This window comes from Hibiscus syriacus, unplaced genomic scaffold (genome assembly GCF_006381635.1).
Source record: "Hibiscus syriacus cultivar Baekdansim isolate YM2019G1 unplaced genomic scaffold, ASM638163v2 tig00000405_pilon, whole genome shotgun sequence".
NCBI classification, from domain to species: Eukaryota; Viridiplantae; Streptophyta; class Magnoliopsida; order Malvales; family Malvaceae; genus Hibiscus; species Hibiscus syriacus.
The window spans coordinates 351931-424019 of record NW_024061786.1 but is presented as its reverse complement, the minus strand read 5'-3'; the positions used below and the strand labels follow the sequence as shown (position 1 = coordinate 424019).

General features: G+C 35.4%; 2 protein-coding genes and 1 long non-coding RNA gene across 4 annotated transcripts in view; 1 reads left to right on the top strand and 2 right to left on the bottom strand.

Annotated features, from left to right (window-relative positions):
* The first annotated feature begins 28316 nt into the window (after positions 1–28316).
* On the top strand, positions 28317–28858 carry LOC120205183. Its single transcript, XR_005524011.1, has 3 exons — positions 28317–28352; positions 28437–28614; positions 28696–28858. It is a non-coding gene; the product is annotated as an uncharacterized LOC120205183 (long non-coding RNA).
* An 8988-nt stretch (positions 28859–37846) lies between these two features.
* LOC120205350 (ubiquitin carboxyl-terminal hydrolase 12-like) lies at positions 37847–59252 on the bottom strand. 2 transcript variants are annotated; one of them, XM_039205252.1, is made up of 32 exons: positions 59079–59252; positions 58736–58799; positions 58406–58553; positions 58142–58299; positions 57724–57989; positions 57415–57633; positions 57221–57329; positions 57011–57126; positions 56614–56712; positions 55983–56092; positions 55762–55836; positions 55221–55299; positions 54979–55125; positions 54791–54871; positions 54582–54701; positions 49216–49338; positions 48553–48630; positions 48368–48456; positions 48180–48288; positions 48027–48095; positions 47847–47957; positions 40486–40541; positions 40217–40394; positions 40024–40125; positions 39879–39950; positions 39459–39524; positions 39232–39297; positions 38709–38795; positions 38484–38600; positions 38280–38354; positions 38083–38166; positions 37847–37964 (listed from the first exon to the last, which is right to left on the bottom strand). In XM_039205252.1, the coding sequence occupies exons 1-32, from the start codon at positions 59106–59108 to the stop codon at positions 37923–37925; spliced, it is 3345 nt and encodes a 1114-aa protein (XP_039061183.1). In that variant the 5' UTR covers positions 59109–59252; the 3' UTR covers positions 37847–37922. The 2 variants fall into 2 exon arrangements, with proteins under 2 accessions (XP_039061183.1, XP_039061176.1); XM_039205245.1 differs by having other exon boundaries at positions 58736–58881; positions 59079–59095.
* Positions 59253–61511: 2259 nt separating this feature from the next.
* LOC120205152 (40S ribosomal protein S5-like) overlaps positions 61512–72089 on the bottom strand; it is a 20738-nt gene continuing 10160 nt past the window's right edge. The window contains exon 3 of the mRNA XM_039205071.1: positions 61512–61653. Coding sequence (XP_039061002.1) covers positions 61599–61653 — 55 coding nt within the window. The 3' untranslated portion in view covers positions 61512–61598. The remainder of the gene's footprint in view (positions 61654–72089) is intronic.

The window sequence follows — 72089 nt, the reverse complement described above, 5'->3', positions numbered from 1 at the left end:
TCTCACTTTCGATACCTTTGTTTTGGCTCACTTTTTCCTTTATTCCATTATTGTATTGACTCTAGCCTCCCCATGATTTGGAAAAGGATTATGGGATACATTCGATGTGTCGTTGAAATGGATTCAGTTCTCTCACTTAACCTTTGGATGACTCTCTTAAAGGTAATGCAATTATCGATGGAGTGCCATAGGACACCACCAGGGTATTCACAATGTGCGTTCTCTTCATATCACTTAGGGTATGGTGGCTGTAGAGGTTTCACGGGGTATGGAGCCACTACATGTGTCTTATAAAGTTGTTGGAATAACTTTTCGAATGTCATAGGGATATGGTTGTATTACTCCATTTTTCTTTCTTTCCTTAACTCTTTTGAATCCTACCACAGAGGATTTGGTGATGAGACAACAACTTTAGATATGGTGATACATTTTTTTCGAGTTGTAAGTGTTCACGTTGTTAACCTCACCCTCTTTCTTTTTCACATCTGGCCTTTTATAGGACTCGACCCCTTCAATTTTCTTATGCTTACTGGTTATTTCCACCATCTCACCGGACATTACAACATCAGTGAAACTCCCAGAGGTAATTGTAAGCAAGTACCAAAAAATAAATAGCCTTGAGAGTATACACAAGAAGTTTCTTTGTCTCTTTTTCCTCTAGTGGAGGATGAACTTGCATGGCTATATCTTTCCACCACTATGCATAATGTCGAAAAATCTCATTAGCCTTTTTATTCATCCCTAGTTGCATCACCCAATCCGGTCTCATCTCCTTCACATGTTTGTACTGTTCTAGGAACAATTTGGTAAGATCTTTCCAGGTTCTAATGTGAGACCTGTTCAGTTGGTTGTACCATCAGATGGATGAACCTAACAGGCTTGCCTGAAAGTAATGTATCACAAGCGAGTAATTTCCTACATGTATCGTTATCTTTCGATAGAACATGGTTTTGTATGCTGAAGGATAGCTATTTCCGTCGAATTTCACGAAGTTTGGAACTTTAAAATTTGGTGGAAACACAAGATCTGGGACCAAGCTTAATTCTAAGGTATCGACCCCGTAGACGCCTTCATCTCATCTGATAGTTTTCATTTGGTCTTCTAATTGTATTATTTTTTGCTCCATCTTCCTAGACTTATCTTCATCATCAAATTGTGAGATGTAGTACTCTTTCAGATTGTTTAAAGGATTTGTCATAGATGTTTATGGCTTTATAGTAGAAGAGTCTCTCGGATACCCTTGGAAACCCCTTGCATGATTATCTACTTCGGTGGTGGTGGCAGTGCCACAGCTTCTTCAGATCCCCCCGCCCCAGGGGTGTTTACGAAATTCAGTCCCGCTAACATGGCTATGATCTGATCGACTAAGCCACTCTGATTTCTTACAATGGTGTCTAGATTGCTCTTGTAGTTTTCTTCCATCTTCTTATGCAATTTTGTAAAGTTGTCTTCAATCTCCTTGAGCCTGACTTCCATTTGTCTTAATTTTAGTCGGGTACTATAAGGATGTTGTGGGTCTACTGCTTTTCCCTTCGGTGAATAAAATAATTTTTATTAGTCATTTGAATTTTAATAATGAATGCACGGTAAAAAGTTAGTTAAATTAAAATACAAAAATGCATGATGACTTCGAGGCGTTGATCCAAAAAGGTATCTCATAATAAAATAACCTTTATTGAGACAAAAGTGTTATTACAATGAAACAAAAACATTTAAAGATAAACTTGAGCTAAATCCTCTAAACTTTGGATAGCCTCTAGCAAGTTGACAAGTCTTCGGGCTTCGTTATTCACTGGTTCAATCCCTTGTCTTACTATCCTGGCTTCTCTTGCTAAACCACAAAGGTTTCGAGTATTTTTTGAACTTGCTTCAAGAAGCCTCGGATGACTGCATCCCTTTCCTTCACCTTTCGCTAAGCCTACTCATATCAAAATCGCCACTGAAGTCCTCTGTCAAAGGGAACTATTTGGAGCTCGCTTGCCTGCTTCTTGTAACTGTCCACGATGCCTTCTAACTCAGTGATGTGTTTTTTCATGGCTTTATTTTATCTTGATATCGCTTCTTTTGAAGGGATTTCTCCAAGTCATTCATCTTGGTTTTCAAATTTTTGTTCTTGTACTAACACTATAAAAATTATCGTTGGGAAGCCTTCAACTGATCTTTCAGCATTTACCTGTCACCTTGTTCCTCATCTTTCCTCTTCAGGTTGTATGCTTCTTTTTCCATAACTCTGACGACTTTTCCAGATTAACAATCATCTAAGCCTGATCTTTGAACCCTTTTCTTAGATCATCAATCTCCTCACAAACTTTCTTCTACTCTCTTTTCGCTCTGCCTCAATTTCACTCATTCCTATCTCTAGCTCAGATGGAATAACTTTGAGACATTCCTCTATGGGTCAAGTATCATCAATATGAACTATTGAGATGTTATCATTTTTCCTTAGTCTTCACCACTCAACAAAATTTGGCGTAAGCATCTCTCAAGCTCCCACAACATTGGTTCAGACTAAGTAAAATCTTTGACCACCTTTCTCTTGGGACACCTTTATGCCATTGTTGTTTGAGGAAATCTTTCAAGGGTGAATACATTTCAATAAATCACTGAAAAGAGATCCTATCAGTTTTCTAGAAATAGTTGTGGATCTAGACTTGTAGTAATTGTATGCAACCTATGAGGTGATCTTCTCCCACTCTTCGATAATGGTTTAATGATCGGGATATCTTGACTAATATTTCTAGAGATGGGTTCACTGTAACACCCCCAACCCCTATCCGACCCGGATACGAGGCCGAAGTGTCACATTGACTTTTCAAACATTTATTCGTATAAAATAGTGAGTAATTTAAAAACTTTTATAACATTTAACTTATTCAAAACGTTTACAAAATATATCAGAGTTCATACAATTTATATCTTTAGACTACATGCCAACTACACTCTATATACAGTACATATATTTTCTGATCTGACATTTGGTAAGGAGAACTGACCTATCTTGCTCCGCATTACTCTTTACTCTTCTCAAAACCTACGTGTGAAACAATCACACAATAAGTCGTTGACTTAGTGAGGCAATAAATAAACATATAACAATAAATTCATGAATGTGCATTCATACTATTGAATCATGACATTTCAATATGCATTTATCTATTGCATGATAACAATATATAATCATGTCATACACACATACAACATACCTTCTTCTATTACTTTCACTTTCATTTGTCTTTCAATTGCATTGCCCATGTATATTATTATCTTTATCAACATCATTATAATTCAGGCAACACATGTCATATCACCAAAAGTATATACATCACATATATTGTATTTGTTATTGTCTCTTTATTCGCCCATGATACCTACGTGTAAATCACTTACACGCTAGGTCATATACTTAGTGAGACATATAACACATATAATAAAACCATAAACCATTTCATATAACATAATGCATACATAAACATATACCATCATTATCATTAAGAAACACACATAACATCATATGGTTCATATAGCACATTTCAAACCATTTACCTTTGATAACCATTTATAAACCCATTGTATACATATCACATTCAATATGTTTGTTTGATCTCTTTATTAGCCCATGTACACTATTGAGAACTTAAGGTATGTGAGTACATTGAGGTTGTGCACTAATGCTGTCACCACAGCTCGTATCAATTCCCTCATGGGGCACCGAACCTTAGTTCAGTATTCGTCCCGAAGGACCAGTCCATAGATTCCGAAGAACCTAGGTAAACAATCCATATGTCCCGAAGAACATAGGTAAACAGTCCATATGTCTCGAAGAACATAGGTAAACAGTCCATATATCCCGAAGAACATAGGTAAACAGTCCATATGTCCCGAAGAACATAGGTAAACAGTCCATATGTCCCGAAGAACATAGGTAAACCCTCGACCCTTGGCATGCCAACTATACCACTAGCTCTCTTATCACATAACATGGGCATTAACATTCATAACAGTTCAATTTACTTATTCATATCATTTCTCTTATGAACATATATCTTTTCTTTTCAGTCACGTACCAAATGTACGTGTAATCATTGATCTTATAATCACATGTTCATTCTCTTCGGTCACATACCATATGTATGTGTAAACATATATCTAATATCATATAACACGCATCACAAATGCATGTATTCACATAAATCATTTCTTATAGCTTTATTCATATCACATATTCATATAAGCTCATAATCACACAAATCATAACATTGATCACTAATCAAATAACATTTTAGGAGTTACTTCTTACCATAGTAACTCCATCACTGGCTCATCGCAAGCCAAATGTTTATTCAATAATATAAGTACAAATTAAATTGCACTCACCTTAGCTTTGCTTTGATTCGATTCTAATCCTTTAGTTGATTCAGAACGGGATCACGTTCTATATCTACATAATCATACATAGATCTATATCAGTATCATAACTAATATACTCTAATGGTTCACTCTTTAGACCAAGAGAAAAGTCAATTTCATCTTTTAATGAAGGTATGCATCGATGCACTACTGATGCATCGGTGCATAAAAGGTATTCGATGTAATATTATTGCTGGGATGCATCGATGCACTCCTTATGCATCGATGCACCAATTGCATTCGATGTTTCATTATTAATGGGATGCATCGATGCACTACTTATGCATCGATGCATGAATTACATTCGATGTCTTTATTTTAAAAGAGTGCATCGATGCATTATCAATGCATCAGTGCACATTCAAACAAATTTCTGGGTTTTAACCTTGATGCATCGATGCACTATGAATGTGCATCGATGCACTCTGCCCAGAACCTCTTTCTGAACCCGAAAATCCATTGATTTTGGATTAAATCCTTCATGTTTAATCCCCTCTTTCACTCTTAACTCTAGTACACATCCTTAAACCAATTTATACTCATTTATTTCATCTTTAACCTTCAAATCCTATCCTTCATATGAAATTCAAGAATTACATCAATAATCCAACATGTTTGAATTCCACTTTTAACACTTCATATATCTTAACTAGATTGATGACAAGTCAAATTTAACTTTCAATTCTAGTTATGAACTCTATTCCAAGATTTCATTTAAGAACTTCAAATCTTAAATCTCTCCTAACTCCATCATCCTTTGATGTTAAGATAACTTAAGCTTTCCTTAAGCTTAGTTATCATCTAATAATCAAAACCCAATATTAAACTTAACAAATAATTAACTAAGTAGAATACTCACCTTTGAGCTTGGAGATACGGGAGGAGAGGAAGAAGAAGAAGAAAAGAGAGTTTCTAGCCTATCTCTAGCTCAGATGGAATAACTTTGAGACATTCCTCTATGGGTCAAGTATCATCAATATCAACTATTGAGATGTTATCATTTTTCCTTAGTCTTCACCACTCAACAAAATTTGGCGTAAGCATCTCTTAAGCTCCCACAACATTGGTTCAGACTAAGTAAAATCTTTGACCACCTTTCTCTTGGGACACCTTTATGCCATTGTTGTTTGAGGAAATCTTTCAAGGGTGAATACATTTCAATAAATCGCTGAAAAGAGATCCTATCAGTTTTCTAGAAATAGTTGTGGATCTAGACTTGTAGTAATTGTATGCAACCTATGAGGTGATCTTCTCCCACTCTTCGATAATGGTTTAATGATCGGGATATCTTGACTAATATTTCTAGAGATGGGTTCACTGTAACACCCCCAACCCGTATCCGACCCGGATACGAGTCCGAAGTGTCACATTGACTTTTCAAACATTTATTCGTATAAAATAGTGAGTAATTTAAAAACTTTTATAACATTTAACTTATTCAAAACGTTTACAAAATATATCAGAGTTCATACAATTTATATCTTTAGACTACATGCTAACTACACTCTATATACAGTACATATATTTTCTGATCTGACATTTGGTAAGGAGAACTGACTTGTCTTGCTCCACATTACTCTTTACTCTTCTCGAAACCTACGTGTGAAACAATCACACGCTAAGTCGTTGACTTAGTGAGGCAATAAATAAACATATAACAATAAATTCATGAATGTGCATTCATACCATTGAATCATGACATTTCAATATGCATGTATCTATTGCATGATAACAATATATAATCATGTCATACACACATACAACATACCTTCTTGTATTACTTTCACTTTCATATGTCTTTCAATTGCATTGTCCATGTATATTATTATCTTTATCAACATCATTATAATTCAGGCAACACATGTCATATCACCAAAAGTATATACATCACATATATTGTATTTGTTATTGTCTCTTTATTCGCCCATGATACCTACGTGTAAATCACTTACACCCTAAGTCATAGACTTAGTGAGACATATAACACATATAATAAAACCATAAACCATTTCATATAACATAATGCATACATAAACATAAACCATCATTATCATTAAGAAACACACATAACATCATATGGTTCGTGTAACACATTTCAAATCACTTACCTTTGATAATCATTTATAAACCCATCGTATACATATCACATTCAATATGTTTGTTTGATTTCTTTATTAGCCCATGTACACTATTGAGAACTTAAGGTATGTGAGTACATTGAGGTTGTGCACTAATGCTGTCACCACAGCTCGTATCAATTCCCTCATGGGGCACCGAACCTTAGTTCAGTATTCGTCCCGAAGGACCAGTCCATAGATTCTGAAGAACCTATGTAAACAGTATGTCCTGAAGAACATAGGTAAACAGTCCATATGTCCCGAAGAACATAGGTAAACCCTCAACCCTTGGCATACCAACTATACCACTAGCTCTCTTATCACATAACATGGGCATTAACATTCATAACAATTCAATTTACTTATTCATATCCTTTCTCTTATGAACATATATCTTTTCTTTTCAGTTACGTACCAAATGTACGTGTAATCATTGATCTTATAATCACATGTTCATTCTCTTCGGTCACATACCATATGTATGTGTAAACATATATCTAATATCATATAACACGCATCACAAATGCATGTATTCACATAAATCATTTCTTATAGCTTTATTCATATCACATATTCATATAAGCTCATAATCACACAAATCATAACATTGATCACCAATCAAATAACATTTTAGGAGTTACTTCTTACCATAGTAACTCCATCACTGGCTCATCGCAAGCCAAATGTTTATTCAATAATATAAGTACAAATTAAATTGCACTCACCTTAGCTTTGCTTTGATTCGATTCTAATCCTTTAGTTGATTCAGAATGGGATCACGTTCTATATCTACATAATCATACATAGATCTATATCAGTATCATAACTAATATACTCTAATGGTTCACTCTTTAGACCAAGAGAAAAGTCAATTTCATCTTTTAATGAAGGTATGCATCGATGCACTACTGATGCATCGGTGCATAAAAGGTATTCGATGTAATATTATTGCTGGGATGCATCGATGCACTCCTTATGCATCGATGCACCAATTGCATTCGATGTTTCATTATTAATGGGATGCATCGATGCACTACTTATGCATCGATGCATGAATTACATTCGATGTCTTTATTTTAAAAGAGTGCATCGATGCATTATCAATGCATCGGTGCACATTCAAACAAATTTTTGGGTTTTAACCTTGATGCATCGATGCACTATGAATGTGCATCGATGCACTCTGCCCAGAACCTCTTTCTGAACCCGAAAATCCATTCATTTTGGATTAAATCCTTCATGTTTAATCCCCTCTTTCACTCTTAACTCTAGTACACATCCTTAAACCAATTTATACTCATTTATTTCATCTTTAATCTTCAAATCTTATCCTTCATATGGAATTCAAGAATTACATCAATAATCCAACATGTTTGAATTCCACTTTTAACACTTCACATATCTTAACTAGATTGATGACAAGTCAAATTTAACTTTCAATTCTAGTTATGAACTCTATTCCAAGATTTCATTTAAGAACTTCAAATCTTAAATCTCTCCTAACTCCATCATCCTTTAATGTTAAGATAACTTAAGCTTTCCTTAAGCTTAGTTATCATCTAATAATCAAAACCCAATATTAAACTTAACAAATAATTAACTAAGTAGAATACTCACCTTTGAGCTTGGAGATACGTGAGGAGAGGAGAAGAAGAAGAAGAAAAGAGAGTTTCTGGAGAAATCTCTCAATCTTATCCCATATATATCATTATCGTATCCTTTCCAAGTCAAATGACCACTTTGCCCTTAAAATCCTTTAATAATTACTAAAAACTTTTAGGATTTATTTTCAGATAAATCATTGAACTAATCCATTCTTCTACTTTAATCACCAAATTTCTGAAACTTTACCATTTAGTCACTAACTCATAGTTTGGGATGTTACATTCACCTTCCTTGGTAATTGTTCGAATAGTTCCACCACAGCTGCTTCAATGTACCCCCAAAGTCTTTGTGAAGATGACAAGGCCGTAGATCCTTAGTGCAAGAAGATCTATCACCTTTCATTCATCAAGATGAGTCTTTATCAATTTCATTATAAGGATCTAGGATTTTCCTTCTCCTATGCCTTTGTGCTTCATCCGGTCGACCACCCACGTTTCATCTACCCCTCAATTTTTGCAGTATGTTTTTTAAAGGTCGATTGTTAATGTTCTTGATGAAGAACTGATCCAAACGGATTCCCTCATAATGCAATAGAGTTTAGTATTCCTCTATTGTGGGCACCATATCTTCCTTATTGAAAGTGAAGCAATTATACCCATATTCTAGAACTGAACTAAGGCTTGGATCAAAGGCTCATCCACCCTAACGTACAGTAGATATGCAATGTCAACATAGTATTGGTAGAACTTCTAGTTTCTCTCATTCTTCCAACTTTCCCATATTCTCCATAGTTTCTAAACGTCGTTGTGTTTGAGATTAATTGAAGCTTAATCGGTTAACCCAGACACAACTGCTTGACAGATTGTCTCCTTTTTTGTTCTGAGTTTTTTCAGACCATAGTCGTACTTCTGCGTTTTTAACCTCTTGCATCATAACCCCTTTGTCCATTAATGAAGACTATCTAGAGTTTGATGAACACTTTACAGATCAATGTCTCTATGAATTATGCAAATGATAAAAATTGAAAATGAAAAGGAAAATTAAACAAATTAGTATGGTGATTTAATAGTTAAAGTAAATATTCTTTCAGTTCTTACCCCCACGATATCTACCCTAAATATTTAATTCCTACTCACAATTTATAATCTCGCATATTTTTATCACATAAATCCTAACGAATTATGTTTCTGGTTTGCATGCTTTGAATAATAAAATAAAAGCAAGAAATAAAGCAACCATATCCTAGGGTTTGCATGTGGTTTTGGGTAAGCTCTTATCTCGCATCGTCACTGGGTTTGGTTATATCAAAGGGACCTGAGTTATCCTTGCTGGTGCACCCTTATGCATCCCTCGACCCCAAACCCATCACATACTTATACGGATCTAGTTAAACACGAGGAGATATATTCTCTTATGTCTGACATAAGGAATAAATTCATACGAAGATATAAGGTATATGATTCTCGAGGGCTAATTTCTAGGCCTAACACAGAGAATAAATTCTCACGAAGGCATTGCTTTCATCCTCACTTAAACTGGTTCGGAGCTTGGCTTTAGAGCTTGAAATGATTTTTTTTAAAAAATCTAAAAACACTAAGAGAAAACATCAATACAATTATTTATTTGAAAAGCAAAATAATCAAAGGTAAATAAAAAGGATTGAAAATAAATTAAAAGCTAAATTTACAATTTTTTCTAAAGAAGACAACCAAGTAATCAATTTTGGCATGATTCTCTTGTGTCCTCAACGGAGTTTTCAAGATGTCGTAACGGTCCTTCTGGTGGTCACAGGTTCGTGTTTTGACTTTGGATTTAATGAAGTCACCACCAATTGCTTTTAAAATATATGGATCGAGTACGTCAAATTTACCGTTTACCGGATCTACGTCTTACCAGAATTCATCGAATTCGGGAGTCGTTTACGATCAAGAAATGATTAGCACCCCCGAATCGCTCTCTTAGTACCATTCGATTACTCTATTGTCTTAATCGCAAAAATTTAAAAATTAAAGAAAAATTAAACTTTAAGTTCGATCCGAATTTATTTACCTTTGGTAATTATTTGGAAATTAAATTGGTCCCTTTAAAAAAAGTTATGTTAGGAAATGTATATGAAATAAATAAGAAAAATAATAATTATAACACTGCAAAACAAAAAAAAACGTTAGGGTATCAATTTAAATTAAAATAAAAAATTGAAAAGGATTAAATCGAAAACAACTAAAATTCAAGGGCCGAATTACAAGTGGTAACCAAATTACACAACGGAATTCGAATGACAATGGACGGGATTTAAGAAAATATTATTTGTACATATGTCCCTTATATTTAGGTAAACCAAAACCCCTTTTCAACCTCTTTTGTAACCTCTCCCTCAAAAACACTCACACTCATTCTTTGAAACTCTCCCATTTTCCCCAAATGTGTTCCAGAAACCAGCCACTAGATAACCGTAAACTACGTCGCTTTGGCCACCGCCCACGGTGATTGGAAACCTCAACCCTTAACCTAAAAGAACCCTTTCGACCCCAAAAATCTAATCTACCTACCAAACAACAAAACAAAACCCCCGTCGTCATGGATCTACACATGTATGACTCAGTTTTTACCTTCTCCGACGGCAATGACTCAACTTTCAGGTGACCTCTCTATGATCTCCTTTCTTCACGAAGATAAACACTTCTCCCTTTTTCTCTTTTTTGTATTTTTTCTAGTTCAAAAGCTTTGAAAAATCACTGATTTGTTTATGCCTTTCTCGGTTCTTTATAGGGTTCTCATAAGATCTTTTGAATGACAAATCCCCTTTACTCCGGTGATATTATTATCTTGAATCCACGTGATTGAATTTTGATCACTCCATACCTGGTTTTGATATCCTTTGAGAATGGGATATGATTTGTTATTTCAATCCTTGTTACCATTTTATGTTTTGGTTGATATTGGTTGACTTGGTGGTTGTTCGAATGACAAAGGATTATTTTGTTTGTTTATTGTTCCATCCATTTTCTAGGAATGTTTCCCCAGAAACCACGGTAAACAATTTAAGTGTTCGTTCTCTGGTCGGCGCGTGGCAATCACGTGCCACTTGTTACCTCATTCATGACTTCTGTTCTTAGGTTGATTTTGGTTGTTGGATGGATGACTCTGATCCAATGGTTTTTTCTTGGCTGTGTATAATTGCCTTAGGGTTTTGTCTTAACTCTAAGTGTTAGGGATGGTAGATTGGTATAATTTCATGGATTTCACACCGTATTCACACCAATTGGGGTGGGAACAGATATAAGTTTAGTGGGTAATAGACGGGTGTGGATGTAAAAAGTCATACCTATCGTGGGTAGTGGGTAGGTGATGTGTTTTACACCTTACTCGTCCCGCATCTGCCCGCTCTACATCAGTCCGTCTGCTAACTATCTATTATATAAAATTGTGACCATTATGAATTTAGATATACTTTTAAAGATTATTTTGTAAAATCTAGTCATTTGTTTCTCTTATCTCAAATCGTTGGGTATGGATGGGTACAGATGTGTACGGGTAGGTGGTGGGTATTTAGTTAATTAATGGGTGTGGGGATAGATTTAAGAATGTACACGCGTGGGCGGGTGCGAATTTAAAAATTTTACCCTTCGTGGGTGGTGAGTAGGTGGTTGATACGAAAATATTAATTGGGTATGGGGATGGAAGAAGAGGTATTTGAACCCACCCCGACTCTTTGCCATCCCTACTAAGTGTGGTGCTTTATGATGGCTTTGAAGTGTGCGCTTTATGATGGCTTTGAAGTGTGCGCAGCCAATGATAATGTTGGAAACCCTAGGGTGATGGGTCAGACACCTTGGGCTTTCACATTGGGCTTCAGCTATAGCAGTCTGTTGGGTCGGGCAAGCTTGCTTCATTGGGCCTTGCTCTTCTTTAGCCGCTAGGCTTTCGTGTTTTTCTTTATATGTTTTTGAATCTTAAACTCTTTGATCCTTTGCAACCTGGGCCAATTCGAACTGGACCTTCAGACTTAGACTGAAACCCATAATTGGATTTGGACCTTGCACCTCGGATCCAAATATGGATTTATACATTTTAGACATTTAATTGGATAAAAAATAAAAAAAAATTAATATTGATAATAATAATATACTTAATATAAATAATATATATTAAAAACTATATATATATATATTCTAAAATATATAATATATATTTCAATCTATATAAACTATACACGTGTATACTAAAAGAACTATATAATGGGTGTCTACAATAATATTGTTTTATGTTATGACTTTGAAAGTTTATTGCACCTTAAACACTTTGAGAGTACTGAATGAATCTATGGAAGGGTGTTAAGTCTTTTTGCATTTGAAATTAATGGATTAATGGGATATTATGATTTTATCATAAATTTATTCTATTCATGCTCTTCTGCTTGATTGTTATTTTGGTTTCGAATATTTGATGTGTAATTGACTTTATTGGTATTTTGGGATGTAAAGCAAGAAGATGAAAGGTAAACAGAGAACTTAGTATGTTGAATTGAAGTGTGCTCGAGGACAAACATTGAATAAGTGAGGAGAAATTTGATGAGTTTTTAATATTGTATATATTTGTTGTTATTTACTTCTCATTTGTCGTTTGGATATTACTGATTTATTTTCTTTTGGGTTTATTTTGGACAGAAGCTTCATTGGATTAATCAGCCCAAAAATCAATAGATTTTGACGATCCAGTCAGTTTCTTCTAGAAGACGAACAAAATTATCTTGAATATTTAATTTAGAATTTACCTAAGACAATGTTATCCAGAAGATAAAGTAGAATTTAACCAGGACTACAAGACTTAAATACCTATTTTTATCTTTTGTGATAAACCTTTTAAATTTAGATTTTTTAGTTTGATTATTATTATTAGTATTATTATTATTATTATTATTATTATTATTTATTTAGGAATTAGTTATTTACTTAGAACTCTCGAATTATAAATACATTATATGTTCAACAGTTAAAAGACATACCGAAATTTATTTTTTATTAGTTTATTATGAAATTCTACTTTTCTTTCATCTCCATTTTTCTTTCAGTATTTTCTTTATTGTTTTCTTTCCACAATGCTAAACATGATTCAATCCATGCTTAGCTAAACTTCCACTTAGGTGAAGGTTTTTGCGAAGCTGAATTCTAATTGCGAAAATTGAGTCTTGATCTTCATACCTTCATATTGTATTCTTCAATTCTTTGGAAACTGGGAGTGGTAATCGGCCATTCCCTTAAAAGTTATTACATCTTTAACTCAAAAGGTGCATGTTGATTTGAAGATTGTTTTGTTTGATGTTTGAAAGTCGGATCGATTGGTCGTAATTCGACTTCCTATGAACCAACTTAACGGCGGTCCGTTAAGGGTAATCAAGATCGAATTCGATTCTCGATGAGATGCTATAACTCGACTCAGGCTTTTCCAAAACTTAAAATTATTTTGGATCTAACGGTGGCTAGATTAACAAGGACCGGATTTTAGAGATAGACTTGAAAATTTCGGTTAACCGGAGAGGAGTTAGCAGCAGGGCTTGGGCCCTGTTGACTTTAACCGCATACATCACGAAGGGAAAATTTTATTTCAATGATCGATCAAAATTGAGGCTAAGTAAAACCTAAGACTATATCATCTCGATTGAATTCCTTTACTTTATTTATTTTATTTATTTTCTCATTATTCTCCATTATATTTATTTTTATTATCTTATTACTTTCATTATTTTTAACTCTCATCTTATTTTTACAGTTAAAACAAAATGATGAAAACAAACAAATTATTCAAACTTCTTTAGTCCCCGTGGATTGATCTCTACTTCTCTATACTATTTTATTTATTTATGAGATTATAATATTTATTTGACAAATTTGATGTTCGTGAGACTTCTTCAACACTAGTTTCAATAAATTGACATTGAGTGCAACATAAATGAGCTATACATAACCAAAGTAATCAAAATCAAAATGAAAATAAACAAAAAAAATCTAAGATATTTGTAGAAAGCATTACTTATAAAAAGAAACAAAAATCAAAACCTAACACAAGAGAAGACCTAGTTAATTGCCATCACTTTTCGCTCAGAAACAGGTTACTTAAATGCATGAACATTATAAGAAAAACTAAGTCCAGACAAGCCATTGAATCTTATCTGATGCACTGCCGGAAACCAGTTGCCTGGACATCAAATTCTTTTGCTGATAAGAGCAACTCTAAGTTAAATTAGATGCATTTATAAGATGGCTATTGTGCACATATAGTAACGCCAATGGCTTTCACTCTCATTTATTATACAATCCGGACTATTTGTAACCCTTCCTGCATTTAACAGTGACAGTAGCTGCTTGATTCAATGCACAAAGTCAACTGGCAGCATATATATTGATTTCGCTTTCATTTTTTTTAAGTATTCGCGTTAAGTATTCATATCTAATCATTCATATCCGGATCACCTTTTATAGTGGTTCCTACAGTGAAAAAAAGCAATTTAAGTCTACAAACTCCTCTAGATGTTTAAGGGCTTTTACATGTAGACCAATAGAGATTTGAACATGAGAACAGTAATGGTATCATATGTATATTTTATTAGCACAAAATTTCAGGAAAAAAAATCGACTATGAAACGATGAAAGTTTTAAGTATGATAAGGAAATTCTAGTGGTACACAACCAGCGAAAACTGAACCCTGCATTGCATTTTCATCTCTCCACTATGAAATTTCGCACCATCATGGCAACAGAAGTAATTTTTTCATCAGTGAAAAGTCTAATCAAAAGTGAATTTGGCAATATATACTAGAGATTGTGACTTAAATTCAGTTTGATTCGATCTTAAAATTTTATGATGTTATCTGTTTAATGTTTCTTTTATTTTGTTATACGATCTGTCGTCGGTATCTATAGTAATTGTATAACAATGATGATGTGAAATTCTATTGTGTTGTTATTCAACCATATATCATTTTTATATGAAATTCCAGTTAATCCTGTTTAACTAATAACAAATTTTCTGAGGGTTAAAATATCACGAATAATGCTCAGTTTTGTCTCACTCCAAACGAAACATAGAATATTAGGGGCATATTTAATTCAAAATAAAAATAGACATATTATTTAATAAGACAAACAAAACATGATGTGGTAGTGTGCTAGAACGTCACAAACAATGTTCAAATTTGCCTTACTCGAAACTCATCCATCAAACGAGATGGAATTTGCAGTACTTTCTTGTTATGGGCATCCCTTTTTCATTCTTGTAAATTTCAACTTTTTAAAAGGAAATTAAAAAAATAAACCCACCGAAAAATAATTGAAGTGGAATTTGATGGTTCAATGCTTATGGAGGAATTTTTAATAGAAATTATGGGAGATAAAGATGAAAAACTAAGTTGATGTTAAAAAAAATTATTTTCTCGGCAGACCCTGAAATTTTGGGGTTGGTAAAATTGCATTAAAATTAATTTCTTTAATAAAAATGTTTGACTAAAAGTTGAAAGCGAGTAAAACTCACGTGTTTACTTCAAACTAAATAAGAAATTTTTTAATAGGACAAGAAAAAAAATATAATGTCAGATCTTTAGGTTTCTTTTGATTTTTTTAAAATATTTTATCTCTGTTCTTTTTTCAGAAAATTTTTACTTTTATTTTTTAGACAAAAATAAAAAGACTCTTCGTCTGAGAATATACTTTATATCTATTTTCTTAAAATAAAAATGTATAAATAATTATTAAATGATTAAATTAAATTATAATTTTTAAAAAATTATTATAATAAGAAAAATTTTAAAATCAATAAAATGTAGCAAGAAGTATTTGAATGTTTAATACCAAAATAAGTGCCCAAATTATACTGTTATTCTCAAATATGGGCCTAAATTATTTTTTGACTCATCTAGATGCCTAACGTTACAAACATTACTCATTTAGGTATCTCGACCATAACATCCGTTATAAAATCCCGTTAAGTGACACATATCACAATCTTAAAATTTTTTATATTATTTTTCTTAAAAAACACCTGAACTTCCCATGTGTGCCCCCTTTTCCCTCCCCTGATCCCATCTCCTTCCCCTCCTTCAAAAAATAATTTAAGTACTTATTTGAGAATAACGATATAATTTAGACACTTATTTTGATATTGAGTCTTATCTATAAGTTGAGTAAAAAAACTCAACTCTATTTTTTTCTATTTTCAAAATTTTAAAATGATTTTCATAAAAATATTAAAAACATCTTTTTTTCATATTTCTATTTTTTATTTTTTTAAAAAGTATTTTATGATTTTACAATTAAACATATTTTTCAAAAAAATTAAAAATAAAAAGTATTTATTTTTCAAAACCAAACAAATCCTTATTTTCATCTCGTTTAAATTAAAAATAAAAAGTCCACTCATTTTGGGCCAAGTCATTTATTTTCTTTTCAACTTTGTAGTGTATTAGAACGTAACAAACAATGTTCAGTTTTGTCTCACTGAAAATTCATCAATCAAATTAATTAGATTTTATTTACTATCTTATTATTGTCATTAAGATTTCATTCTTGTAAACTTCAATTTCTTAAAAGAAATTAAAAAACTTACCCATAAAAATAATTGAAGTGACGTTGATGGATCAAAACTAAGGGGGTTTTTTAAAAAGAAATTGGTGAAGATGAAAATATAAATAAATTTGAGGTTTAAAAAATCTTTTTTTGATGAACAATAAAATTTGGGAATGATAAAGTTGCATTAAATAAAAAAATTAATAAAAATGACTAGCAAAATTGAGACAGAGAATATAAGTGGCATATTTGATTCAAAATAATAATAAAAATGTTCAATAATACAAACAAAACATAATATATAAAGTATTGTATAAAATGTAGGAGAGGGGACAAATCATTTATTTTCCTTTCAACTTTGTAGTGTGTTAGAACGTCACAAACAATGTTTAATTTCGTCTTTGTTATGGAATTCGGATTAATTTCCACCAATAATAACAAATTCACCTTGAAAACTATTATCTAGGTGACTAGTGTGAAAACGATTGTACTAAAAATCACACCAAGGTAGATTCCCAGGAAAGAGGAGGGATCACAATGGTCCCTCTTAAAACCCACTTTCCTTAGACAGAACTACCAAGACAAGTAATTTTAATAGGACAATAATTAACAACAACTATACCCGACAATAGCTATTAAATAGACATTAAAAGAGAATACCAAAATTTAACGAGATTAGGCCAAAATTTTACCTACCTCCTCGAACACTACTAAAATAATATTTCACTAATAGAGGAAATATTATAAAGAGAGAAAGAGTACAAATAGCCTTTAATAGTAAAGAAGGCTTATATTTGTGGGATGATAAACTAAGGAGGAGGATGGCTCTATTTATAACAAAAGAATTTCCCCTCTTCCTTATACAAAACCAATGTGGGATATTTGCCAAAAACCAACAAATCTCCACCTTGGCAAATTCCACACACGTCTCTCAAAAAATCCAATCTTCAGTAGTGTCTGCAAATTCATCTTTCAATTTGTAACAATATTGACCAAGTCTAAACAATGTTTAAACTTGACCGCAGTTATCACTTTTGTCAACATATCAACAGGATTCTCAGTGGTTTTAATCTTCTGGATTATGACTCCACATTCTTCTAGAATCTCTCGTACAAAGTGATATCGAACATCGATATGCTTCGTACTTACATGGTAAACTTGGTTCTTTGCTAAATGAATAGCACTCTGACTGTCACAGTGCACTTTGATGTGCTTTTGTTCCATTCCCAATTCACCAAACAACCCTTGAAGCCAAATTCCCTCCTTCACAGCCTCTGTAACTGCCATATACTCTACCTCTGTAGTAGACAAAGCCACTGTTGACTGTAAGGTGGACTTCCAACTGACTGGTGCTTTTGCAAATATAAACACATAACTAGTAGTTGATCGACGCTTGTCCAAATCACCTGCATAGTCTGAATCACAATACCCAACTACATACTGACCATCTTGTTTGTCCTGCTGAAAGACCAAACCAACATCTACGGTGTTCAGAATATACCACAGAATCCATTTCACAGCTTCCCAATACTCCTTTCCAGGATCATGCATATACCTGCTCACAACCCCAACTGTCTGTGAAATATCGGGTCTCGTACACACCATTGTATACATTAAGCTACCAACAACACTTGCATACGGAACCTTTGACATGTATTCACGTTCTGCATCATCCTTAGGTGACATGGATGCACCGAGCTTGAAATGAGGAGTAAGAGGTGTACTAACTGGTTTTGACTTCTCATTCATGCCAAAACATTTTAGTACCTTCCTCAGATATTCTTTCTGAGACAAACAAAGCCTCCCCAATTTTTTATCCCTTGATATCTCCATGCCTAGAATCTTCTTTGCTTCACCAAGATCCTTCATCTCAAACTCCCTGTTCAATTGAGTCTTGTGTACTTCTGCCCTATCATAAACTTGTCATATCATAAACTTGTCATATTCTTTCTGATTTGCTTCTTGTGTACTTCTGGCCTATCATAAACTTGTCAAATCGCTTGTACCACTGCCTTGGAGATTGCTTCAATCCGTATAGCGATTTTTCTAATTTGCACACCATCTCTTCTTTTTCAGCAACTTTGAATCCATCTGGCTGAGTCATGTAGATTTCCTCATCCAAGTCTTCATGTAAAAATGCAGTTTTTACATCCATCTGAACTAGTTCCAAATCCAACTGTGCTACCAAAGCCAACAAAATTTTGATGGAGGAATGTTTTACAACTGGAGAAATACTTCATTATAATCAACTCCCTCCGTTTGAGCGTAGCCTTTAGCCACCAATCTTGCTTTGTAGCGGATGTTATTCTTGTCAGGAAATCCATCTTTCTTTGCATATACCCACTTGCACCCAATTGCCTTCTTTCCCTTCAGAAGACTAGCTAGTTTCCACGTCTGATTCTTTTGAAGGGATTGCATTTCTTCATTCATGGCAATCCTCCACTTTTTATGTTCTGAACTTTGGACTGTTTCATTAAAAGTGGCAGGAATGTCATCAATTGCAATTGGTGATGCAAAAGAGACCATATCAACATAACGAGCAGGTTGTCTAATGGTCCTCTTTCCCTTTCTGAGTGCAATTGATTCATGTTGTTATGGAGGTTCTTGGGTCTGAACCTCTTCTTCATCTGACTCTTCTTCTACCATAGGAGAGTCAACATCAATTTCTTTACTGGCTGGGTCAATTCTACTTCCTTCAAACTCCACCTGTTTGGGAGTTCCATCTCTCTGCTCCAATTTTTCTGAAGTCACCTTTCACAATATGGTAGATTCATCAAAGGTAACATCTCTGCTGAAGATTATTTTCTTTGTTTCTGGACACCAAAGATGATAGCCTTTCACACCAGAGGTGATCCCCATAAAGATCGCCTTCTTTGCTCTTGGATCTAACTTTGGCTCCTTAACATGGTAGTATACAGTGGAACCAAACACATGTAAGGAATCATAATCTGTAGCAGGTTCTCCAAACCATTTCTCTAATGGTGCTTTACCACCAATAGCAGTCGATGGTAAGCGGTTGACAAGATGACAAGCATAGACCAAAGCCTCAGCCCAAAATTCTTTGCCTAACTCAGCATTAGACAACATACACCGAACCTTCTCCACTAATGCCCGGTTCATACGCTCTACTACCCCCATTCTGTTGTGGTGTACTTCTGACAGTGAAGTGCCTGCCAATACATTTTTCTTCACAGACTTTCAGAAATGGATCATTTTTGTACTCTCCACCATTGTCTATACGAAGACGTTTGATTTTTCTACCTATTTGAGTCCCACCATCTTTTTCCATTTAATGAAAAATCCTAGCACCTCATCCTTTGTCTTCATTGTATACACCCAAACTCTCCGGGAAAAATCAACAACAAAGGTGACATAATAGTGCGTTCCTCCCAATGAAGTTGTCTTGGAAGGCCCTCATACATCTAAATGAACATAATCCAAAATACCTTTAGTATCATGGATTGTTGTTCCAAATTTCACCCTCGTCTTCTTCCCTTTGATGCAATGCTCACAAAAAGCTAATTTGCAAGCCCGGACATCCTTCAATAATCCTTGATCTATCAACAATTTCAAGGATTTTTCACCAACATGCCCCAAGTGCATATGCCATAACCTGGTTGCTTCTGACTCCTGTTCATCAGTAGAAGCTGCCACTGCTGCTGTCCCAACAATTGTACTACCCAGAAAGTAATACACATTGTTTCTTTTCCAGATTCCCTTCATTATCACCAGTGCACCAGAGATAATCCTCATAATCCCATCTTTTGCCCTCACTTCTAAACCTTTTGACTCTAAGGTTCCCACAGAGATGAGATTTCTCATTAAATCTGGTACATAATGGACATCTGTTAAGGTTCTGATTGATACATCCTGATTCCTCAAGCGAATTGAACCAATCCCAAGTGTGTCAAGAGGGGAATTATTTGTTGTGTAGACAATTCCACCTTTTAGTTCTTTACAATCAAAGAACCATTCTCTATTGGGGGTCATATAGTGGCTACAAGCTGAATCTAACAGCCATGAACTGGAACAGCTGGTTGATGGCGTAGCAGCAAATGCGAAATCTAAATCTGCATCATCATACTCGACCACATTTGATTCTGAGATAGCCTTTCCCCTTTCAGGTTTGCCTTTGTTCTTTAGCCTGGGGCATTCTTTCTTCCAGTACCCTTTTTCTCGACAAAAGAAACATTCATCTTTGCTCAATCTGGACTTTGACTTCGATCTCCCTCTCCTTCCTTTATTCTGACTCTTCGAACGACCTCTAACAACAAGAGCTTCTACTTCGACACTTGTGTTTTCTTGTTTATCTTTCTTTCTCAATTCATAACTATACAAGGCAGCAGTTACTTCACTGAGAGACACATCAACTTTCCCATGAAGTAGAGTAGTTTCAAGATACTCAAACTCATCAGGAAGTGATCCCATCAACATCAGAGCCAGATCTTCGTCTTCAAAAGTCACATCCATATTCATCAAATCAGTCACCAGCTGATTAAAGCTAGTAATGTGATCATTCATAGTGGTACCTGGTACATAGTTGAAGCAGAACAATCTCTTTTTCATGTAGAGCTTGTTCTGATCGCTTTTCTTCAAAAATTTCTCCTCCAGTGCCTTCCACAATTTACTTGCAGAAGTTTCCTTAGAAAATGCATACTTCTGCTCTCTAGAAAGACACGATCGAATAGTACCACATGCCAATCTATTGATCCTCTTCCATTCTTTCTCCTCAACATTATATGGTTTCTCTCCTTCAATAGCAGTGTCTAGGCCCTGCTGAAATAGGGCATCTAGAACCTCACTTTGCCACATGCCGAAATGACCGGTGCCATAAAAAATCTCCACTGCAAATCTAACATTTGTCACAGCTGTTGACGATGATGTGGATGTTTTTGTTGCGTCTGTCATTTCTGCTACAAATTATATTTAATAGCTGTCAATGGGGAATGCCAATTAACCCAAGGAAATTTTTTCTGATGTGAAAGATCAACCTAAGCCGCAACCATAGAGCATACTAAAATAAACCAAGAGCGATGATACCAATTGTTGTGGAATTCGGATTAATTTCCACCAATAATAACAAATTCACCTTGAAAACTATTATCTAGGTGACTAGTATGAAAACGATTGTACTAAAAATCACATCAAGGTAGATTCTCAGGAAAGAGGAGGGGTCACAATGGTCCCTCTTAAAACCCACTTTCCTTAGACAGAACTACCAAGACAAGTAATTTTAATAGGACAATAATTAACAACAACTATACCCGATAATAGCTATTAAATAGACATTAAAAGAGCACCAAAATTTAACGAGGTTAGGCCAAAATTTTACCTACCTCCTCGAACACTACTAAAATAATATTTCACTAATAGAGGAAATATTACAAAGAGAGAAAGAGTACAAATAGCATTTAATAGTGAAGAAGGCTTATATTTGTGGGATGATAAACTAAGGAGGAGGAGTGCTCTATTTATAACAAAAGAATTTCCCCTCCTCCTTATACAAAACCAATGTGGGATATTTGCAAAAAACCAACAGTCTCAATCAAAACTCATCAATCAAACTGGTTGGATTTTGTTTTACTTTCTTGTTATTATCATCAATTTATCATTCTTGTAAACTTCAATTTCTTAAATGGTTAATTATAAAATATGTGTTTAAATTATATTTTTAGATAGGTGTCTAAACTTTTTTTTGAATCATTCAGGTGTCTAATATTACAAACGTCATAATTTTAAGTGCCTAGGACGTGACGGTCGTTAACAAATTTCATTAAAGGACATGTGTCATAATCTAGTAAAATTGAAAATTTAAATTTAAAGAAACTTTAAAATATTATTATATTTTATAGAAACCTTAAACGTTTTTTTACACAAAGTAACTAAAATTAATAAATAAAAAAAACTAATTCCCTTAATCGCGAAAACCTAATTTCCTATTTGGCCAATATAAAAGGGGTGGCCGAAAGTGAAATCTGAAGATTGATGGATGGGCTTCAATTATGAGTCAAAGGGGTGGGTGGTGGGTGGTGTTGCAACGGTCGATGGTGCCGCAACAAGAAATGCAAAGGAGAAGAAGATGAAACGACGACGATGATGTTGTCCTTTGCCACCAATTCTCACCCTTTGTCACCGATCTGGGTGTTGGTTGTTTGTCCACCCATCGTCGATGTCGTTTCCCCATCACCGTCGACGAACTCCGATCAACCAATGGGGAGGAATTAAAGATTTATTGAGATTGGGTTTCTTTTTGGTATTTTAAAAATTTTAGGATTTTTTTGAAATAAATTAATTTTAAGTTTTTTTAATCTAAAAATTTTAAATTATCAAATTATGGAACGTGTCACTTAATAGAAAGTTTTAACGGTCATTAGGATCGAGACACTTAAAATAATAACATTTTTAATGGTGGAATGATACAAAAAAAAGTTTGAACAATTATTTTATAATTAAGTTTTTTTAAAAAAGAATTTAAAAAATGACCCAAAAAATTGAAATTTAGAGTATAATTAACACATTTGATATGAAATAAAATACTGTTTAATAAGACAAACAAAACAAGGTTGAATTTTTTTTACTTTTTTTTTTAAATTGTATAACGGAGCCCATTCATTTTGAGCAAAGCCATTTTTTCTCAACTTTGCAGTGTGCAATATCATCACAAATAAAGTTTAACTTTGGATCTGTTTGATTCAATGGGAAAAGTTTTAGAAAAAAAATTTGAAAAACAAATTATAATATTTAGGAAACTTAGAAAATAAATTCTAAATAATATTTTTTATGATTGTTTTTTATAAAGCAAACGCACATAATGATTTTATTACTTTTTTTTCGTACCTTTACTTTTTATTAAGTTAATTTATCGATATAAAATTATATTTTACAAAATATATATATATATATATATTAAAATATTTATTTTTATAAATAAACCAAATTAAATTTATTTATAATTATAGATAATATGAATAATTTATGTTGATTATATTATAAATATATTATTTTAGATTTAAAATCTTCATGATACTTATTTATAAGCATTTTCAATATTATAATTATAGATAATATAAATAATTTAAGTTTAATAAATTATTGAAAATATGAACTTCTTCTATGTCTACATTGAAAAGGAACAAAGAGTGGTATTAATTTTTGTACAATTAAACAATAGTGTGTACTTCGTATCACATTAAACAATAATATTATATACTAACTCAATTAGTAATACACAATACTAAAACAATAATATTGTTTAAATACAAAATAATACACCACACAAAACAATAATATTATTCAAGTACAAAATTAGTTGTAAACAATAATAATATAATGATATTATCTAATTGCATAATTAGTCTTATAACACATTAAATAAATGATATTTTTAAAGTACATAATTAATACACCATCTTAATACATCAATATTTATTTAGATGCATACTTATTATTAAACAACATACTAAAACTACAACATTTAATCTTCGATAAACTTTTAGAGCTAACTATTTTATGCTTCGATTTTTTAGTCAAAAAAATTAATCTTGATCTCATTAGTTGCTAAAACTCAAACATATTATAAAATTTGTCATAAAATTTATATTTCTTCACTAACATCACTTTTTTTTAAAGATGTGACGTCTTATTTTTAATAAACTTTTTAATGATTTAGTAATCGTATCAAAATTTTCACCCACAAATTGAATGTGATCATCATCAACACTTCTTGAATATTTTTCTTTTTATGTTTCATATGAAGATATTTTTATTTTTTCCTCTTTGACATCTATAGTCTCAAAGTTAAACAACAATGAACATTCACTAGCTTTATCCAAATTTATTTCAACAAATATTTTTAATAAAATATTTTGTTATTATATCTTGACCAACAACAATAATTATCTCATCATAATAATCAAAATTTTGATTAATTATTTAATTTAAAAAGGATATTGTAGCAGTAAATTTGAAGGAAAAAATTAAAGATTTGAAGCAATAAATTTAGGGAACATATAAAAAAATAGCTAAGAAATTGAAAATGCTTAAAAAATTACAGAGTATAAGTGAACGAAAAGTAAAGAAAGACGAAGATGAACGGAAGTTATATATTCACTTTATTTATTATCATCGTTGATGAGAACATATAAACACTTAACAAAAAAGAAAGGAAAAAAACACTTAATTTTTAAGTTGAAGGGAGAACATATTTTCACTTTATTGGTCTCACTCAACAATTATTCTTGTTATAATTCAATTAATCTAGTTAAAATAATTTCATATTATCATCATAATTTATCGTCCTTGTAAACTTAATATCTTGAAAGAAATTAAAAAACTTACCCATTTAAAAATAATTGAAATTGAAATGCTACTGATGATTCAAAGTTAAGGGAGAATTTCTTTAAAAAATTGTTGAGAAATAAATTTGATGCTCAAAAAATTATTTTCTCGATAAACATTTAAATTTAAAAATTAATAAAGCATAATTAAAATATCTTTGAATAAAAAAATTTGACTAATAGATTGAAACGTAGAGTATAACTGGCATATTTAATTTAAAATAAAAAAATATTATCTAATGAAAATTTTCTTTTCTTTTCTTAAAAAATGAACTAGGGGAAGCTTTTGATGTCCCCCAAAGTTTGTTCCTCAACATCTTTATCGGTAGATATCAAGAGAAAAAAAAGATAGTTAAAGAAACAAGGAGGGCAACCGTGGGATGGCAAACAAAGCAAAGCATAGTTACAGAAACTGACATGTCAGCACAACAAATGCATTTCCGAGTCCAACTACACGCCCCCGACGCTCCTCATCCGATCCGGACCTCGCAATCACAACATCGAAAGCCGAGACACTCGTCGTCATCCCCTGGTCTAGTCGCTCATCGGACTCGACTCATCATCGCGAAAAATCCTCCTGGATTAGTTGGAGCAACATCAGTAAACTAGGCGACTTCATCAATCGACGGGGAAAAGAGTCCGATTTAACAGAGGAGAGTCTCGGTGCACATAACAAGTTCCATGGAATGTTTCCTCATAAGGTTCATGTCACCAATTTCATTGCCGGCATGAACGATGAAAGGAACAATAAATGCAGTCCTTATTACAAAGGACTCACTGATTCCACCCTTTCTATAAACCGCGAAAAGAACATGTCTGGAGCCGACAGCAGTCCCGGTCGAGAGAGTCAAGCAACAACTGCGGCCAATTCATCTAGCTCGTTTTCGAGTTTGTTCGGTAAAGTTCAAGAATATGGTTCCAGTTGTTTTACTTGTAGGACAAGTGGTGATCATTACAAGGAGCCCTCTACGCCTGCTGATGTTCTGAAACCTGTTAAAGTAACTAGTTTTTCGTCGTCAACGTCTAATAAAACGACTACAAGGATAGAGAAAAAGGAGGTCGACGATCCTCCTGATGTTCAATTAGTAGTTGAGGAGAAGCCATTGAGGGAGAGAGTATGGGAACCGGCGACCACACCGGTGAAGGCGCCGGTAATCTTGTCGGCAGACGGAACTGTTGTTGAGCAGAAAGATGCCGATGTTTGCAAGGTGCACCAAAAGTACGTATTGGCAGACAAGTACCGGCCCAAAACTTTGAAAGATTTCATCTGCAATAGAAGTGAGGTCACTCGGTTGCAGGCACTGGTGAGAATTATCTACTTATGGTCTATTTTTATTTTAGCCCTTATATCATGTTGAAATTTAAGATTTATTGCTTAAATTTTTATAATGTTATTAATAACTCTATATCGATAATAGCCTTAAATATTTTTATTAACATGTACATTTATTATCAATTGAAAATTATTAATGAGAATTTTACGTAAAAATAATATGAGACTGAATAACAGTAAAAAGAAATTTCACATAATCATTATTACGTAATTATCGTAGATAATAGCAATGATTATCACACAATTGACAAAACTATAAAGGACTGGTTGGAGCCTCCACAATTTCCCTTTTAAAAAGACTTTATATATATATATATTAATTTTTTTAAAAATATTTTAATAAATAAAGGTCATAACAAAATAAAACATTAAGAATTATAAAATTTTCAAACCGACTCAAATCGAATTTAAATGACGATCTCTAACAATCACTTTAATAATAAAAGCTAACAGTGTTACCGATTTTGAGCTACTTATAATATTATAGTTAAAGAAATCAAGTTAAAATTTCTTAAATTTTAAAATAGTTGAGGAACTAAAATAAAAAATATGCCAATATTTACTATCACTATTCATATGTATAGACTTCGTTAGTTTCTAATACTTGGTATCCCTATTGTATGGCGTATATTATAGGTGAAAAGTGAAGAATGTAATCACATTATATTTGAAGGACCTCCTGATTTTGGCCATGCTTCGAGAAGTTTTTTGACCCGACCGAGTTCAGGTACCTTAATATTAAATATCCTGTAATAATATTGGGTGACCATATTATTTAGAGGGAGGAACCATGATTTTGGCTGTGTCCGTCATTAGAAGGAATTTTATCTTTTTGGTCACCAAATTAACATAAAATATTATATGAATCGTAGTTATTTTATTTTAATTAAATAATATTAATGAAATTTTATTATCTTAATTTCATTGAATGTTTTTAGTTTAATTTGTTAACAATAAAATGTTCGATAATGTAATTTGATAAAGTTAAAGATTTCTGACTTAAATGCAAATTGATGCTAAATTATGCGACTTCTAATGTAAATTGCCCCCTTTTAGAAGACCCTTTAACTTCACTTCATGAAAACAGCATGGTCTCTGGTGTTGGCGTATTCGTTTTTAGAGGACCCTCTTTTAAAGACTATTTTATTTTTAAAAAAATATAAAAATTATAAAGAGGGCGTGTCGTTTAACAGGTTTTTTAACAGTAGGTGTAACGAAAAACACACTTATTTTTAACAAAAAAAAATTCTTTAAATATAAAAGATTAATTTTGAATATAATCTGAACACTTAATTTTACTTCAAATCTATTTTAATTTTTTTAAAAGGCCATTTTAATTTATTAAAACTGATCCTCTGCAATTATAATATCACTAGTTTGTTGAAATAATAAACACCTCAATTATTTAAATTAAATACTGTCATTTTTTTCTTAAAATTAAGTCTTTCAACTCATCAAATCGATATAATTTTTGGTAAACTACGTATTTAGTCATTCAATTATTTTTGTGGTTTAGTTTTGCTCATCAAATAATATCTTTTCAATATCATATCTAAAATTATATTTTAGTACCGTTTTGGTCACCCACCGTTAGAAAAAACATAAATATAGATGTGACACTTTTATTTTTCAATGATGACGTGATATTATCTTATGATTATATCTCAAAATCATCATTAATTTTTAACAGTGGGTGGTCAAAACATAATTTTAGGTACGATTTTGAAAAGAAAAATAAATGAGTGACCAAAATGGAATAATGGAAAAAGTGAGTGACTAAATATGTAGTTTATCCTTTCTTGTTTCATGGATGTTTTTAAGAATAAACACATCACCATTTCATTTAAACGGACTACTTAGATTAATTAATGGTATTATTGGACAAAAGGATTAAATTTGAAGGACAAGCCATAGTTTGGCCTAAATTTCTAGCTATCTTACTAAAGGGTTCATTGTTTTGCAGACAAGAGACGAGCGCAAGGCTTTTCACTTGAAGGTAATCGATAATCCTCTGCATTAATAAACGACGTTGACTTGTTTCCCTATAGCATTGTAATGAAAAATGTATAATCAATGACAGGGGGAAGCAGTAGGAAGAATCGAAGTAGACGTAAAGGAATCTTCCAAACACGTAGAAGTCAATCTGTCGGATCTAAGAGGGTACGAGAAGCATGTGATAGTGGAACTAATGAAGGAAACACAAACAAAGAACTCTAAACCTAATAAAGCTTTGTCCAACGACCCTGAAGACTGTAGAAGTAATCAACCCTACTACTCTACAACAACAACACAAATCATTAGCCGTATATACTTTTTTTAAAGGTTGAATTTTTGTGTAGCGATTATCTTATGTGAAGCAGACAGATTAAGCCCAGATGCTTTGTTATACATCCGATGGCTGTTAGAAAGGTATAAAGCGGGGAACAAGGTTTTCTTCTGCTGCTCCAACGTGTCAAAGCTTCAGCCGATTAGGTCACTTTGCACACTCATTAAGTTATTACCGCCTTCCAAACAAGAGGTGGCTGCCATTGCTCTTTAATTCCTAATTGCAACATAAAATGATGTGTTTTTTTTATCAAGCTTTGTTTTTTGAGACTTCAGATTGTTCAAGTCCTGGAATTTATAGCTAAACAAGAAGGCCTTTCTTTGCCCCATAAGTTGGCTGAAAAGATTGCTGAAAGTTCAAAAAATAATCTGCGTCAAGCCATTCGTTCATTCGAAGCGTGCCGGGATTCATGGTCACCTTCATACCTTCCTTCTTAGTAAGCTTTTCCCACAGATTTTTTTTTCTTTTTGTAAAACTATATTATTGTTGTTCAACTTCAGTTATCCCTTCAAGGAAGACCAAAAAATTCTAACCGAATGGGAAGAGGACATCGCCAATATTGCCAAAAACATGGTAGAGGAGCGAAGCCCGAAACAGTGAGTTGTTATTTTTTTTTTAAGTTTTAATATAATTATAAGATAATATTTATGTTGGATTTTAAATCTGGATAAACTCATTTACACTTACAGAAAAAATTATTTAAATTTTTTTAAATTTTAAAAAATAACATCATTCAAACTTTGTAAGAGAAGATATTAACATCATTTGATCATATTATGATAATTAGATTATCTATAATTGCTCAACCTTTTGAACTTGGTGAATTACAGGTTGTATATAATCCGCAGAAAGCTTCAAAATCTGGTAGAGCATGATGTTTCTCCACTTCATATTCATGGTAAGTAGGGCTCACAATAAAAGCTCAAGTAAAATATTTCACCTACTCGCAATATGTTGTAATTCTCAAAACAATTCTTATTAAATAAAATACGGTAAATATAATTCTAATTAAATAAAATAAGGCAAATGTTATTAATTATAACTTTTCATAATGATATTTATTGTTAAATAAAATACGGTAAATAAAACGAGTGTTGGTACAAGTGGTTAAATAAAAAAAAATATACTAGCTTAATTTAAAAAACATGGTAAAAAGCTAAAAGTAAAATTAAAAAGAGAGACAAAAATTAGATTAATTACCAATCGATTAGAATCGACTAAATTTTGCTTTATTTTCATGTTCAATTTAGTTTTGAATCAGTAGTCTCTATGTTTGATTACATTATTTCAATCAAGTTAATTTAATAAATCTTAATAATTTACAGTCATTGGTGGCAGAAGTGAAGAAGCACTTGCAGGATAGCCTGCACCCACTAGTAGATTGTTTATATGAAGAATACAATGTAAGAATATGGATCAACCCTTTGATTTATCTTTGCATACAATTATGTTAACTAAAGTTAACTGCTATTAATTAAGAGGGATGATGAAAATATGATCGAGAGTGAAGATGACATGGAAACAAAGGACAGCAGGATTTTCTCAAGAATCGAAGGTATGGATTTAATTAAATGGAGATTTTGCAATCGCTTGTTTTCCTAATTTATATTGAAATTGTTGAACACAGAATTTATAGCCAGATTCATGAGCTGGTACAATAAACAATCAAAGATGGCAAGTGCAGCCTTGGCCAACTTTGAAGGGACTTGAGCTTTCTTCTAAATTAAAACAAGGTATCGAAATAAGCAAGACTGGTTTTCATTGCTTTAATTAACAACTACAACTACCTTCATCGTTTTTGTATAAGCTACTTATTTAAACTGTCATATGTGGAGAAATTCATTTGAAAATTACTTTATATATAACATGATTTTTGCTATTATAAATAAATCAAATACTTTAAATATTTAACATAGTGAATATATATACAGGAATGGATGGGTTAGAGGAACCAGTCACCCTTTCTAGAAATTTTAAATTTTATATATTTTAGATATTTTTTATATTTTATTGATAAAATATTTTTATCATCTAAAATTTTATAAGATTATCTTGAAGTATTATAAATTTATCTCATAGCATCAAATTGTATGTCCTTCCCTATTTATGAATGTTTATAAATCTTCACACACAATTTTATGTTACTCTTCATTGAATAAAAATCTAAAACTACATAATTTAAAGCGAGTTACAATAATCTTCTTTTAATTTTCTCTCTCCTTATCTCAAAGGCTCACATTTTTTCTAAAATTATTCCTAAAATCGAACAAAATTTCATTAACCACAATCGTCTATTATGACCGATGAACCTCAAAAATTACATACCAACTCTTTTCGTCCTCGTCCTCGTACTTTCATCCTTCGTTTCCCCTGAATCGATATCAAACAAATAAAAAATATTCCTCAACTTTGAAACTTCTTCACACCCTATTTCAATTTTCAACTGTCCATTTGGTCTAGGGTGAAGATATATTACTCTATCCACTGCCCATAGCTTTTAACCGTTGGGATGGGTTGTCATATTATAAGAAATCCAAAAAAAAAATGATGAGTTTCTCTCCTTTATGACACGATCGTGTCTTGCTTCTTGCTTCTTTTCTGATTGTTTGATTTGAAATTCTGTGCAGGTATTGTTGTTTGAGCATGAGTCTTGATTCAAGATTCGGGTTCTACTCGAGATAAAAAATAGCGTTGTACCGTTGGTATAATGACTGTTGTTTTCCAAGTATTTGTGCATACAAAAGCCAATATTAAGAACAAGTATACATTCCGATAAAAGAACAAGTATACATACTTAATTTCGTATTTACAACTGAAATTAAATTGTCTTATTTGAACAGTTCAATATTTTAACTTTTTGGGCGGCGGGTGGACTACACTTCACAAAAGCAATGGCTGAAAAATAATGGATTTCAATGTATTAGTAAATTATAATAACCAACACAGAATAAAATCACAAAATGTTACCCTGGTACGGAGTTATTGTTGGAAAAATTGACTGTTGCAAAACAAAGTATTAACATTGATTGAAAAATATTAAATAATATAATCAAACAAATTGATGTAGTGGTATTAACAACGGCCTTAAAAGTGAATTCACTCCATGTGTGTAATAGCTACAATGAATGAATGCCCCCCAAGTTAGCACGACTCGCTACGACTCTCTAAGTTCTGTACGTTTGAAAGATGGAATGGACAATGGTGGTACTGCTCTTCTCTCAAAACTCAAAACAACCCTCCAAATAGGTTTATGAAAATCAAAGAGAGTTTCAAAGCAAATGCTTATGGGATATATATCAAACAAGCAAAATTGCCTACTATTTATAGGTTAAATAGTGAGGGAAAACCTGCAATTAGAAATGGTTCCTTAAAGGGTTATCATATGTACCTCTAATGTAAGTTGAGTGAATCCCACGCCAAATCCACGAGGCCCCGACAAACGATCCGGAGGAAGGATAGCAGTAAGATCAAATTTATATTTAGTGGAAACAATGCTTTTCCACAAGCTAGAAGGCTCCGAACATAAATGCCAAACCCATTTGCCAATGAGGCCAAATTATTCTTTTCAGGTCAACTATACCCAAGCCACCACCTTTAGTAGGTAAACAGACTTCGTTCCAACTAACCCAATGGATGCCCTTCCTATTCAGCAACCCGCCCTACAAAAATCTTGAAATTTTCGTTAAGCTTAGAATAAATCGAAGCAGGCATCTTAAAGCATGATAAAAAGTAAATAAGAAGATTAGAAATCATCGACTTAATCAAAGCAATCCTTCCTCCGAAGGAGAGTGATAGAGCTTTCCACCCTGCGAGTTGTTTTTCAACTTTCTCTATCACCAGCTCCCACAGGGACTTAGAATTGTGATGCGCACCCAACGGAACCCCAAGGTAAGTTGACAGGAAACTTCCTACGGAGCAACCAACCCGAGCTGCCCAAGCCTGAATCTCCTCTGCATTGACATTGATCCTAAAGACCGATCACTTCCTTAAATTCAGCTCTAAGCCCGAAGCTAACTCGAACACTTTCAGCACCCTTATCACCTTTAGCACTTGAGTTTCAGAAGGTCCATAAAACAAAATCAAATCGTCTGCATATTGAAGGTGTGAAGCCTCCACCCCTGAACTGACATTACCAACGATGCAGCCCGAAAACAACCATACTTCAACCGCCTTAGAAAAGGTTCAATGCTTCGCCCACCAAGTTGAAAAAGAGGGGCAATGATAGACAACTCTGTCGTATACCTCTAGCAAGATGAAAACTATCAATCGGAGATCCATTCACTAGTACTGCGATAGACGCAGAAGAAATGCAGTCATAAATCCATCTCTGTTATCTCTCACCAAACCTTTTTCCTTCAAAATCCTCATAAGAAAACCCCCATCAACGATATCGTAAGCTTTTTTGAAATCAGTTTTAAACACTACTCCCGAGTAGCTGTTCTTTTTCATTGTGTCAATAACTTCATTAGCAATCAGCGCACAGTCCAAAATTTGTCTCCCCGGGATAAATGCAAGTTGTGACTTGCTAACAAGAGTACTCAACACCATACGAAGCCGATTATGAAGTACCTTGCTAAGCAACTTGTAAACCCCTCCGACCAAGCTGATAGGCATGTAATCTTCGAGTGACTGCGGATTAAGTTTCTTTGGAATAAGTGAGATAAAGGAGTTATTCAAACGCAAATCCAAAACACCAGAATCGTAAAATTCTACAAAGAAACACATGATTGCTCCTTTCAAATTCGGCCAAAACATTTTTAAAAAATTAAAATTAAACTCGTCTGAGCCCGGTGCACGATTTCCATCAGAGTTTTGCACCGATTGGAACACCTCATCCTCTTTGAACCTAGATTCCAATCTGACAGCCTGCAACTCGTCAAGCTTGATAAAAGGGAGAGAAAAATTAACAACTTCCAATGTTGATTTGATCTCATAAAGATTACTGAAGTATGAAAATATAACCTTCTTCACCTCAGCAGGTTCTTCCACCTTTACCCTCCCACAGATAAGGAAACTATAAAGTTTAATCTCTCCTGGACAATGCATAGCTGTGAAAAAAACGAGTATTACGGTCTCCTTCGGTGATCCACCTAATTCTAGACTTCTGTAGCCATGACCATTCTTCATTTCGATATTTCGCCAACAATTTGCATGTGAGGCTTCTTGATTCGAATAAGCGTCTGGACTTGGACCATTAGTTTGTATCTCCAATTCTAATGCACTGATTTTGAATTTTGTCGCTAATAATGTGCTGAAAATCGAAACGTTGTTCTTTAGACCACTCCAAGACTGTAATTTTGGCCGAGTTGAAGATCCTCTCTATCTCTATGTTAGCATTACCTCCGCCTAATTCCGCCTTCCTTATAGAAAACCAGAAGTTAGAAACAAAACCTCGATCATCTATCCAAAAATTAAAACATCTAAATGGCTTCTTTCCCTAATTCCTCGCTTGATCTTCAAGGAAAATAGCACAATAATCAGATAGAGACTTCGGTAACACCTTTTGGACAATCCACGAAAGAATAACCAAAAAATTATCCTCAACAAGAAATCTATCTAATCTAACAAACGTTGCCACTTTTCGATTATTCGACCAAGTAAAACTTTCACCCAACAGCGGCAAATCGACCTATCCAACTAAATGTACGAAGTTCTTAAAACATTCCATCACTCTCAAACTTGAAGAGACCCTAATCTTCTCCTCTGAATGCAAAAACACATTAAAATCACCACTTACGAACCACAAGAAAGAGAAATCATCCAGAAATACGAGTAATTCACTGAAAAATCTTCCCTTTCACTATCCGTAGAAGGGCCACAAACATTTAGAATTCTGCAACTGAGATTTTTACTAGGGATCGAACCAATAATGGCAACAAATCTTTTATTAATCACTCTCAACGATTCCACAAAGAAGCTCGAATCTCAGAGACTAAGAAGTCATCCGGCAGTCCCTTCAACAGGGCTGAATGTCCAATCAAATCCTCCATTACCCAAAATTTTCCTACACAAGGTCCCTCTAATCTCGACCAACTTTACTTCCTAAAAAAGAGCAAAATTTGCTTTCGACCCTCTCATTAGTTTATTAACCGCTCTAATTTTTTTGGCTCTACCGAAACCCCTGACATTTCATGTAGCAATTGACCAATTCATTAGAAAAATCGTAAACCCATGCAGAAACTATCTAAAGATTGCACCTCATCGCCACCTCCAGAGACTTAACCCTTTTAACCACAGCTTTCTTACCACCTTTAGAAGATATCTGAAGGATATTGCTAACTTCCCAAACTGATTCAACCTCCTCCGCAGAGTTATCCTCGTAAAGTTGACCACGCGGATCAACCAAAGACCGAGCCTCCCCATCCAAAATAACTCTGATTTGACTTCGACCTACTTTCTAATAACCGCTCTCGGGAGCACAGTTCGTTTCCTTACGTAAACCTGTAATGTATCTTGAATGACTTGAGAGAAATTATCATGCGAAGGCCTACCAAATGGAGGTTGATTGGTCAAGTGATTGGAACTTTGAATAATAGACAATGAACTCTTTGGAATGAAGCCCATCGACAAAAAAGGGGAAACTCTGCATTTCCTTCACCTGGGCTACTCGCATCCAAACCCATTCCATAAATATTTTCGAAACCCAATTCAGATAAGCCCAATTGTCCTCCCAACTCGAGGTAGTTATACCCAATTTCGTTTGGCCCATATGAAATATGAACTAAACCAACATGGTTATCTTTCATCATGGAGCCCAACAACCTTTCCTCTAAATCCGTTCTGACGATCTCATTAAGCATCACAGTATTTGAAACACCCAGCCCAATATTCTCGGATGAAGCAAAGGTACCATCTTCTCCATGTACGAGGGAAATTAAAGGCACACCTCAAGCAGCCACATGCCCCTCGAAACCTTAATACCCACAAATGATGATCGACGTCATCATGTCCCCTCTCTGGAACATCACTATAAACCGACGAAGTAACTCCGACCATCTCCCATATATCAGCAAAATTCATGTTTTCCGCCTCAGAATGAAGATTAGGCGTCTCCCTCAACGAATCAATCACCAATATTTTTATAGTATACGATCAGCCTCCCGATCGGACGGTAACTGATCATGGAATATCAAATCAACTAATTGCACGAACGACTAGCCTTGCACATGAGAGATCCTCTTTCTTTAGTGATCCCTCGTCCAATTCCACAAAAGTTCGCCACTTATTCCCCATATCACTAAAGAATTTTTCGTGCCATAGAATTAGAGGGACCCTAACCAGTTAACAGGAGAAATAAGCGACAGCTATACCTGAGGCATCCTTAATGGGAGAGAGATGTTTGAACCAAAAAGACCAATTATCTTCCTTCTTTTCCCACGATACCTTCATCTCAACAATCAAGTCGAAGGTGATGATACAGGAGCCCTTCGAGTTACCCCACTTAGCAATACTTACGTTCATCCCCTCCATAACCATAGTTCTTTGAACTAGGTCCATCTCAAAGCTCTCATTGATCAGCCCAACCAACGACTTGTCTATCCATTCCATGTCCTCGACAAGGATATTGAAATCCAGCAAGCATCCCCAATTAGCCTCTTCCTGCTGAAACTCCTATGAACCGGTACTCTACGCACCTACTGAATGCTTCTCTGCTCTCCTCAGCAGGGCCTCAACATAAGACCTCTCACCCCTTCCTCTCTGCAACCACACTTTCTCCGAAAGTTTCTTACCATTGTTGGCGGCACCGTTGGGAGCAGTCCTTGTAAACGCAGAGGTCCAGCCGACTTGTGATATTCCCGCCTACTCGACTGAGGTAGAAACTTGGATCTAGAGACAAAGATAAATCGTCCATCTACTTTTGCGTTATGTCAGCTCCTAATATACTGTTTCAAATCCTCCTTGCTTTGGAAACGAACGAACGTGAAAGTACAATCCTTGAACCTTGGATTCTTAGTCGATTTCGGAATGAAAACATGGATCACCTTACCGTATTGATTGAACACCTCCCTGAGAGCTCCTCTTGAGACTTGTCTGCTGAGATTGTCTATAAAAGTCGTCCACCTATCGTCGGTCTTCAAGATTTTTCAAGTTCGGGACTCTTGAGTCACCCATGGAAAAAACTTTTTTTACTTGTTTTCATCATTTATCATTTTTAATTATTGTTGTTTTAAATATAATTTGATTTTGGAATCCCAAAGTTCAAAGATTTTGTGGGGTCGCTTCAGTGATCTAAATGCGGTATCTCCTGAGTCGAGTTTGAGGTGTTACAACATATGGCATTATAGTTTGCTTGGATGATTAAAGTGTTCTGCACGCACTCCAAGATCCAAGCAATGAAACATGAAGTTGGTAATCTATGCCAAATGACATTTTAATGATTAGTTCAGAAATACTTGGTCACTTTATTTTTCTCAGTGCATCCATGGTGGTGATTTACAAATTACATAGTTTTGTTTCCCAATTGAAGATGATGAAAAGTAAAATAATTAATTATCAAGTCTTTGCTGGCATGTGTCCTTGTCTATGATCTTATAAACATTTTTGTTTTTTTTTTCCTTTTTTCTTTCATTTATGTGTGCCATTTTCGATGCAATTTGAATATTAACTGCTTCTAACCTTTCCTGAGATATCATATAGGTGTGTACCGATGGTGAAATCAAAGAAAATGCAGTTAGGACTGAAGCATTCAAACAAGAACCGCTTACGCCCTTCAAACCGCAACAGCAAGTTGGACCTGCTTTGAGAAGATGGTTGGGTTGTAGTTAAAAAGCAGTCACCATTCTTATACCACCATTACCTTCATCGAAGAACTCAAAAATGGAAAACCAGGGATCTGATCAATTAGGAGGCACACCTAAAAATAAAGTGAAGGACCAATCAAAGCTCTCTGTTCAAGTGTTAAATTACATACAGAAAGGAAAGACTGCAGCATCATGTGCCTTCCTTAAACGGTGAGAAACAAAGGCAATACAGCACAAACTAGGTGTGTATCAATACCAACATTGTCAAAACACTGCATCAAAGAAAATCTTCCCTCCCCCATCCACATGCAAACTAATAATATATATATATATCCTATAAAAACTAATAGCCAAGTCCAACTTCAAGTCTCTCTAACCAAAGCTTCAACTATTTCCTCCAATGCGTCATTCCTTTGTATTCTTCTCCATGTATCTACAATGCCCATCATATGAAGGATCTCCACATCTGCTGATGTGCTAGCGTATAGTTAGCTTTCTACTAGTTGTATATTTTAACTGGTTTCTCAAATGTGTGTCGGTTCTGCAAATTATATCCAACTTACAATTACAAGTGCTACACACAGTATTTAAGAAAATCGGCAATAAAACATACTAGAAAATGTAGCAGCATATGGGTTTCAAAGTCAAAATTGTAGTACCTGATTTACGTAAGTCCTTTTGGGAGAGGTTTCAGAATGCTCTAACCCCAGGTATTGCTCCCAAGCACCATAAACATCTCTTCTCTGAAATGTATGCAAAAATAAATTAAAACAGCGCTTTGCACAAAAATAGAAATTACATAAATATAGGTGTGATCAAATGTAATGACAAACACAGTGAAAAAAACAAGATATACCTGAAAACGTTTGAACAAAATGTCAGAGTCCTGTAGATACTCTGGTCGACCCAATGAAATGAATGCAAACTTCCACTGAACAAAGAGATGGGAAAGACATCAAGACAAGGGAGTCAAGAGAATAAAAATGCTAAATTATTAAGTTAAAGGAAAATTTAAAATGAAAGAAGGGAATATCAAGAGCAAGATAAATAATGAAAACACCTTGGAGAACTCTTCATCAGGAACCTGCAATTTCTTTTGTATCCGCAATTTAACTTCAGCCAGAGTTTCACCTTCATGAATGACCAAGAAAAAGGGCTCACCAAAATTTTGTACTTGCTGTTTAAGAAAAATGCAAATCATGTTAAATAGTGATACCATTCCACCAAAATATCTAAAATGTGGAAACAGATCATGAATATTTATCAACTCATTCATGAAGAATACCATCTGGTTCTGGGCAGTCTCTTTGCTAAAGTGGTAGACATGGATCAATCGATCATTTGGACCGAGATTCTTTTCTTCTTCTGGGAACTAAGATTTGATAAAAATGAAAAAGTTAGATGTATGGTGAGATACAGATTTTTAGAATGTCATACTCCCTATATAATAAACCAATTTTAGTGAACAGAACTTGTTCCACCATGCAAGTCACTTTTCTTCATCAATGGCAAGTATCCATTTTGAAATTCAAAATATTTCACTCAGTCTCATGTAATGCCAGATACACATACACACCCGAACATACATACAACTTTAGAGGTTTCTCCTTTAAATACGAGTAAGATAATAAAAAAATGCTAGTTGCATCTACTCAATTGTGCAAATGTCTACTTAGTACATGCTACAAGAAGACCATTCTTAAAAGTTTAAGTTGTGAACCACTACAAAAGCTATAACCCCATAATTTCAATAATGAACGGTCCATTCCATCTATTTACTCCATCAGGATGGAAAAAGGAAAACTTGCCTCTTCAGCACGCAATGTCCAATACTGATCATTTATGTTCTCAATCTTTTCACCCGGTGGAAAGATCTGGAAAAAAGAAGAAAAAAAATGAGATGGAATAACAATGAACACATGAGGAAAACATACTTTTCTTCCATCCCAACAGGAGACCTAAAATTCAATAGTCTAGAATATTTTTATATACAATCTGAATTGCAGCTAGCAATCAGATTTCAACCATTTTCAACCTTGTAGATCTTGTGATAGAAGACTTCAAGCAGTCTAAGCTCTGCATTAGGGTGTGACAACTCCACCTGTTTCATAGTGCAGAATAGAAAAGTAAAGCGTAACTCAGTGTGAACTTCAAGTTGTAAGAGAAGTTATAAAAAGATAATACTGCCTCAGATGGGAGATTATACATTAACGCAATATAAATAGAATCTTTCATATGACAAGGAAAATGCGAAGATTCTGGCTGGTTCCCGAATGCATGTTCATACAATTGTTACTTTTACTATGATGAAGGGAGAGTAGAAAATGAATTTGTCAAGAAGAGAAGACACAGTAGTTGCAAAAGCTGAGCTACTTGAGCCAGTCATCATTAATAACACTATCTATTTCTAGGCGTCAGGTATTCAGAACATAAAATAGTAGTAACCAAAACATACCTTTGTCTTAAGTTCATCAATCACATCCGCAATATTGCTCTCTTTAGGCAATCTAATATTGTGAATTGCCACCTGAAAATCATGTTGAAAATTGTTACCACAAAGGCCTATCAACAACTTTTGCAACCACAGATCCTATACTTACTTCATCCTTAGTAGCATGATGGAAAGCAACTTTCAAGTTTTTCAGACCTTGCAATTCTGGCAAAGGGATATCCAGAACTTCATAATACAAAATGTCAGAAGTCTGTATTAAGATACAAAAAATAATCAGTTGATATCTGTTACATAAAACTAAAATGAAGAAACATATCAAGACGAAAACCCATATGTGCTACCTGGTTATAGTGGATCAACATTTCTGACAGATTCTCTACTCCTCGATATCTAATAGGTTGAGGCTTAGGTTGTTGGGAGTAGCAGTTGTGAGATGTGAGTCTGATTTTGGATGGATCATCCATACCAATTTTCTGAGCAACTCTTTCCACAACATCATCATATGTATGTATCTTTGACCTTGAATGTTATCGAAGAAACTAAGTATCTAACAACTGTAAGTAATCATTCTAGTACTATCTGAAGAGCAGTTTGCATTATAGGTACTTACAACTCTAGACAGAAATCATCTTCTTTTGGTCTCTCCAGAGAGCGAAAATGAACAATCTAAGTAGCATCAATTCACAAAAACAACTTAATTGAGTAACAAGAATCTGAGCACGAATGGAATTAATAACAATAACACTAATAATAGGAATGCTTATCAAACAGCTATATTATTATCATCGTTGTTTAAAAATGAGTGAGAAAGGTAGAGAGAGAAAGAGCGAGTGCTTTCGGTCGTTCATCCACCGGTGAGGAATGGACTGTTTTTGTTGATAATCTTAGTAAGAGAGTTAATAGAAGTGAGTTAAGAGAGATTTTCAACCATTATGGAAGAATATTGAGGGTCTTTATTCCAAATTTTATGGTTAAACCAAATTATAAGTCATCCACGTTTGCTTTTGTGCAATTTACGAAGGAGGAAGGTTGCAGAAGAGCAGTTCAGAATGTCAACGGAACGCTCATTGACGGGATGAGAGTCTCAGTGGGGGTTGCAAAGTACATGAGGGGCAGGAGAAGAGAAGCAGAGGTTCAAAGAAATCAGTTGGAAGGAATTAAGCTAGATAGAGAGGCTTTTGGTAGACAGCAGGCTGAGCTGGAGAAGCCGAGAAGCTTGAGAGATGACAGATCGTATAAGGAGGTCGTGAATGTGGCTAACAGTAGGAGTTTGAATCCAGAACGATTGGTGATTAGGGGAGGTCAGAAGAATGCAAATGGAATAAGAAATGTATGGGATATGCACATCCCATCAGATGATTTTTGTTGGGTGAAAAACTCCTTAACAGGGGTTATCAAAGATCAATTTCAGCCAGATATGGTGAAGAGAGCTTTGGCAAAGGAGGGTTATCAAAGAAATGTATGGTGAAGATAGTAAGGTGGGGTTATGTCAGGAACGCCAGTATTATTACGTTCAATACAAATGAAGAGCTTTTAAAGGCATGGTTGAGTCTTCATGAGAAACTCTATTGCTGGTTTGATTGGGTAGATCCATTGTTGAGTGAAGATGGAGTTCCTTTGGCTTATTGCTTGGTCGAACTGGTTGGTTTACCGCTTCTTAGTTGGAGTGTAGCTTTTCTGGAAAAGCTTGGCAGTAAGTGGGGAAAGGTTGTTAGCATCCTGGAGGAAACTAGAAATAGAAATGACTTCTCTTCGGCCAAAATGCTGTTGAGGGTTGCAAGCCCTTTTGACGTACAAGAATCTGTTATTGTAGGATCTTATGACAGATCCTTTAAAGTTAAAATTAATGTGGGTTCCAGCTCTAAACCTATCTCTGAAGCTTATGGAGACGTAAGGCAGAATTTTTCATATGGCAGTTGCAATGGTGATGTTTCAAAGGGGGATGATGGTAGAAACACAGAGAAGGAAGAAGACAATAGAGAGAACTCATCAGAAGGTTTTCAGTCAAAGGTTGACACGTGGCTTCAGAATAGTCAAGAAAGGAGGATGTCAAAAGGTGGGGAACTTTATCTGAAAAAGAAGTCTGACACTCTGCCCAATAATAATGGGGTGTCAGACAAATTTGAATTTGAATTAAATCCTTGTGGGGATTATGCGGGCCTTGGGCTGCGAGAGGTTGTGGATCAGAGTCTTCCAACCCATTCGGATTCTAATTGGGAGTCTTATTCTCCTGTTACTAAAATTATCCCAGCAGGCCCTGCTGTAAAGTTGAAATGGAACAGGCCAGGAAATAAAAAAAAGGTTCAGACTCAGTCCGAATTACAAGGGCAACATACAGTTTCAGTAAGGGATGAAGTTCCAGTTAAAAATAGAGCTGTTCTTAAGAAGGTGAAAATGGCTAAGGATGTTAATCAAGTGGGCCTTAATGCGTGTAGCACTTCATTTTCTTGTGAGAGGGGAAGAAATTCAGTAATTCACAATGGGTGTGCAGAAATTAAGAAGAGTCAGAATCATTGGAAACTGGGTTTTCCAGTTTCAGCTGGTTTATCAATTAAAAATATTGGTGGGAAGAGGAGCAGCGGTCGCTTTTCAAGAGTCTACAGAAGATCAAGAGGTAGAAGAATTTGGCTAAGCTCGAGGAAGGAGGATTCTAAAAGTGGCTGTCAGGTTTTTATGAATAAAGATCAAAATGCTCCTGAAGGTTTTATTCAACCGGTTTCTTCCGAAAACAGGGGATTTGAACAGGATTTTTACATCTCTTGTTCTGTTGTTAAGCAGAATACAACGTTGGTTCCATTATTTTGTAATAATCATTTTGAGGATCGGTCATCAACCCAACTTTCTGCTTCACAGATTTGCAGGAATTTCAGGAGGGAAAAAAGAATTTTAACAAGGGAAGCTGTGGACCTGGTTAATATGTTAACTGTCTTTTCCCCTCAGTTTTCGAAATTGGTGGAGGAAGCCATGGCAACTTGGGAAGTCTGTCAGTTGCTAGGTGTTTCCTTCAAGGAAGGGAAGAAGACGTTCATTGAAAAAATTATTAGTCTTGATAATGGCTCTGAGACTGTTAAGAATGATTGACTTCTCAGGGCTGGTTGATTTCTCGGGGAAGATCAAGGGAGGTTTTTTCTTTTTATATGATGATGTTAAAGTTATCTATTGTGACTTGGAATGTTAGAGGGTTGGGTAGAAAAGAGAAGCAAAAGGCTGTGCAGAGATTACTGTATCATCACTGCCCTCATTTTTTGTGGTTACAGGAAACTAAATTGGAGAAAATTCAAAAATCTATTTCTAGAAGGTGTGGTTTAAACAACTTGCAAGGGTGTATTGAGTCTCCTTCGGTTGGTGCTTCAGGGGGTTTACTAAGTTGCTGGAATGACAATATTTTTGAGTTGGATAATCAATTTGTTTCCAGTAGATTTATAGCTATTTCTGGGAGGTTTCGTGCAAATAATTTCAGATGTAGGTTCATCAATGTATATGGTTCGTCTGTTGAGGAGGAGAAAGGAGGCTTCTTTGAAGAATTAGGCATGTTCATTGGAGGTTACAGTGATCCTATTTGTGTTGGAGGGGACCTAAATGTTTATCTTCATGAGGACGAGAAGATGGGTAGGGCCCAAAATAGGAATTCAGTAGAGATTTTCAATCATTTTCTGCTGAACACAGGTTTAATTGATCTGCCATTGAGTGGGGGTCGATATACTTGGTGTAATAACCAAGATTCACCAACCTATGTTAGACTGGACAGATTTTTGGTTGATAGCCAGTTCTTAGCCGAATTTCCAGATTTAACTCAATCTCTTTTTCCCAGGTCTGTGTCTGACCATAATGCAGTAATTATTGAAAATGGTGGGGATAATTGGGGAAAGAAACCTTTTAAACTTTTTAATTATCTGATGGATGAAGTCGGATTCGAGGATGTGGTCAGCTTATCAATTCGAGATTGTAAGAAAAACCAGAGGAATGCTGGAATTTTCAGCATACTGAAGAATACCAAAATGGCAATAAAAAATTGGGCAGGGAGGAGAGACAAGTTTCCAGGGGATTTGATTTCTGATCTTGAATCGAAAATTCAAAAGCTAGAGGTGGATATTCATCAGGGTCTAATTGATTATAGTTCTGAGATAGCACTTGAGTTGGAGAAATCAAGAGCAGAACTGTGGAGACTGTATAAGATAGAGGTGCAGATTTGGTTCCAGAACTCAAGATCGAAGTGGGTAGAAGATGGTGACAGAAACAAGATATTTTCATACATGTGCTTCAGTTAGGAGGAAAAGAAATGCATTGAATGCTATTCTTGTCAATGGCAATTTTGTTCATGACCCGAATGTTATTAAAGCAACAGTTAGAGATCATATTTTCAAGGCTTTCAATGATCAGTTTACTCTTCAAGTGGAAGACATTGGGCTGGATTTTTCTAGTATTACACTCGAACAGAGTTTGAGATTAGAGAAAGAATTTACCGAGGAGGAAATTTGGGAGTCTATTGAGTCTTGTAATGGGAATAAAGCTCCTGAGCCAGATGGTCTAAATATGGGATTTTTTAAAAGATTTTGGAATATGCTTAAGGGAGATGTTATGAAATTTTTCAATAATTTCTATTTGGGAAAAGAGTGGGAACACGGTATTAATCATACATTTATTACTCTTATCCCTAAGGTTTCTAATAGTGGCGATCTTGATGACTTTAGACCTATTAGCTTAGTTGGTGGATTATATAAGATCCTCTCCAAGTGTCTTTCGAGGAGGTTGAGGAGCTGTATTTCAGATTTAATCAGTCCCACACAATTCGCTTTTATTCCAGGCCGTCAAATATTAGATTGCTTGTTAATTGGCAATGAAGGAATTGATTTTTTTGAGGAAAAGTGGACTCAAAGGCTGTGTTTTCAAAGCTGATTTCAAGAAAGCTTATGATTCGGTGGATTGGAGTATTCTGTTTTTAGTTATGGAGAAAATGGGTTTTGGTTCAAGGTGGAGAGGCTGGATCAAAAAATGTGTTTCAACAGCTTCAGTATCTGTTCTGGTTAATGGAATCCCTACTGAGGAAATTCCTATGGCAAAGGGTCTTAGGCAGGGATGTCCTTTATCCCCTCTGCTATTTAATTTGATTGGTGAACTCTTTAATTTACTGAGGAAATTCCTATGGCAAAGGGTCTTAGGCAGGGTTGTTTTCTGGATTGGTTATTGGGAGGGGAGAGGGGTCTTTTAATCTTTCTCACTTACAGTTTGCGGATGATCTCATTATCTTTAATGGTGCTTCGAAAATGCAAATTCTAAATGTAAAAAGGGTGCGTGTATTCCAAGTTATTTCGGGTTTACAGCTCAATTTGAGGAAATGCAAGCTTTTTGGTGTGAATTTGAATGATGAGGAGGTGAATGAGTGGGCTAATACTATTGGTTGTTCTGTTGGAAGCTTTCCTTCTGAATATCTAGGGCTTCCTTTGGGGGCTTCTAGGAATTCTGCTGCTATCTGGAATCCTGTAATCAGTAATTTTTCCAAAAAATTAACAGGATGGAAGGCTGCCTCTCTTTCTTTAGCAGGGAGACTGGTCTTGCTTAAGTCGGTACTATGTTCGCTTCCTATTTATTATTTATCTCTTTTTAAGATACCAGCTTCGGTTCTTAAAACCCTGAATTCACTGATGTCAAATTTCCTATGGGGAGGGGGTGTTGAAAAAAGTAAGATCCATTGGGTTAGCTGGCCGAATGTATGCAAACCAAGGATGGAGGGGGGTTTGGGTGTGCTGAATCTAAATTTGATGAATAGAGCACTTCTAGAAAAATGGACTTGGAGGTTTGCAAATGAAAGGGGGTCTGTCTGGAGGGATCTTATTTGTTCTAAATATAATTTGGACCCTTCTTTGTTATTGTTTGATAGTAAGACTCCAAACAGAGTATCTTGGATTTGGAGATCAGTGGTTAATAACCACTTTAAAGATGACCCTATCGGCTCAAAGTTAAGAAGTTTGTATTCTTTTTTAGTTGGAGATGGTAAATTTATTCGATTCTGGCAGGACATTTGGGCTTTGGATTATCCACTTCTATTAATTTTCCCTAGATTGTTTTCCATTTCGATTAACAAAACAGGCAAATTATTTGAGTTTGGGGAGTATAGCTCTTTCGGCTGGATTTGGGATGTGCAGTTTCGCAGGAATTTAAATGACTGGGAGATAGAGCAGTGGGCTAATTTGATGACTATCATCTCGGCTTTTGCTCTAAATTTGGATAATTTGGATGGGATGATTTGGAAAGGGTCTGGGGATGGGGTGTTCACTGTGAAATCTGCTGTCAATCTATGCTCATCAGGTTCTTTATGTTCGGATGAGGCCAACTTCTGGAGTAAGATTGTTTGGAGGGGTCAGCTGCCACCAAAAGTGGAGTCCTTTTTGTGGCAGGTTGTTCTAGGGAGGTTGGCTGTTAAAACAGAACTGGTGAAAAGAGGAATAGAAGGAATTCAGAATCTGTTATGCCTTCTTTGCATGATGCAGGAAGAGTCTCCTTCACATTTGTTTTTCTCGTGTTCGGTGGTGTGGGCTGTTTGGAATAAATTTCTCAACTTCTGGAAGATTCAAACTGTTTTTCATTATAATGCTAAAAGTTTTCTCTTGAATTGGGATGAGTTGAAGACTAATTCTCCGATTTGGTCTCTCATTCTAGGGGTAGTTATTTGGACTACTTGGAAATTGAGGAACTCAATTGTTTTTGAAGGAGGGAAGTTGGATGAGGTTGAATTCTTCTTCTTAGCAAGGTTTAGGCTTGCTTCATGGTTCCTAGCGAAGAATAAAGGGGTGCATATTCTTAAACTCTCATTTCAGACCCCTCCTTAGGGGACGTTTGTTCCACCCATTCTAATATGATTGTGTCTACTATTCCGTGGCATCCTCCTCCTATGGGTTTTGTGAAAATTAATGTTGATGCAGCTACGACTAAGGATTGGAAGAAGAATGGTTTAGGAGGAGTTTTAAAAGATTCCTCTGGAACTACATTAGGGTCTTTCAAGGAGCCTGTAGGTCCGGGGCCTCCAACATTTATGGAGTTAAAAGCTATTCAAAAGGGGCTAATGTTCTATGCTGATTTTCGAGCGAGGATCAAAATACAGGTTGATTATTGAAAGTGACAGCAAGATGGCAGTGGACTAGGTTAAGGGGGCTGAATTATCTCCTCATGTTTATGCTTATTTGGTTACAGACATTGTTTACTGGCTTAAAATGTTCGATGGTGTGGTTAGATGGGTAAGCAGGACAGCTAACTTAGAGGCTGATGCCTTAGCTAAAGAAGGAATTGGTTGATTAAATGTTGATGTTTATGGGTCACAAGGTTGCCTTGTGTTGACCTGTCTGTTTACTTTTAGGGTTGTATCTTGTATATTATTGTTTTGTTCAATAATATCCTAAGGCACTCTTTTCCTCCTTCGCTGATTAAGGAGCTTATCAACAAGCACCTTCAATCAAGGAGGTTTTTAACGAGGCCTGAAATTCTTATCAAAAAAAAAAATAATAGGAATGCTTATTAGAAGAGAAGATAAAAATTGTTGCTCACAATTCTCAGACACAATCTAAAACCTTATGCCTGTAGAAGCTATAATGTTAAGTTCAATGCAGTTTCTTCAAAAATAACAATGATGAAATCTTTAAGGGTAAACAGCTGGTTTAAATTAAATGGAAAGAGGTATCAATTTGACAGACCAGTATTCCTTTTATAAGCAAAAATTAATTAACACCCTGAAAGAATGAAAGATCTCAAAAACCTAGTATAGAAAATAGGTATCTCCTTTCCTCTATGGTGCTATATCTTTTACATACTGTTTTATAAAATTAATACCGGTTGGAGATGTGGATTTCCATTGCTTCACAGAAAGGAGGACATAGGGTATGATATAAACACTAATCAGACACCCAGAATAAAACCGATTTGCAAAAAACTGAGAAATACCAATAAAATATTCAGCAAATCTCCACATGGTAATACTACCTGACGATTGTGCACATATTCCAGAAATGAAGGCACATCTGGATACTGGCATGCTTCTCGACTTGCAATTGGAAGAGACTTCTGAAAGCATATAATATCTCCATCTTCTATCTGCAAGCAAAGACAGTATCACTGGCAATCTACATTGAAAAAGGACATATTTTGAAAAACAAAATATACCTGACTTAACCGGAAAGAACATCTTTTATCAAGATGCTCACACATCACACAAGGCTCAAACTTTATTTCCTAAAAATTGCAAAAATCAACAGGTAAGATAATTTGATTAAGAAAAACTACTGAAGCATGTATGCATTGAGGAGTATAACAAACCTCATAAAGTTCAAGATCTTCATCAGGAGCAAAGCCAGCCATTTGATTTAGTTTTGTTATATATTCCGTTGGCTTACCAGAAAGTTTTACCAAAAGCCTTCCAACGTAACTGCAATGGAACAAAATGCAAATATCAGGAAGAATGCGGAAACATAGAATGCAGAAAATAAAGTGGAAATGTTAGATACCGCAATTCTCCTTTCTCAGGGTCATAAAGCTTGAAGAAAAGCAGAATATCTTCCCTTGTTTTATCAGGTGGGGTAATAGGACGTAAATCCTGAAGTAATCCATAAAATGTGATAAAAAAATATGATAAGACAACAAAAAATTACTATCTGCAAACTTAAAACAATATCCAAAAAACCAACATTACCTGTCCAAGTTCAACTTCCAAGAACAGTTTCAGTTCTGCATTGTGCGTCTTATTGGACACCTCCTTCAATTGTTCAACCTAAAATAACCACATACAAGCCATGAACTCATAGGACAATCAAAACCCACAATAATAGGACGACCAGTTCTCCTCACCCAGTACTGCATCCCATAACAATTGTTGATCTTTGTTTAAATGAATGACACTAAGCAAAAATTTTCCGAACATTCCTACTATAAACTTTTCCAAAGAATAAAAATAGCTAATTATGTGAGAAAGTCCTATTATAAACTTCCCCAAACAATTAAAAATTGCAAATTATGAATGAAACTAAGCAAAAATGTTCCAAATATTCCTACTATAAACTTTTCCAAAGAATAAAAAATAGCTAAAACTCCTATTATAAACTTCTCCAAACAATTAAAAATAGCTAATTATGATGATAAATGTGTAATATCATTTAAGCCGATGTACTTTCTATAAATTCAGCCCAAAAACATTTGAATCAGCATCTATTTTTCCACTCCCGTGTAAAACAGCAGCACCAGACCCCTTCTATTAGATATATCAGCAGGGAGAAGTAAAAGTTCAGGAAACATACACCACATAACAATGAGAAAGATTAGATGCAAAGCAGGAAGAAAAGAATGTAGAACTTCTTACAGGCTGAGCCTCCTCCTGGGGGGTTAATGGTCGATTTGGACGGTATGTATGGTTCTGTCTCTTTGCCCAAATCCAGAAACGCTGATATTGCACTGGTATGCCAAAATCTTTTGCAAGTTCCTCCTACAAATCAGCTCAGAATTACATATTAAAGGAAAATGATAACATAACTACGGCCATATCAACAAAATCAAAAGATGGAAATAAAGTCATTTGCTCATTAGGAAAGTAGTAAAAATTAAGGATCCTAAAGCAGACACACATATGGTACTTAATAGTATAATTATTGAATTCCAACAAATGCAGAGTGTAAGCTTTAAAATTTTGACCTTAGATTCTATAGTAGTTTACAAGGAGACTCTCTTTGATTAACATACTGATATTACACATATGAGCTCCTAGTACCATCATATGTTATCAGCCACAAAATGCTCCCCAAAAACTACCCTCATGACATGTTACAATTGTACCAAACTGTAACAATCATGTGCTTGGGGATTAATAGCGGAAATCAATGAAGGGAGTTCTAGACCTTAGACTCGTTAGAGAGTCTTAAATCTTGTAAAAATTTATTTAATCTGACCTAATTTTATTGATGCCAATCAGCCTCTTTAAATAGAGATAGCATAGGTTTACTTGTTAGAAAAAAAGACTTAATCAAGGCAATTAAAATAAGGACTCTAAATAAAGAAACTCCTAATGACATCAGATATAAATAAACTCTTCTAATAGTTCTCATAATAAAATAATAATAAATTAATCCTAGCAATAATTAAATAACTATTGCAATTAATATTCCTCTTTCCATGACTTCGCATGAACACAGCACCACCATTCCAAAAAGATCTATCAAAACAACTCAGATCTATGTTCTGAGGTTTCAATTCAGATACATGCAGTCAGACAATCAGAAATACGATGTTAAACTTTGATTCCAAAAGAATAGATAGCAATGTCATCACTAACCAACCACAGTAATTAGATAAGATTTTATTTGGATTGCATTTTAAATACAAGAAATGCACAGAAGAAATTAATAGTTACAAACGGTACTATCAGATTCCAGTTTCCTAAATAAGGAAATCTGGTTGTATTAGCTAAGATTATGTAAATATGTTAGTGATTGTAATCCCTAACTTTAAGGGATTACTTTAGGTCAAACATTCCTAGAATCAGTCTCTTTCCTAGTTTAAGAGTTACCTAACTTAGGCTTACTGTCTATATATCAAGAGTAAAATTCCTATTGTATAATTAATCGAAAAGGTCTGTTTTGACATGGTATCAAAGCCTTTTTAGCTCAATCCTGGGAGTTTTTTTTTTTCCTTCTTTTCCCGATTGAAAAGGAAGTTTCTCAAACCAAACATTGGGGCTACTTCAGAAGTTTCTCAAACCAAACAAGTGAGTTGTAGAACATTCAAGCAGCCTATAGATTAAATAGGAAAAATTACCTGAAATGGTCTCAACTACTTGGAAGTGGCCCTAAAAAAGGAGATCCAAGGTTTGATGCTTGGGATGTGCAAGACGCTATGGTGATGTCTTGGCTATGGAACTCTATGATGCCAGAAATAAGTGATACTTGCATGTTTCTCAGTACAGCTAAAGAAATATGGGAAGCTATGAGACAGACTTACTCGAAATTGAGAAACTAATCCTCAAGAGTCACCTATTAAGTTCAATAGAGAAGAAATTAAGAAACTAAAGAGCCTGCTGGGATCACTGGAAAAACCCTCTCCAACAGGTACTTGCAGTTTAGCTTTTTTCAGGTATATCCTTTTCTCAAAACTTTAAAGTCTCGGATATACCCACCAAAGGCTCTTGGATCATTGACTAAGAGCTACAGACCACATGACCCACTCCTCACAAAATTTCATTACATATATACCCTGTCCTAGTAATAAAAAGATAATTGTAGCTAATGGTTCAATGATTACAGTGGCTGGTCAAGGTGATATTGTTGTAAGCGAAACCCTCACCCTTAAAAATACCCTTCCTGTTTCAAAGTTGTTTAGCAATCTTCTATCAATTCAAAAGGTTACTAAGATTCTAATTGCAGTGTTATCTTTTATCCCACTCGATTTGTTTTTCATAAACAGGGTACGAGGAGGAGGATTGGACATGCTAAGGAAATAAATGGGCTATACTATTTTGAAGAGTCCGGTGGGCAAGTTATTGTTCTAGATTCCTCACCATTGTCTTTCCTCTCTTAATCTATTAATACCAATAAAAACCAAAATTGGCTTCATTATCTCCGCCTTGGTCATCCATCATTTAGAGTTCTTAAAATTATGTTTCCTTTATTGCTCAAAGGGATTATTGTTGAAAACTTTCATTGTGGTGTATGTGAACTTGCAAAACACAAGCGTACCACTTTTCCAATAAGCAATAAAAAAGCTTCAGCTCCGTTCACTCTTACTCATAGTGATGTGTAGGGACCATCTTCTATTTCAAATATTTCTGGGGCTCGGTGGTTTGTGTCCTTTATTAATGATTGTACCCGTGTATCTTTAGGTATTCCTTCAAAAACAAAAATCTGATGTGAGCTCTACCTTCAAAACCTTTTTTAACATGATCAAAACTCAATTTGGTGCTTAAATTAAGAGGTTTCAATCTGACAATGCCAAAGACTATTTCAATCGATTTCTCTCACCATACTTCCAAGAAAAAGGCATTATATATGAGTGATCTTGTGTTAGTACTCCCCAACAAAATGATGCAGTCGAAAGAAAAAATGGCCACATTTTAGCTATTACAAAGGCTCTTTTGTTCCAGAAAAATGTTCCTAAATAATATTTGAGGGGAAGTTGTTCTAACTGCTACTCGTATGATAAATAAACTACCTACAAATGTCCTTGAGTCTCAAAGCCCTATGCAAGTTCTAACCAAGTTCTTTCCTAATTTCAATACCTCAAATAACCTTACTCTCAAAATATTCAGTTGTGTTGCCTTTATACATGTACATTCTCAAAACAGGGGGAACTTGATCCACGTGCAATCAAATGTTTATTTCTTGGATATTCTTCCACCAAAAAGGGGTACAAATGTTACCATCCTCCAATAAAAAAAATACTTTGTATCTGTTGATGTTACTTTTCCAGAAGAAAAAAATTACTTTACTCATCCTTATCTTCAGAGGGAGATCTTCATTCACAGAAGATAAGGAAAAAGACCTCTTCCTCCTCAATTTTCCAGCACCTGCCCAGCAACCCCTCACTGCTCACCAGCCTGAGCAAGCCCAACTTGAACCCACACAACCCGAAAGTGAACCTAATACCCCTAAAATCACAACAAAGGATTCAGGACATTACTCGTCCTCTACTAGTCTATTCAAGGAAGAAGGCATTGGTGCAGGCTTAATCATCCTCTTCTCCTGTGCAACCCGAGGTAATTACTGAACCTACTCTTGCTGAACCTACTCCCAATAATGACATCATCATTGAAACTATTGAAAAATCTAATCAAAGAGACAATGACTTTCCCATTGCAATCAGAAAAGTACTAGAGCCTGCACAAAACATCCCTTATACTTGTTCATGTCCTACAAAAATTTGTCCCATAACCATAAAAGCTTTCTTGCTAGCCTAAACTCTATCTCTATTCCCAAAATGGTATTTGAGGCCTTAAATAGTGAGAATTGGAAAAATGCCATGAAAGCTGAAATGGACGCTCTTGAAAAGAATAATACATGGGACTTGGTGGAATTAACAAGAGTGAAGAAACCAGTGGGATATCGATGAGTGTTCACAATGAAGTATAAATTAGATGGTTCTTTGGAGAGGTACAAAGCAAGATTGGTTGCTAAAGGGTGCACTCAAATATATGGAATAGTTTACCTAAAGACTTTTGCTTCTGTTGCAAAGAGGAACACTGTGAGAGTGTTGTTATCACTAGCTGCTAATCAAGGCTAGAAATTACAACAATTTGACATAAAAAATGCTCTTTTACATGGTGAGTTCGAGGAGGAATTCTAAATAGATGTCCCACCAGGGTTCTGTCCAAATGTTGGACAGTTGGTATACAAGCTAAAGAAAGATTTATACGGACTGAAACAGACCCCAAGGGCTTGGTTTGGAAGGTTTACCAAGGCAATGCTCAAGTTGGGATATAAGTAGAGCTAACGTGATCACACTCTTTTGTAAAGCATTCACATTCAGGGGGAGTGACAACCTTATTAGTCTATGTAGATAACATTATAGTGATAAACAGTGATTTAGAAGGAATGGAGAATTTAAAGAAATGTCTAGTAAAGGAATTTGAAGTCAAAGAGTTTGGCAAGTTAAAAAATATTTCCTTGGTATTTAAGTAGCACTCTCAGGAAGGAATTCATATCTCAACAAAAATACATGGTTGATTTGTTGGCAAGAACGGGCAAGTTGGGATGCAAACCGGTTGAGACACCAATAGAGGTCAACCACAGACTTGGAGATACATTAGAAGATGTAGTTGTCAATAAAGGTTCCTATTAGAGACTCGTGGGAAAGCTCATCTACTTGACACATACTAGACTAGATATTACATATGCAGTTGTTATGGTAAGTCAATTCATGCACAACCCCAAAGGGTCACATCTTAGGACTGTGTACCAGATCCTACAATACTTGAAGGGCACGCCAAGCAGAGGAATCTTATTTAAGAAATTGGAGAAGCTAACTTTTAAGACCTATACTGATGCAGATTACACAGGGTCTATAGTTGATAGAAGATCAACCTCGGGCTATCGCACTTTCATAGGAGGCAACCTTGTGACTTGGAGGAGTAAAAAACAAAGTAATGTGGCTAGATTTAGTGCAGAGGTTGAATTTAAGGCAATGGCACTTGGGATTTGTGAATTATTATGGCTAAAAATTATTTTGGAAGATCTAAAAATCAAGTGGGAAGGTCAAATGAATATGTATTGTGATAATAAGTATGCTATCAATATTGCACACAATCCAGATCAACATGACTGTACAAAGTATATTGAAGTTGACAAACATTTCATAAAAGAGAAACTTGGCAGTGACCTAATCTGCACTCCTTATGTGTCCACTGATGGCCAACTAGTAGATGTACTTACCAAAGGATTGTCTGGAAAGTATTTTTAGAAGTTAGTAAGCAAGCTGAGAATGGATGATATCCACTTCCCAGCTTGAGAGAGAGTGTTAGACTCCAATTTCCTAAATAAGGAAATGGAGTTGTATTAGCTAATATTCTATAAATATGTTAGTGATTATAATCCCTAACTTTAAGGGATTACTTTAGGTTAAACATTCCTAGAATCAGTCTCTTTCCTAGTTTAAGAGTTTCCTAACTTAGGCTTACTATGTCTATATATCAAGTGTAAAATTCCTATTGTATAATTAATCAAAAAGTTTTGTTTTGATAGGTACCTTAAAATCATTGAAAGGTGTCTGCTTTTGAATTCGGAAACTCTTAACTTTGTCATGATCCACAAGATCAAAATATATGTCCTTTCCAATCTGTTCTAGAAGATCTTCATCTCTTGCAACCTAAATGCATTAATGGCATACATAATGTGAGGATGAAAAGCAAAAGTAGCTTAAAAGGCGAAAACTTCAATTATAATAGATAGATATACCTTAATAATAGTATAAAGGTGAGCTTGTGCTTTATATCTCCTTTTGTCTTCTTCCTCTTCTTGTTCTTTCTTTAACCTTATCTGAGAAATTAGACATTAAATACATTACACTCGATCAAAAAAGTGAAATGGAAGAAAGAGCATAAAGCAGAGGTTTCACATCAGTTACAAGTAAATGGAGATGTTACCTTCAAGTGTTCAGCAATGTCCTTCTCATCAACATCGCAAATTATTTTTTCCTTATCGCTTTCACGTATATAGACAAGCATGTAGGCATTTGAGTATTTTGTAAATTTGAAAGGTGTGTTATTGAAGCCAGGATTGGTCTGTGGCAACTGTTGAATAAACAGATCAAGGCAACAATTCAAATAAATTTACATATTGTACACAAATAGCCAGTTTTTTTTAAATTAGAACAAAGAAACATTACCTCTTCCTCACCACCATACTGCTCTTCCAATGCCCTCTTCATATCTTCTTTTGTTACCCGTTCATCATCAAACTTATACCTGACAAAACAGAGAGATCTATCAATGGGTTTCCTCCAAAATGAATTCTTTACAATTTTAAAATTGAATGGAAAAGTGCATGAAAGGCCAAAATATCTTTAGATGTGATGATATATAATATAACAGATCCACAATGAAAACTAAAACTAATTTGATCAACTGAGACGTTCCTGAGCTAAACACCACAAACCATTCATGTAAATTAAACCTAAATCTAGGAAACATCAATTTCAAACAACTCTAGAGTATGATGATGTTTTTATTTCAATATGAATAGAAAAGGAGCAATTTCATGTTAAATAGGAAAATTAAAATACTAAACGTAGTCGTGGAGAAAACATATTTTATGCCAATCACATTATTCTTTAATAACCTTCTTATAATTTATGAAAAAATAGAAACAGAGAGAACAGTGAGATTGTGATCAAATAAGTTAACCATCAATACGAGAAAGTTGCTCACCATTGGTCAGAAAGGGTCGGCCTGATAAAGGCATAGTAATGTCCACCATGTACTCCTCCACTATGAACTAAAACACTGTAAGACAAAACAGGACATTGTTTCCTTCTCAGCAATGTAGTAAAGGTGGGAAACAACTTGTACAATGTACTACCAACTTGCCATGGTTAGGGATAAATCAAAAGTATTAGTGATGTGAGTTACATAAAAATCAATGATAATACCTGTGAAGAGTGTAAAGGTTGCGAACACTCCTATCCGCATCAGGAGATAAATACTTCCCATTTTCTCTATCAAGGTCAAGTTGAAGAGGAAATTCATAGCGGTCATTTATCTACAAAAATGAAAGCGTTAATACAAATATATCATGCTAACAGGAATAATATTCAAATTCACATGAAAAACACAACATGCACATAGAAAACTAGTTTCATTCCCACAATTTAAAAAGCACATAAAGGATACTTATCACTCTGAATTGATCAGTGGGAATCAGTCTACAAAAGGTGCTTGACAATTGTAGCATTGTTTGATTTCACGTGTAGAGAAGATTTGATCAATGTTTTCAGAAACACCTCATAACACGTGTAATCAATATTGAAAAAAGGGGATATGAAGAAAGACTTGACAAGAAGAAAAAAAAGAAAAGTTCTATTAAAATCAGAGAATTAAAATTTGAATATATAGATCAGCTACGTGTAGCAGGGAAAGTAATCAGTAAAAGTATTTTTTTAGCATATCACAACATATTCCAAAGCCTTGAAATTAAAAATACATGTGTATAATAAAATGCAAGTAGCAAATGCAACCCAACTATACAACTCCTTTAGAAGTAAACTGATTTCCAGCACTGACCTTTACCATTGTATCCCGCATAAAATCATATTCAAACCGCTTTAGCTGAAGCTGAAGTACAGGGGGGAAGTCGATAAATAAGACACCTTTCTTTGCATCCTGAAATAAGCAACAAAATTTTGGCACACAATTACTAAATGCCATCACAACTTAAACTCATCTGATTAACCAAGTTTATGCCAGCAAAATATGGCTTAAGTGGATTTTGATGGGTTAAACCCTCAATCCATATTTCAAACCACCAAAAAGAAAGAAATTATTCTGGTAAAGTCTAAATAAATAATAAATTGCCAAACATAGCCTTGTTTATGCATTATTCTGACAAAAAAATGGCCATTTATTGATGCAAAATTTCTAGCCCAGTTTTCACTACTTCAAAGGGAAAGAAAATATTAACCTGTAACCCATGCTCTTCAGCATGATATTTGTTGTCACCTTCAAGGCGCTCAACTTCAATATACTTGTCAAAAGAAGTATAAACATCCCGACAACCTTTGACATCAAGCTGAAGATCTGCCAACAAATACGCACCCTTAATGTTTCTTTTAAGGGAAAAATTCAGTATTCCATAATTATATTGTTATAAACATCAGAAACAAACAAATACCATAAAATGATTCCTTTCTTGTAGACTTGTAATCCACATTGATGCATTCAATATAATTCATATGATGACCCTCAAACAACTTTTGTATGGTCCCCTCTACAACAGTTCCCTGAAAAAGGAAAAGGGGAACAACTGTAACATGATTTGAGATGCAAATACTAAGAATATTTTTTCCTTTTTTTAAATGTGGGTACCTTCATTTTATCTTCAAGCTTTTCACATAAGACTCTATTGAGTTCTTGTACATCATGTTGCATGAAAGAATCATATGTATCCCATCCAAAGGATTTGGTCAAATCCTTCGTTGCGACACTAGTGTCATTATATTGAAGCTTATAAAATAAACTCTGAAGAGCCAAAGGAATACTTCCTATAGGCATGTCAATTTCAGTCGTTGGCATGTGGTACACAGCCTGAAACAAAAATTGAAAATTACATGTTTAACTCCAATTAAACTTAGAGCATAAGGATAATCCAAATTAATTAAAAAATGAGACCCACACCTTTCTGAAGTATGGTATATAGTATAGAGTTTGTAGAAGCGAGTTCATGTAACAAGTTGCTCCTTGGTTCTTAAGTCCAACATAACCAGTCTCTTTCTTTGAGTCATATGACCAGTAATCCAGTATCTTACGGACAACAACCTCGGCTTCAACCACAACAGTGTCATTCACAATATACCCTTTACTGGGGTCATAAAGATCACTGAGAGGCATAAATGATGTGAAACCCCAATCACTCTCTCTTGCATTGAACTGGTGTTGAGTGTCTGCAAATGAAAGCCAAAAGCAGGGAACTAGCTAAGTTTTGGATAAACAGAATATTGAATTAGTAACAAGAAAAAATTGTCAATACCACAAAAGTTCCTTTCTTCCAGCTATAAATCAACTATATCCACTAAACACCCAAGTTAGAATATACCCTTTCTAATTGAATATTTGTTATGGACTTGATTGACCACCGCCAAACTAAACTGAGCATATCTACTCCAACCATATGGCAATGTAGAAGAATCAGCAACATCGAGGTACATTGACAGGTGATCCACATTGTTTCCCTTTGGAAAAATTAGCACACGCCTGAACAGAAGAATCAACCCATCATCCAAAAATCAATCACATGACAGATTGAACCAAACCAATCAAACATATTCCGATAACAACAACAAAGAAATTCCCACTTTACCATTTATAGCCACCAACACCAAATATATCTGAATAGTGCTTTTTGGTGTTGAGCCTAGAAAAATTTTCAATTGTCCAAGTGAATTTCATTGATTGAGGTTCCTCCACTTGCTGATTCTCAGCTGTACTAGTCGGCTCACCTTGAGCAACTAAAATTAGGCAAAGCCATAAAATCAACAAAAAAATAATAACAAAAACCCTAACAACCTAGCTAATCAAAATATTGTTCCATTATCACACCATAATTATATCCGAATTTGGATACGATGGTTCACAAAATAATGTCTATTAGAGTATACTAAAATACTCTAAAAGGAATAAAAACACAAACCTTCCATTGGCTGCGGTCCTTGGACAATATCCGAATGCGGCACGAGCATCTCCTCGTCTTCTTGCTGTTCCAAAATCCAAATATCCAAAATATCAAAGCCCCAATCAGCTAAAACATAGCCTGACTCTCTCAACCAAAACCTAACCCTAACTCTCTCAACAAAACCAAGAAAAGCACGATCAATTCCACGAAATCCACGTCCAATTAATTACTAGTGAAACTAAGAAGAGAAAAAAGAAAAGTTCAAAAAAAATCAGTTCAGCACTTTAACAAAGAAAAAATTCAAATACAAATACTAAAGTATGAATTGAAAGTCAAGAGAGGGAAGAAGAATGGTATGTACATCAACAGGCGGAGTAGTCATCAAAGTCATGAGTGGAACAAGATGTGGACCGTCCGATCATAAAACGGAGGAATTAAAGAGAAAATAAAATAAATTTGGAAAAGAGAATTTTGAGGAAGGGAAGAAGCAGCGAAAGGCAGAACTGGTGTTAAGTAAACTCAAAACTAAAACAAAAATGCCATTACAGTGGAAGGGTTAAGATTGGCATTTTATTATTCATAGAAAAAGGTGTTTTCGGAAAATGTAAAAATGAAATGGTAACAAACAAATTGGGAAAAGACACGTGGAAAACAAGTTGGAAGTTGTGCGATGACAGGTCGTGGAATCAAAACTTAATACTACCTAGTAGCCTGTAAAAGAATCAAAACACACACGAATAGAGGTATGTTCATGTTCGTTCATTTAATAAATAAACGAAAAAAAATTTGTTCATGTTCGTTTATTAAGGAATATAATTTTTTCATATTCGTTCATTTAATAAATAAACGAATATAAGCGAACACGAACATAAACGAACGAACATAAATGAACACGAACATAAACGAACATAAACGTTGGAAACCCTACCTTCCATTGTTCTTTTATGAAAAATAGTCGACAATGCAAATCAACTAAATCTACAGTGATAAATAGCGTAAGAGTTGATTAGCAGTGATGAAATGTTTGAAGATATTAAATATTTCGATCGATCTTTTAAAGATATTAAATGATTCACACGACTTTAATTTAACGATATAACATTTATTTTAGTGATCTATGATTACATATGAACAATCATTTTCCACTACGTTATTTTAATAAATTTATCGACTAAAAGTTTTGTGACATCAATCAGACTTTAGAGAGGTTTGTTAATAATGGTCATTTTCGTTGGCAGAGTAGAAAATTTAACAGCATGAAGATTTCGAACGGTACAAATTGGACTACAAGGCAATAATATAGATCCGAAATCCCTTCGATGCTACATATCGTAACTGATATTATTGCTAACCCACCATTCAAAATTTTAACGTACCTAAAGTCTACTCCACAACTAAATGTCACACAATAACTATGAAAACAAAAGTTCATTGTCAAAGTGTATTTTCTACTTATTAATGGGTTCTTCTTGAAAAACTCATTATTTCTGCTATTACACTCTTTTACAGAAATTACATAGAAACCTTTGTTTTGTTTTCTGAAAAATTCTATATATTTTTCTCTTTACTGACGCTTATATACTTCCGATTGTTACCTTTATCTTCCCATCTATTTCTAGAAAGAAGTATAATATTTTCTTGAGTTTTAGATGTGAAGATACCAGCAATAACTTTACATATTAACTATTAAGTCAAATAAAACAAAGAAAGAGATGAAAGCACACCTGTAAAACTTCAGATTGCACAATAATATAACTTGTTTTGAAGTTTTCAGCGACCGTCTCCACTCTCTAGTGAACACTAGGGTTTGGAAAAAAAAGGGGAAATGAATATAGGTGTGAGTTGTCTCACGGGTTAACATATTGGATTTAATCTCTAAATAAAATTGGATTAATTATGGAATTGGTCATCAGAATATCAGATTAATTAATATTTTTAAGATACTTACAAATTGGTCACCAAAATTGATTTAAGAAGATTGGGTTAAACATAAATGAATGAACATAAACGATAACCGAACGAACATAAACGGACATAACCGAACGAACATAACCGAACGTTCACGAACGTAAATGAACAAATTGTGTACGTATTTAGATTTAAATATGATTTAAAAATAACTTAATAATTAAAATGAAACCACAAAATAATTAAGTAATTAAATACGTAGACGGATTGGAGCTGGAAGTTTTGATTAGTGTTTTTAGATGAGGGATTGAAGCGCATGTTTTAACGGAGGCAAACGTGTAATCCTGCCATTTGCATTCCTTGCCGCTCAAGGTTGCAAAATCAAATGATATTATCATATATTTCAAGGTAAATGTTTGTGTACGTATTAATTATTTTGAAACAATATATGTATGTACTATGTAGCGTAATAATGGAATTTTCTCTGGAAAGAGTACATTTTTTTGTTATAATAGATTTTCATTTTTAATTATATAAATCCCGAACAAATGACTCATTAAATAATTTTATTAGTAGTACGAATCAAGTAACTTTAATAATTAAAAGATTTATTATTATCTTTTGAGGTTTTTGATTCAAATGCCGTAAATGTCAGGGGTGTAAGTATTCATTGTTAAATAGTTGAGAGTCTTTGAACAAATATTATCTTGTATTCATACCAAATTTATAAAAAAATAGTTTTATTAGTAAAAAATATATATACATTATCAATTGATTAAATTTTTTTAAATAAATACCACCTTATAATCACTTAAAATCATTTAAAAATAAAATTTAATTTAATTTTCCTATGTATCGATTTTAGCCAAAAAAAATAACAAACCCAAAACATGCATTTATTCTAAAAAAATATTAATAGAAAAAACAAAAATTTCCACTACTATTGGTTGATTCATTTCTTCTTAAACCCTCCTCAACAGTTGGCCTTGGCAACTCTCTCAATTTCATCTTTCTTGTTGATGACATAGTGTCCGCTCGGTATGAGTACTATAAATGAGTGTGGATATATGTGCAAGTATACACAATCGAAAAAGTAATACAGTGATAAGTTGAGTATCATCTCCGCAGGGAATTGGGGAAATCAAATAGGTTTGTCAATACACTTTACTTTGTCACCTAAGTAAAGTTAGTTATGGTATGTACAAATGATAATGATGTGGCAAAATAGAATGATGGTAATGTGGTAGCAAATGGATATGCCGTGGCAAAGTTGATGGAAACGTCGTGGCAAATTTAATTGTGTTGAGTGCAAACAAATGGAAATGTCAAAGCAAAATAAAATGTAAATATATGATTTGATATATAGGACTTTAGCTTTCTCACAAGACAAGCTGCTATAGGAATGAGTGATAGGAGTCACTGGGAAAATCTAAGTCTATTTCTCCGAATGGTATTTCTTTTATTTCTATCCTGCCCGACAGAGTCTACTAAGGTGCACTATGCTATCTCTAGTAAGGGACTCGACAGATTAAAGATGCCCTGGCAAAACCGATTGGCGTAAACCCCTGCAGTGATCCTATTGGTTCAGATAACAGGATATGTCTCAGCAATACCTTTTTGCGGAAGCATTAGCATCTAACCTATCGTTGTTGCACAAATCTTTTTAGTCGAATGAAATCCTAACCTTATCTCTAAGGTGGATTAGGCCTAGTTACTACTAGGGGTGTGCAAGTCGACGATTTCTCGGCCCGTGTCCCGACCCGGATGTTACGGGTACCCGGTAATCGGGTACCCGGATTTTGCGGGTACCCGGTAATTGGGTACCCGATACCCGGTTTTTAATTTTTTATTTCAAATTATTAATTTAAAAAAATATATACACAAATTTAAATGTTCAAAACTTCGAATTACATACTCTAATATCCGAACATAAAATTTAAAAGTTCAAAATACAAAATATAATAATCCATAATATAAATAATTCATTATATTTTATATAATTATATATAAAAAATAAAAAAAAATAAAAACTAATCGGGTACTCGGGAAACCGGGTACCGGAAAAACTATATTTTGTGACCCGGGCCCGACCCGGGAAATGTCGGGCCGGGTACCCGACCCGCCGAGTAATTTTTTTTAAAGAATTACCCGGTTTTTTAGATCCGGGTCGGCGGGTCGGGTCAACCGGGTCGGGTAATTTTGCACACCCCTAGTTATTACCTAGAACCCCTTGTTTATATAGTTCCCCCTAGTTTCTCTCGAATACTAAGGATATTTTGCCAAGGCATTCTCTCGAACCCTAAAAACCTCCTAAGAAAAGGCTACTCTCGTAACTCCTACAACCTTAAGGCATTAAGTTTCATAAACAAAACAAGTTAAAGCATAGAAAAACAATCATTCATTGAAATAAAAACTTAAACATCCAAGCAAACTCCCACCAAATAGGATTAGTTCATGGTGGGGTTTGAAATAAACAAGCACAAAGCAAGTTTCATCTATTCCTTACAACCCAATAACAAAATATGAAAGCAAACAACTAAGGGGATCAGAGAAAGCCTTCAACGTGCACTGCCCAATGCTTCCCTCGGCCACCAAGAACTGCTCTCAGCGAACTAGCTCCACTCGGACGCTCATGACCACTCCCTCAGGCTTGTCAAGGGGAAATGCCACGACAAGTAGGATTGACGGAGAAAGATGAGTCCTTCTCTCTCTAACTTTTTAAGCTCAAATCTGGGTGGAACCAAAGTCATCAACAATGTGGCTTCATCCTCTATTTATAGGGAAAAACTAATCCTAGGACTTGGTGTTGACTTTCCTAAGAAACCCCAAAACTATGGTTAATTTACTTGGAAGTCGGGCAAGACAGGCTATGATACAGTCTAGGTAGCTGGCTGAGTGACTAGCATAATCCCGTTGCAGGCGCCCAAGGACAGACATGATCTACAGGGTCAGGCAGTGTGATCAGAAGGACCGGCGGTTGCAGTGTTGATCCCTCCAGGTAGATCTTTGAGGTGGATTTCTCGGGCAAGCTATCAGAAGTCGGAGATAGCTGGCTTATAAAATATCTTCTCGCACTTAAAGCGCTTTCGAAATGCAGTAGAACTTGGTAATTGCATTTTGCTCAGCAATTTCCTTATGTCACGACATTTACTTTTCTCTTTTCCCTTACTTTTAATTCCTGCACATCATCAGACAAGAACCTTTCCCATAAGGCAGTACTGCTTTAAAAATAAAATGCCACGACAAACTGAATTCCACCACATGCAACTAAATGCTTCTAAATGGATCTACATGGTCCTAAATGAGCTATTAGACACACCCCCAAACTTAAGTTATTGCTTGTCCTCAAGCAATGGATAGTAATAAGCAAAACAAAAAGACCATGACAAGTTCAGAAGCAGAATAATCTTATGGATAAAATTTTAGCCCTCAGCACATATGGCTTCAACATGCTAGACTGGTTCGAGAAATATAGTACTGTCCCCTAGGGCAAGATTCTTTGTGTGGGTGTGTGCGTGTTTATATCTAACCCATGCTTGACAAACTTAAAAATTTTCTAAGCAAGCTTTCTTAATTTGCCATGACATTTTAAAAAAATCCACTCCCACTTCGGTTTCTTTTCTTTTTATTAATTCTGCTACGAGGGGAGTCAGCCCATCACTCTACCATCCCACACTCTTGGTGAAAGGGAGCATATCTTCCACCCCCGAGCTAGTCAGGTAGAGTTATCCCGTGACATCTTTCATTTACTCATATGTCATGGAAGAGCGGAGTGTCCCTCTACAGATATATCAAGGCATTTATTCATAACTTCATTCATTTCAATTTTTTTTAAACATAAAGGAGTTTTCTTCATTCAAAGTTTTATGCCACGACATTTAGAATTCTCTTATAAAAAATTTCTAAGTTTCTCAAGCATGGAAAACATAAAATCGTGTATTCAAGGATTTCAAAGAAGCAAGTCAGAGTTGGTTCTATCATCCTCAACCAGTCTTGTATATTTTTTCCTAGCCATCAAGAATTCATCATCATCGGGCATCCTTAACTAATTCCATAAAACTATTCAAACATTTACTAATGTCATGGCATATTTATTTTACTGATACTATCATGCAATGATGCGAGAACTCTACTTCCCCCAAACTTGAGAGAGGCATTATCCTCAATGCTTATTAAAACGAAAGAAAATGAAACTACATGCTATGAATGCAATGGAATGCAAGGTACCTTGACTCTAGGCGGGTGGTGGTGCAGCAGTCGCGTGCCGAGGACGCTTTCTCAATTTGGTGGGGCTAGAGTGTTCGGAGTCAGACGCGGGTGCGATCGTAGGAGTACTGGGACCTTCTGGTACAGTTGAGAGTTGGGTCTCATAACGCTTAGATACCTTCTTCAGGCGGCGTCGGGTCCTACGCAAAGGAGCTTGTCGTGGCATCTCGAATTGTGACTCCTCGGTTGACTCGGTGGGCTGTGGTACTTTGGGGTGCTATTCTTCCATTGGCGCGACAGGTTGTGGCATATTAGGATGTTCTGCCACCAGGGGTTTAACAAATTATGGGGATTCCGGGCGATGAGCGAGTTGGAGGTTGACTTCTCGATATGTATCAGGCGATACAGCATGAACTGGATCAGGGTCGGTGGGCTCTTCTGCTTTAGCGGGTTGGGGACTTTCTGCACTAGGTGATTGAGGAGCGTCGGCAGTGGTAGGACGAGGTACTTCTGCAGATGCCTCGGCATCCTCATTTGGTGGCAATAGTGTTTAAAGAAAGTTTGGGACGGTGAAGTTCATATGCGGGAGAAACTCTAAGAAGACGTTGGTGAAAAACTCATCCCGCGCTTAGCGTAGGCAAAATATATCATCAGTTTGTCAGACAGTTGCCCGAGGTGCTCTTGAGTGCACTGGATTGCCTGCTCCAGGGCATCTGAGTTTGCCCTGGCATGTGGAGATGGTGAAACACGAGATGTGGTTACCTCCTTTTCTTTTCCTTTTGCGTCCTTCAAACCCAACAACATAGGGATTTTTATCGTGGTAATTCCAGGAATACCCGATAAAATCTCATCAAACTATTCTTCAAGAACCTTCTTTTTACGGCATAAGGCATTGATGAGATTTGGAAATACCATGGCACTTGCAGGTCGCATTAGGCATAAATGGGCTTGCTCTACAATGATTTTCCCTACATCAATGGGGCGCCCGAATATGATTGAGTGCAGTAAAAGCATCCGCTGGCAAGACACGGTGATGTTGTGGGAAGTGGGCAAAAGCTTGTGCTTCAGAAAATGGTTCCACAACTTTACTTGCGGGAGCAGCTTCTCCCGGTCCACGGTCCTACGACTCAGTTGCTAGCCGTTCCATTGGGTGTCTGGAAAACAGAGGTCTTCCAGAATGCCTTGGTATGTTTCGTTGTCTGTTTCCTGCACGAATGTGGCATGGCGGTCTTCCAGAACCTGCAATTTAAAGTAACGATTAATAGTAGTAGGAGTAAATTGAATAGAAATTTCGCGAACCATGACAGCATGCTGGTTTGGCTCGGAGATGTTTGAGTAAAACTCCTTCACTATCGATGCGTTGACAGTGGCAGGATGCTTGGCAAATTTTTACCACTTATGCTTGTTAACCATATCGAGCACCTCACTTTCGAAGACATCATCCTCCTCCTCGGAGAAAAAAACCCCAACTCAAAAAAGACCCGTCAGTTTTTTATGGTTTGGAATCGGTCTTGGGCGGTATCATCCATAAACAGTGGTGTTACAGAAGAAGATGGTTGGGATCGTACCATGATGGGAATAGAAAAAGATGAAAAAGTAAAGAAGCTTGAAGCTTTGGTCGGCTATGGAGGTGGCGGCGGAAAGGAAGAGAGAAGAAGATGAAAGAAGTAAAAAATTAAAAGAAAAGTAAAAGTGAAAGGAAGAAAGAAACAAAAGAAAGATTTGGGAGGGGAATATTAAATAAGATGGTGGGGTATAGGCGAGAAGAAACCAAAAAGAGAGAGTAAAAAAATCAAATCTTAAGTCAAAAGTAAAAAGGTGAAATAGTAAAAAAAATTCCCTCCTTTACTGTTTTTATTTGCAGCCCAAATTTGCCCAACTTCCACCGTACGCCTCACGTGCCTTATGCGTGAGATATCCCTTGCATTAAAAGTAAAATAAAATTAATTAATTAAGAAGAAGAAAGACTAAAATAATGGCAAAGTAAAAATTATTTATGCACAAGAGTAGATTGAAAATGTCTCGGCATCCTTAAAATGTTGGGCCAGTATCGACGTCATGCAAGAGAAGCGCCGACTTGTCACACAAATGGTTGGACTCCCTGGTAAGCCTTCAGGCGCTGGCCATTGACTTTAAAGATGGAATCACCATCCATGTTCTTGATATCAACAGCGCCATGCGGGTAAACATGGTGGACTTCGGATGGTCCCGACCATCGTGCCTTCAGTTTGCCCGGGAAGAGTTTGAGCCTAGAGTTAAACATCAATACTTTTTGGCCCACATGAAAATGCCATGGCAACCGTATTTTGTCGTGCCACTTCTTAGTCTTTTCCTTATAGAGCTTGTCATTTTCATATGTTTGCGCTCAAAACTCTTCCATTTCGTTCAGATCGAGCAATCGTTTCTCCCCAGCGAGTTGCGCGTCGAAGTTTAGCTTCTTAATCGCCCAAAATGCCATGTGTTCTAGCTTAACTGGTAGGTGGTAGACTTTTCCATATACCATCTTGAAGGGTGACATTCCCAGAGGTGTTTTGAATGTCGTCCTGTAGGCCCAGAGTGCTTCATCGAGTTTTGAGGACCAGTCTTTCCTTCGAGGGTTCACCACATTCTCTAAAATTTGCTTGATCTCACAGTTGGACACTTCAGCTTGCCCGTTAGTTTGTGGGTGGTATGCTGTGGCAATTTTATGTCGCACTCCGTATTTCTGTAATGCCTTGGCAATTAGCTTGTTATCAAAGTGGGTTCCTTCGTCGCTGATAATGGCTTGTGGTACTCCAAATTGAGTGAAGATATTCTTGTAAAGAAACTTGAGCACCGTCTTCAAGTCATTCCTCGTTGTGGCAATCGCTTAAACCCACTTAGACACATAGTACACCGCGAGAAAGATGTATAAATCTCCAAATGAAGATGAGAATGGTCCCATGAAATCAATGCCCCAAACATCAAAGAGCTCTATCTCCAAAATATTTTGCAGCGACATTTCGTATTGTCTGAAAATGTTTCAAGTGCGCTGGCATCTATCGCACACCTTGCAAAATTCGTGGGCATCCTTAAATAGTGATGGCCAATAGAAGCCTGATTAGAGGACTTTTGTAGTAGTCCTCACACCTCCAAAATGCCCTCCACAGGGTGCTGTGTGGCAATGGTGTAAGATATTGTGTTGCTCTTCTTCGGGGACACACCGTCGAATCATTTGATCAGCACATTACTTGAACAAGTACGACTCATCCCGAAAATAGAACTTGGCATCATGCAGAAACTTCTTTTTTCCCTGGCTGTTCAGTTAATAAGGAAAAACACCACTAACAAGAAAATTAACAAGGTCAGCGTACCACGGAATTGTCGTGGCATATAAATTTTTTTCGTCAAGGAATTATTCTTTAATATCAAAAATGTCATGGCATTCTGAAATGTTTTCTAGCCTAGATAAATGATCTGCAACTTGGTTTTTAGTACATTTCCTGTCAATGGCCTCTAAGTCGAATTCTTGCAGTAGTAATATCCACCTAATAAGTCTAGGTTTGACATCTTTCTTGTTCACTAAGTATTTTATAGCTGAGTGATCGGTGTGAACTATGACTTTGGTGCCTATCAAGTATGACCTAAACTTGTCAAATGCAAATACCACGGTAAGTAATTCTTTCTCAGTGGTGGTATAATTCTATTGTGCCTCATTTAAGGTACGACTAGTATAATATATAACATGAAAGATTTTACCTCTATACTACCCAAGCACAACTCCCACGACAAAATCACTTGCATCATACATTAATTCGAACGGTGCCATCCAATCTGGGGGAACTACGATCGGTGCAGAGACAAGTCTCTTCTTCAGCACTTTGAATGCGCCGCGGCATTTCTGATCGAACATGAATGATTGGTTCTGTTGCAGGAGAGTGCACAAGGGCTTGGATATTGTGGAGAAGTCCTTGATGAATCGTCTATAAAATCCATCATAGGCAAGGAAACTCCGAATGCCTTGACAGAAGTTGGTGAGGGTAGCTTCTTGATCACCTCAATCTTGGCCTTGTCTACCTCAATGCCCTTTGTAGAAATTTTGTGGCCTAGAACAATGTCTTCGGTTACCATGAAGTGACATTTTCCCAGTTTAGCACAAGATCAGCCTCCTCACATCGCTTCAGTACCTTTGCCAAATTGCGAGGCATTTTTAAAGTCATCTCCGGAAACAGAAAAATTGTCCATGAAAATTTCCAGAAAATCCTCAACCATGTCTGAGAATATGGCTTGCATGCAGCGCTAAAAAGTTTCCCGGGCATTATAGAGTCCAAAAGGCATTCTTCGAAAAGCATATGTGTCATAGGGACACGCGAATGTTGTCTTCTCCTGGTCCTCTAGTGCGATGGCAATTTGATTATACCCCGAGTATCTATCCAAGAAAGAATAAAATGCCTTGCCAGCAAGTTGATCCAGGATTTGATCGATGAACGACAAAGGGGAAATGATCCTTCTTGGTGGCCTTGTTAAGCTTGCAGTAGTCCATGCAGATTCGCCACCCGATAACTGTACGTGTAGGTAACAGCTCATTATCTTCACTCGTCACCACGGTCGCGCCTCCCTTCTTCAGCACACATTGGATGAGACTCACCCACGAACTATCTGAAATAGGATAAATCACTCCAACGTCAAGCCATTTGAGAATCTCTTTCATCATAACTTCCTTCATGATTGGGTTCAATCTTCGTTGTGGCTCTATGGATTTGCCGTGGCATTCTTCCAGCAGGATCTTGTGCATACAGATAGTTGGACTTATTCCCTTCAGATTTTCCATCGTCCATCCTAACACTTTCTTATGTTGTGATAAAACACTTAACAAACTAGATTCTTGGTTAGGAGTAAGGGCAGGGGAAATAATCACAGGCAAAGTTTCGTTACTACCCAGATAAATATATTTAAGATGTTGTGGCAAATTCTTAAGTTCTAGGGTAGAAGCATGCTGTAATGAGGGCTTAGGAGGAACAAACGCTTCAAAATTCAAAGGTTCAAAGCGTGTACCTGGGCTAGCTTCGAGGAAGCTAGCCTGTCGTTCCTCGGCATCGTCCATCCTAACACTTTCTTATGTTGTGATAAAACACTTAACAAACTAGATTCTTGGTTAGGAGAAGGGCAGGGGAATAATCACAGGCAAAGTTTCGTTACTACCCAGATAAATATATTTAGATGTTGGCAAATTCTTAAGTTCTAGGTAGAAGCATGCTGTAATGAGGGCTTAGGAGGAACAAACGCTTCAAAATTCAAAGGTTCAAAGCGTGTACCTGGGCTAGCTTCGAGGAAGCTAGCCTGTCGTTCCTCGGTAGAAAAATTATTAGGCTCTCCAGCCTTTAAGTCTTCAAATATCCCCTCATCAGGTCCCAGCTGAATAAAATTGTCTTGGCAAAATTGATCTGCTTCTTTCGTGATTGTTGTATCCACTTCTAAAATGCTCTGCATTCTTTAGGATCATCCATGTACATGAGAGATCGTAAGACATTCACAGTGACATGTTGATCGGTCACTCGCATGGTCAGCTTGCCCTTCTCGCAGTAGATGAGAATTCGACCGGTAGCTAGGAAGGGTCTCCCCAAGATGATGGGTGCTGTGGCGTCAACCTCACAGTCCAAAATCAGAAAATCAACAGGAAAAACGAATTTGTCAACCCGCACGATGACATCTTCAATTCGCCCTTCAGGACACACATGTGAACGATCGGCTAATTGTAAGATGACAGATGTGGGTCTCACATTTCCTGTCCAAGCTTCACAATGATTGACTTATGAATCAAGTTCACGCTTGAGCCAAGGTCACATAGTGTCTTCCCAACAGACTTGTCTCCTATCGAACATGGGATGATAAAATTGCCTAGATCATGTCTCTTCGGTGGCAGCTTTCTTAAGGAGGAGCAAAATTCTTTTGTCGTGGCAATTGTCTCTTACTGTTCAACCTTTCTCTTCTTGGTAACAATTTCCTTGAGGAATTTAACATATGTAGGCATTTGTTCCATAGCCTCCAAAAAAGGAACATTGATTTGAAGTTGACTCAGAATGTCAACAAACTTTCTGAATTGAATATCCTCGTTATACTTTTTCAGTCTATGAGGAAAAGGAGGTGGGGGTCTAACTTCCTGTACTGATGGGTGTTAACAGAAGTTGCCTTGACATTTTTGTTTGCCCCCTTAGTTTCTTTACTTGATGAACCATCATCTTTATCCTCTTCTACTGGTGCTTCTTCCTGTACTTCTTGCTCAGCTTGCACGGTCTCAGGGGGCGAATCATCATTTGATATTCCCCTAAAATTGTCTTCAACATTAATTTACGTACCACTTTGGAGAGTTAGCACACCGCATTGCTCTTTGCCATGAGGTTTCGTGACTTCACTGTCACTCGGCAAATGTCATGGTATGCGTTCTTGTAATACCGCGACAATTTGACCAACCTGACTCTCCAATGCCCTCAGTGATGAACTATGGCTCTGAAGTAAGGCCCCTTGAATTTTTATGGAGGTTTCATGGTCTTGCAGCATTGTCTTCGTTGTTGCTATGAACTCTTGCATTATGGCCTCCAAAGAACTGGTGTTTGATGAAGATGGTCATCCCTTGTTAGAATTACGCCATGGAATATTTGATTGAAAATTCTGGGAGTCATTGAAATTCTGCTGCCAAGCTAGCTGCTGATGAGCATTGTTGTTTCCTTGATTTCCCCAAGAAAAGTTTGGATGTTGACGTCATCCAGGATTATATGTGTTGGAGTAGGGGTTGTTGTTGCCTCGATTGAAGTTGCCTACAAAGTTGATGGATTCTTGATTGGTTGGACAATCACTCTCATTGTGATTGCCGTGGCATAATAAACACACTGAATGGGCTGCCTTTACTTCTCTCACCTCTGACAACTGTCGTTTCGATGTCAAAATAAATTTCTTATTCTCAATCAATAAATAAAGGAAATGCATAGTAAAGAGAAGTAAGGGTCGATATCACAGGGACTTAGAAAATTATAAATTTATGTCTGATTTATTTATGCCAGGCGTGAAATAGTAAACATGGGGGGATTTTGGTAAGAAAATATTAAAATAACAAAAGCGATTAAATAAGTAAAAGTAATTAAAGTAAAAGTAATTAAAGTAAAAATAAGAAGATGAAGATTGTGAATAAATACGGTAAAAGTAGCCTCAAGCTTCGCTTTGACTCAATTTCCTTTAAATCACCGAATAAGATTTTCTCTTTGTGATTCACATCGGTTACTTTGTCTACAAGGGCTATCCATGT

Excerpts from the sequence above, each read along its gene's own strand:
- LOC120205350 (XM_039205245.1), bottom strand. Across the intron at positions 40,126-40,216 it reads TGTTGATCCACTATAACCAG|ACTTCTGACATTTTGTATTA; the intron begins GTAGCACATATG and ends ATCTTAATACAG. Across the intron at positions 39,951-40,023 it reads ATCATGCTACTAAGGATGAA|GTGGCAATTCACAATATTAG; the intron begins GTAAGTATAGGA and ends CATGATTTTCAG.